General features: G+C 49.9%; 2 protein-coding genes across 2 annotated transcripts; both read right to left on the minus strand.

Annotated features, from left to right (window-relative positions):
- Positions 1–23,838: 23,838 nt before the first annotated feature.
- On the minus strand, positions 23,839–30,257 carry KRT9 (keratin 9). Its single transcript, XM_002696022.6, has 8 exons — positions 29,479–30,257; positions 27,748–27,830; positions 27,471–27,627; positions 27,031–27,192; positions 26,212–26,337; positions 25,863–26,086; positions 25,239–25,477; positions 23,839–24,140 (listed from the first exon to the last, which is right to left on the minus strand). Exons 1-8 carry the CDS (start codon positions 30,052–30,054, stop codon positions 24,121–24,123), a joined length of 1,587 nt encoding a protein of 528 aa, XP_002696068.2. The 5' UTR covers positions 30,055–30,257; the 3' UTR covers positions 23,839–24,120.
- A 9,110-nt stretch (positions 30,258–39,367) lies between these two features.
- Positions 39,368–43,732, minus strand: KRT14 (keratin 14). Its single transcript, NM_001166575.3, has 8 exons — positions 43,021–43,732; positions 41,718–41,800; positions 41,039–41,195; positions 40,727–40,888; positions 40,518–40,643; positions 40,199–40,419; positions 40,062–40,108; positions 39,368–39,630 (listed from the first exon to the last, which is right to left on the minus strand). The coding sequence occupies exons 1-8, from the start codon at positions 43,561–43,563 to the stop codon at positions 39,536–39,538; spliced, it is 1,434 nt and encodes a 477-aa protein (NP_001160047.3). The 5' UTR covers positions 43,564–43,732; the 3' UTR covers positions 39,368–39,535.
- Between the last annotated feature and the right edge of the window lie 17,216 nt (positions 43,733–60,948).

The following is a 60,948-nucleotide window of genomic DNA, read 5'->3' on the forward strand; positions in this document are numbered from 1 at the left end:
AATCCTTTGACCTGTCAACTTCTCTTACAGGTACTTACCTTCTGAGTATATTTTTGTACACATGCAAAATGACATGACATTCTAGCATATTCATTGCAGTGTCATTTATAATAGTAAAAGGTGGAAACATCTAAATACCCATTATATGATACCTTGATACAATATAAACCTGTGCAACCATCAGTAAGAATGAGGTAGCTCTATATGGTACTGATAGAAAGATCTTCCAAATACTTTGTTAGATGAAAAATTAAGATGTTAGAGCAAAGAATATAATTTGCTACCCTTGATATATGTGCTCCAGGGAAGAACTTGGACACACGTATATTTGTGTATGCACAGGACAGCTCCAGAAAAATACACGTGAAAGGGACAGCAAGGGAAGCTTCCTGGGAGGGGATCTGGGAGGCTGAAGTCAAAGAATGCAGGAAGACTAACATTTCTGTTGTCTGTCCTTCATACTTTTAAGTTTTGTACTGGAAGGGATTTCCCTGGATAAGACTGTCCACTCCCAATGCAGGAAGCCCGGGTTCCATCCCTGGTTAGGAAACTAGATCCCCCATGTTTCAACTAAGACCTGATGCTGGGCCAAATAAATAAATATCTTAAAAATTAAAAATAATTTTGTACTATATTTTGCATGTAGTACTATGGGGTTGCAAAGTTGGACACAACTTAGTGAGTGAACATGTACATACCTCTTCCAAAAATTGCATATAAAAGTACATTTGTTTTAAAAAAAAAAAAAACAACTTAGGCTTTCAGATCTGCTAAGAAATTTGGATGACCTAAGACCCAAGCCTGGGCCCCATAGGGCCTCAAGACTGCAGCGTCTCTGGACCTCGGTGGCTGCAGGTGGCCACCCTGACCTGTGTCCAGAGCCGTGCCCAGAAAGCATCATTCACTGTCTTATTCATCTGCTGCGTGTGTGCTCTGAGCCAGGCCCTGCACCAGCTGCAGAATACAGAGATGAAAGAGATCCAGGCCCATTCCCTGTATAGTGGGCGAGGTGAGGTGGGGGAAGGGAAGCTCTGTACAAATACTCCAGGACAGAGGCTAAGCAGGGCAGTGCAGCAGTTAAGATTAATCAGTGACTGTCTGGCAGGACAGTGACAAGCTGGCCTTTGAAATGAGCCACACCTTGATTTAAGCACTACTTATTAGCCCGGTCCAGTTGTTTCACCTCCCCGAGCTTCAGTTTCCTCCCCCATAAAATGTGGCCTGGGTTTGATTCACGGATCCACTATTTAAGGCCACATCATCCAAGGCCAGTTACTTGACCTCTCAGAACCTCAGTTTCCTCATCTCTGAAATGGGGCTAATAGCACCCAACTCAGAGTTTGTGGGAGATAAATAAAAATCATACATAATATAATGAACAGTGCTTGGCACATGCAGAGCCTTCTATAGTTGATGGGATGTAACACCAATAAGAGGATGGATGGGATATGACCCCCAGCCCTGCTCGGGAGGCCGCTCAGCCAAGCAGATTTTTGTCAATGAATGCAGGGCATTCTGGAGCTGGGAGCAGTTAGGTGCAGCTGGGGAGTACAGCTGGAGGAGAGAAGGAGGGAATCAGTGGTGTGGAGGCTGGGAAGGCCAGGTAGGGGAGACAAGCCCAGACCTGCACTTCTGCAGGGGAAAGAGTAGTGCTGATTCTAAAGCTCTCAGCCGTGGGGCTGAGAACAGCCACTGAGGGACAATTAAAAAGGCCAAATTGGCCATGACTAGTCCGTCAATCGGAGAAGGCAATGGCAACCCACTCCAGTACTCCTGCCTGGAAAATCCCATGGGTGGAGGAGCCTGGTAGGCTGCAGTCCATGGAGTTGCTGAGGGTCGGACACGACTGAGCAACTTCACTCACTTTTCCCTTTCATGCATTGGAGAAGGAAATGGCAACCCGACTCCAGTGTTCTTGCCTGGAGAATCCCAGGGACGGGGGAGCCTGGTGGGCTGCCATCCATGGGGTCGCACAGAGTCGGACACGACTGAAGCGACTTAGCAGCAGCAGCAGCAGCAGCAGTCCCTCAGTGAAGCAGTCATGCATGTGTGTGTGCTGTATCACTTCAGTTGTGTCCAACACAGTTTGACCCTATGGGCCATAGCCTGCCAGCCTCCTCTGTCCATGGCATTCTCCAGGCAAGAATACTGGAGTGGGTTGCCATGCCCTCCTCCAGGGGATCTTCCCGACCCAGGGATGAACCTGCATCTCCTGCATTGCAGGCAGATTCTTTACTGTCTGAGCCACCAGGGAAGCAGTGGAATGAACGCTTAACAGTGATGCTAACCAGCACCCAAAGGGCCCACCCCAGCCCCTCTGTCCCTCTGGGGCAGTCTTTGCCCCTTCAGATCAGAGGTCATCTATGTTTATTTGGAAATGGAGCAGGCACTTTCAGCTTTTCCAGGCCTGTTCTCCCTGTTTCTGCAATCAGGCACAAGGCACCGGCAGCAGCTGCTTTTGTCCTCATGCCCCTGCCGCTGCAGGGCCGTCTCTCCACTTGCAGTGTCCTCACCCAGTGCCCACTGTGACCCTCCAAAGATGTCCAAGTCCTAATCCCCAGGAGCTATGAATATGCATCTCACATTGCAAATGGGGGGGCATGCAGATGTGATTAAGTTAACGATCTTGAGATGGACAGGGTATCCTGGATCATCTAAATGGGCTCAGTGCAATCACAAAGGTTCTTATAAGAGGGAGGCAAGATGGTCAAAATCAGAGACAGAAGAGGTAACTATGGAAACAGAGGTTGGAAAAATGCACTCTGAAGGAGAAAGGGGCCACGAGCCAAGGAACACAGACGGCCTCTAAGCTAGAAAAGACAAGGAAACAGATCCTCCCCTAAAACCTCCAGAATGAACACAGTTCTGATAACATCCTTGATTTTGGCCCATAGGACCCATTTCAGACTTCCCACCTTTAGAACTATAAGATATTGAGTTTGTATTAAGATACTAAGTTTGAGGTAACTTTTTCAATAGGAAACCAAAATACCACTTCTTTCAAGCCTCTGGGACCCCTGGCATCCTCCCCATGCTAACTCCTTCCCTCCTCTGAGCCTGTCTGGTGCTTTATCTGACCCTCCCCTGGGCTGTCTTCTCCCCATCTGATGAGCGGTTGTTGTTGTTCAGTCATTCAGACACATCCACCTCTTTATGACCCCGTGGACTGCTCCATGCCAGGCTTCCCTGTCCACCATCTCCAAGAGTTTGCTCAAACTCATGTCCGTCAAGTCAGTGATGCCATCCAACTATCTCATCCTCTGTCATCCCCTTCTCCTCATGCCTTCAATCTTCCCCAGCATCAGGGTCTTTTCCAATGAGTCAGCTCTTCACATCAGTTAGACAAAGTATTGGAGCTTCAGCTTCAGCATCAGTCCTTCTAATGATTTTTCAGGGTTGATTTCCTTTAGGACTGACTGGTTTGATCTCCTTGCAGTCCAAGGGACTCTCAAGAGTCTTCTCTAGCACCACAACTCAAAGGTATAAATTCTTTGGTGCTCAGCCTTTTTTATTGTCCAGCTCTCATATCTGTACATGACTACTGGAAAAACCATATCTTTGACTAGATGGACCTTTGTAGGCAAAGTAATGTCTCTGCTTTTTAATATGCTGTCTAGGTTGGTCATAGCTTTTCTTTCAAGGAGCAAGCGTCTTTTAGTTTCATGGCGGCAGGCACTGTCCACAGTGATTCTGGAGCCCAAAAAAATAAAGTCTGTCACTGTTTCCAGTGTTTCCCCATCTATTTTCCATGACGTAATGGGACCAGATGCCATGATCTTTGTTTTTTGAATGCTGAGTTTTAAGCCAGCTTTTTCAATTCTCCTTTTTCACCTTCATCAAGAGGCTCTTCAATTCTTCTTCACTTTCTGCCATAATGGTGGTGTCATCTGCATATCTGAGGTTATTGATATTTCTCCTGGCAATCTTTATTCCAGCTTGTCCATCATCCAGCCTGGCCTGTCGTTTCACATAATGTACTCTGCATATAAGTTAAATAAGCAGGGTGACAATAAACAGCCTTGACGTACTCCTTTCCCAATTTGGAACCAGTCCATTATTCCAAGAAGCAATAAAAAACTGTTGCTTCTTGGCCTGCATACAGGTTTCGCAGGAGGGAGGTCAAGTGATCTGGTATTCCCATCTCTTTGAGAATTTTCCACAGTTTGTTGTGATCTACACAGTCAAGGGCTTTAGCAGAGTCAATGAAGCAGAAGTAGATGTTTTTCTGAAATTTGCTAGCTTTTTCTATGATCCAACGGATGTTGGCAATTTGATCTCTGGTTCCTGTGCCTTTTCAAAATCCAGCTTGTACATACTGTTGAAGCCTAGCCTGAAGGATTTTGAGCATTACTTGGCTAGCATGTGAAATGAGTGCAATTGTGTGGTAGTTTGAACATTCTTTGGCATTGCCTTTCTTTGGGATTGGAATGAAAACTGACCTTTTCCAGACCTGTGGCTTCTGCTGAGTTTTCCAAATTTGCTGGCATATTGAGTGCAGCACTTTCATAGCATCATCTTTTAGGATTTGAAAGAGCTCAGCTGGAATTCCATCACTTCCACTAGCTTAGTTTGTAGTGATGTTTCCTAAGGCCCACTTGACTTTACACTCCAGGACATCTGGCTCTAGATGAGTGATCACACCATCTTGGTTTTCTGGGTCATTAAGATCTTTTTGTATAGTTCTTCTGTTGAGAGGGATTTGGGCTCTTATCCCCTCTACTAGATGGTGAGCTCCTTGAAGGTAGGGCCTGGCTATTAATATTTGTGTCCCCATCAGCCTGATGATTCTGCATCCTTCCAGATCTATTCTCCACACTGTTTGGCCCTGCTTGTGCTCCAAAGTCTGATGTCTGCCTGCCACGTTGAATCAGCCAATGGGAGACATCTGCAGGAGGTGGACAGGAGGGAAGAGAGTGTCCAGGCATGTACTCCCCCACCCGGCAGCTGTGGTCACTGTCTCTGCAGAGCAGCCCCCACCAGCTCCCATCACATTGCCCCCTCCTCCACTTGTCCCTCCAGCTCCCATGCTGCCTTCTGGTTGCTACTCCATCCCTGTTCCTGTCCAGACCTCTGAAAATAGTTCTTTCTGGAAAATCCATTCAGCTGACCTCAAAAGCCATAGTATCCTGTGGGCACTCTGACCTGTGCAGGTGTGGCTGAAGCCCAAGAGGAAAGTCAGCTGCAAGGAGCCTGGTGCTCTTGTGGACGCTGACTCTGTCTGTCTGTCTGTCTTAGATGGTGACCCCACCTGGGAGGAGAGGCCCACAGAGCATCCTCCTCCACCGTTAGCCATACAGGCAGGAATAAAAGCTTTAGCAAGGGGGGCTAGCAGAAGGGGGTGGGCAGCAGGGGAAGGAAAGCAGACTGACCCTCACCCCCGTCGGGTTTCCAGACCCCACTCCCCACCATTCTCCCACACTTTGAGAGGTTCCAGGCCACATTTCTTCTTGGGCTCCACCCCTGCTCCTGAGGAACTGGTGGGGTGGGGCTGGCATGGTGCCATGGCCCAGCCTCCTCCCACAGGGTGGCCTTGTGCCTGGTACTGCCAGGCCTGGCTGGCCCCAGCACTCCTGCCCCTTCACTCCCAGCGTCTGAGCTGCTAAGTGACTCACCCTGTATCCCTCACATCCTGCCCTACCCCTGACCCCTCCAGCCCTGGCCTTTCTCAGCCCCATCTCTGCCCTGGCTCCAGCAGCCAGAGTGACACACTGGTCCATGCTCTGCACCCCAGAGTCCAGGGAAGGTTGCTCCTGCTTCGAAACACAGTAGGGCTCTGATGTCCCAGCTTTGACCCGGCAGCACCCACATCTCCAGCATCCCAGGGAGATCATTACACCCATTTCACAGATGATACTGAGGCACAGAGAGGGAAGAGACTTGCTGAGGGCCACAGAGGCAGGCGGCAGTGGAGCTGACTCCAAAACCCCATGCCTGGTGCCACAGCATCCTTCATATTTACCATGAGCCAAACTCAGGGGAAGTCACAAGTATGTAGGAAAGGGCGCTGGATATAACATCCAAAGCACTGCATGGAGTCCCAGCACTGTCTTTCCACAGCCAGCTGGTCCTAGGCAATCCCTCAGCCCCTCTGTTTCCCAGTCTGTGTACCAGAGACAATGATCCTACCTACTGCGCCCCTCTCCCCACCGACCCCAGGCTATGCAGAAGTTCAAAGAGAAGAGGGGATTCCAAGGCGGAGCAGAGGCTGGCATCTGAGCAGCAAAAGGAGGAGGTGTCAACCCTGGAGCCAGCCACTGGCTTCCTACAGAATAGGCTGCCTGCCACCGGGCTGACTTAACAAACTCCTGGGGCCAGCAGCTCGCTATGTTCTCAGGAGGCTGAGCTGGCTCCGCCTGCGTTGATGCCCAGGACCAGGCCAACTCGGTGTCACAGCGCCCCCTGGAGGCTGCATGGGGACTCGCCGCTCTGTCACCAGAGAGGGCCCTCCCCTTTCTGCATCCCTGCGCTTAGTTCCGAGAGGGAAGGAAAGGCCCTGAGCAAGGGCAGGCCCGACTCTCCAGGCTACTACCTGGCCTCCCTATGGAGAGCAAACGGGCACTGAGCTGAGAATAGTACAGGAAGAAGAGCTGCAGAAGGGCTGGAAATCCAAAGACCACGGTTTTAGCTGTGTGGCCCTGGACGTGTGTCTATGCCTCTCTGGACAACAAAGGAGTCGGGGAGGCCATCTAAGAAAAGGTACCTCTCCTCCCAGTTCTGAAACTGTAATTTGTCTGACACTCCGTTTCCTGGGCTTCCCTGGTGGCTCAGACGGTAAAGAGTCTTCCTGCGATGCTGTAGACTCGGGTTCGATCCCTGGGTCGGGAAGCTCCCTTGGAGAAGAAAATGGCACCCCACTCCAGTATTCTTGCCTGGAAAATCCCATGGATGGAGGAGCCTGGCAGGCTACAGTCCATGGGGTCGCCAAGAGTCGGAGACGACTGAACGACTTCGATTTCCTTTCCTTTCGGTTTCCTCAAGAGCAAAATGGCCACAAGGGGCCGCTACAGCCTCGGCTGTAAAGGAAGTTGACGCTGATGGACACTGCCTGCACTTTCGCAAGTGAACTACACGCCCCCACCACGCCCCGGTGGGCGGTCAGCCCAGCCATTCTCCTCCCACTACCATCCCTGATGGAATCACGTGTGTGTACTCAGTCGTGTCTGACTCATTGCGGCCCCATGGACTGTAGCCGGTCACGCTCCTCTATCCATGAAATTTTCCAGGCAAGAATACTGAAGAAGATTTCCTACTGCAGGGAATCTACTCAACCCAGGGATTGAACCCTCGGTCTCTTGCGTCTGCTACGTCTCCTGCATTGCAGGCGGATTCTTTTACAGCCGAGCCACCTAGAAAACCCAGCTGAAATCACAGTGTAACCCAAATATTTACAACCTTACCAGAATACGACCGTCCCCTCGATTCCTAGTTCTATTGGGTGTGGAGCTTAGTAGGACTCTTAGGAGATGAAACTACAGAAAGCTGGGCAAACTAGAAGCGTAAATTCAGTGGGATTGGATTCCTTGCAAAAGGCTGAGACAAATTCCCAAAAGGAAATCCTATCAGCGATGGAATCCCATGTATGTGGGCTCAAATCCAGGAGGGTAGAGACTCCCCAAGTAGCTGTTGGTCCTTAGACAAGCCACTAAACCTCTCTGAACTTTTATCTCCTCCCAGAACCACCTGATAGGAGGAAACACCGTAGGTGTGGGGGGTCAGTATTTGAAGGGGGGCACCACCAAGCTCCCCTCACCCCCAGCAGTTGCCCTGCACAAATAGAAAATGTGGACATAGGCAAGGGGTTCAGAGCAGTCACTGAGATCACTCTAGAAATCTAACATTAGAACATTCCTCAGCCTGAACTTCCTACATTGTCAGTGGGAATGTAAATTGATGCAGCCACTATGGAGATCATAGTATGGAAATCACTCAAAAATCTTAAAGTAGAGTTGCCATAGGAGCCAGTAATCCTACTCCTGGGCGTATATCTGGACAAAATTGTAAACGAAAGGACACATGCACCCCAGTTTTCTCTTCAGCAATATTTACAATAGCAAGACATGGGAACAGCCTGAATGCCCATTGACAGAGTCATGGATAAAGAAGATGTGGTGCATGTATACACTGGAATACTACTCAGCCATAGAAATGAATGAAATGCCATTTGCAGCAACATGAATGGACCTAGACATTATTATACCAAGTGAAGTCGGACAAAGACAAGTATCATATGATATCACATATATGGAATCTAAAATATGGCACAAACGAGCTTTGAAATAGAAACAAACTCACAGACATAGAGAACAGACTTGTGCTTACCAAGGAGGAAGGGGCAGGGGAAGGCTGAAATGGGAGTTTTGGATTTAGTTCAGTTCAGTCGCTCAGTCGAGTCCGACTCTTTGCGACCCCATGAATCACAGCACGCCAGGCCTCCCTGTCCATCACCAACTCCCAGAGTTCACTCAAACTCATGTCCATTGAGTCGGTGATGCCATCCAGCCATCTCATCCTCTGTCGTCCCCTTCTCCTCCTGCCCCCAATCCCTCCCAGCATCAGAGTCTTTTCCAATGAGTCAACTCTTTGCATGAGGTGGCCAAAGTACTGGAGTTTCAGCTTTAGCATCATTCCTTCCAAGAAATCCCAGGGCTGATCTCCTTCAGAATGGACTGGTTGGATCTCCTTGCAGTCCAAGGGACTCTCAAGAGTCTTCTCCAACACCACAGTTCAAAAGCATCAATTCTTCGGCACTCAGCTTTCTTCACAGTCCAACTCTCACATCCACACATGACCACAGGAAAAACCATAGCCTTGACTAGACGAACCTTTGTTGGCAAAGTAATGTCTCTGCTTTTGAATATGCTATCTAGGTTGGTCATAACTTTCCTTCCAAGGAGTAAGCGTCTTTTAATTTCATGGCTGCAGTCACCATCTGTAGTGATTTTGGAGCCCAAAGAAATAAAGTCTGACACTGTTTCCACTGTTTCCCCATCTATTTCCCATGAAGTGATGGGACCAGATGCCATAGCCAATGCTAATGGTTATATATAGAATGGATACTCAAAAATGTATATATAGATATATTGTATAGCTCAGGAAACTATATTCAATATCCCATAATAAACCATAATAGAAAAAAAATTTTTTTAATGTTTTCACAGCCTAAACCCAGGAGTCTCCATGGATCACCCCTCCCTAGCATGACTTTCAAAATCCTCTGTGATCCAGCCCAGCCTGCTTCTCCACCTTCAACCCTTATCACTCTCTCCCGCCCACCATTTCAGTCCTATTCTGGCTCCTTGAATGTGCCAGACTGGCCCTTCCCTCCAGGCCTCTTTATAGGCCCTCGCCTCCACCCATTCCACCACCAGCAGCACTTCCACTCGGCCTTCTTCCACCTGTGTCTGCCTCAGCCTCTCCCTGATCATTCCCTACATCTGCATTGGCAGCCCCTGCTCTGAGTTCCCCAGCCTGTATTCTTCCCCATCACAGGTTTCTGTTTATCTGTGTGTCCCCAGTGGATGGTGAGGTCCGTGGGACTGGGGGCTCAGTGCTTGTGGAAATGTGCTAAGTGCGTGGGTGACCTGGGGAGGGGATTGAGAGCCCAGTGTGGATTTACCAGTGGGAGCAGCTTTGAACACAGCCTCTCATGTTTTCCTTTACCCTTAGTCCCAAAAGCTTCACTCCACCCCACTGGGTTTCGGAGGCTCTGAATACTCCTTGTTCATTCCCATAAAGTCTTCCCTGGGCCTCCCAACCTTTCCTCTGAAAATTCCATAGCATCTCAGACATAACCAAGAGGAGAAGTGAAAAGGAAGAAAGTCAAGAGAAGAGAAAAGATGTTTTTATGTTCATGTTTGGACCTAGGAGAAAACTTGAAACAAGTTTCCCCTGCAGCTGACCAGGAGCCTTGACATTGGAGAGAGAGAGAGAGACGAGAGGCCCCCATAGGGAGGCAAAAGCTTGAAGAATGTAGATTTTCTTTGAGACTAATGAGTTTCAGAATCATAAATCAGTGGAACCAGAGGGTCCCCTGCCCTGGCCCCCATTTTTCCATCAGTCACACTTCCACATGTGTTCACCAAGCACAGACCTCAGCCTCTCCACAGAGAGGGGGCTGGTTTAGAAGCCTGCACAGCTGACTCACCTATATGAACCACTCTCACGTGAGAATTGGTAGGAAATCTTCCCTGCCACTTTGGAGCCAGGCTAGACCTTGTTACTTATATGCTAAGTGACCGTGGGCATGTTGGTGAACCTCAAAGACTCAGGATCTTGAGACAGCAAAAACTTCCTCAAATCGTGGTGGAAATTCATGAAATAACATACTTAACCTGACTAGGAGAGTGCTGGGACCTAGCAGAAGCTCCACCAATGAGTGTCACTTAGTTTTGTCTGTTTTTAGTCGTAATAGTAATATGGTTCTTGTAGCACATGTTGCAAGAGAGAAGGTCCCCAGCTCAGGGGCTTACTTTGTGTGGTGGTGAATATATCAGTGAAAACAAGGAAAACATAGTGTGATGAACTGACACAGACCTCTGTTGGAATAACGACAAGGCTCTGCCTTGATAGTTGCTGGAAGGAGAGAGATTCCATGAGGTGGTGGTGGAGACAGGGAGTCTTCCGACCGTTCCCTATGCTCCTCGACTGCAGACTGAAGTGGAGATACAACTCTTTTCCCTCATCCCGTCTGCCATAGGGCTGGAGTTTCTCAGAAACTCTGAGATGACTTGTGTCCCTCTTCAGTGGGGGCCCCTCCTAGAAGTTCTCTGCCCAGCTGAGGAAGGTGGCTTGGAGGACCCCAACCACACCACCTGCTCTTCCCATCCTCCTGCTGCTGCTGCTGCTGCTAAGTCACTTCAGTCATGTCCGACTCTGTGCGACCCCGTAGACGGCAGCCCACCAGGTTCCCCCGTCCCTGGGATTCTCCAGGCAAGAACACTGGAGTGGGTTCCCACCTTGGACTCAGCAAATTGATCAGGGAGTTCTGGCTATTGTCACCTCCTCTTGGAAACTCACAAAGCACTCTAAGAAAGCAAAGACTTTAAAAAGTCCTGCAAATACAGAAAACCATTTGACTTGTTTACTTCCGTGTTTCCCATTGGATTTGATCTCAAGAGTTTTGGTTGGTCGGGCAGAGGGGTGCGTATTTTATATTTGTTAACACCCCAGGGGAAAAATACATTAGACAATAGAGAGGCCCAAAGAATTTAGGAAGGGACTCCTATCAGGAATCATTATGAAGCAGATGCTTTGAGCAAGCTCACCCCAACACACATACGTACTTTTGGCACTTCAAACAATGCTATCTGCAATGGATTTTGAATTGTCTTTGTTTCCTTTGTATTTATCTAAGATCTGCCAGGGCTGACAGAAGTTCCCTTGGAAAACCCCAGCATGTCATGTCAAAGGGAACCAAAGGAAGGGATTTGGTTTGGTTCATGTTTAGACCTGAAAGAAAGAAGATGGTATGGCCCTGAGGCTGACAGAGTAGCAGCAACGCAGATGGCCAGAAGACCCCAGGAGCATAGAAAATTCAGAGAGATTATGAATCATGGGTTTCCCTGGTTCAGAAAGTCCATGGAGACCACTCACCCCAGTGCCCTCATTCCTCATTGTCACTCTCTTACCGAAACGCAAGTCCGTGTGACCAACACACCGAGGTCAAACAATGCCAAACACGTCAGAGTGTAGAACAGAGAAAGGTTTATTACAGGTCCTTGCAAGGAGATGGGTGGCTAATGCCTTTAAAACCCCGAAAGTTTTCAGAAAAGCCCTTTTATAGGAAAGACGAGGGAGGGCTGTGGTTAGTTGTTACAGACTTCTTGGTGTCAGATCCTTTGTTGTTGAAGTCAGGTCGCAGTCAGGTAACCGTGTCCCTGTGAATCTCTGCCAAGCAAATGTTTTTCTCTGTTCTCACAAGAAAGGGCAAGGTCCCAAGGCACAACTTTTTCCCTCTGAGGTCAAGCTTCTGGCTAAGAGGAAGTAGATCTCAGTAGGCAACTCCCTTGGGGTCAGGTCCCCAGACCCTGCCCAGCTGTCATCACTGAGGGAGCCAGGCACCCAACCCAACCGACCCTCAGGCTCCTCAGGCCACCCAAACAAGGGTGGAGCAGGTCCCACAGACTGTGACCCAGAGCGACAGCCACTGCTCTTAGGTCAGAGACACGGAAGGGGAAGAGGTTCACCGCTGCCTCAAAGCCTGAGCTAAGGCCAGTGGGTGGCCTTGGTCAGGATTCTGGAGCCTGCGGGACAGAGCCCTCCGCCTGTTCCCTGGGCCCCCCAGCTCACCCGCTGGCCCAGGACTGAGTGAGCTGGAGGGCCCCAGGGAGAAGGCCAGGATCTGGGTCTTACCTCACTGTCCCCCTGATGACCACTATTCCACAGACCTTTGGCTGAATCCCCAACTAAGGTGGTCCTTCATTAATAGTTGCTCACTTGGGGGCGGGACCTACTGCAGGCCCAACCAATAGCTGAGCAGGACCACTAATGGTCCAGTGGTAACCATTGCCTAGAAGGGGCACTGGGGGAGTTGGGGGTGGTAACCATTGCCTGGTAGGGGGGGTGGTAATGGAACACAGCAATGGCCTGTCCTAAAGGCTGCACCCAGCGGCACTCTATTACAACTCCATTGGCACCACACACGGAGGCCCTATAGTGGGGACACAGAGGCCCAGAGACAAGAAATAGCTGAGACAAGGACTCATTGTTCATCTGTGGCTGCTTGCTTCCTAAGAGGAGAATTTCCAAAGATTTCCTGCTCATGGGAGGTGTCCCTCTCTGCACTTAGTAGGTGCCTTGAGATCGTTTCAGGCAGCATGAGACTGTAATAGAGCACAGCTGTGGGTAACTGTTGGCACACAACCCTTGCTGATTGCTGCCACCCCATTACCAACCCAGATCCTTATGGCATCTCTCTGCACCTCAGTTTCCCGTCTGTGAAGTTGACCGGTTGTGGGAAATAAAGTAGATGACTTACATAAAGGCCTGCCACAGAAGAGGTCCAGCTGCAGTTATGATGAGGATATGAGGATGGAGTGGAGGAAGAAGACAATGACCAGGAGAATTATAGTTGCTACCAATGGCGCACAACCTTGGAGAGAGAGGAAGGGACCCAACTCAGGCACAGCTGCAAGCTGAGGGTGGGTCCTCACCAACAGTGGGTGTAATGGGTGCACATATGGAGCAGCTGAACCCATGACACAACACAGCTGTGGTGTTCACTCAGAGAAAGCAGATGTCAAGAGTTTGAAGGGTGATGCTGCCCAACTCTAGTTCAGCTTTTGAGCAGATTGGAGAGCACTTACCTTCTTGCTAGATTCATTCTTCACTGCTGCTGCTGCTGCTGCTAAGTTGCTTCAGTCGTGTCTGACTCTGTGCGACCCCATAGATGGAAGCCCACCAGGCTCCTCTGTCCATGAGATTCCCCATGCAAGAACACTGGAGTGGGTTGCCATTTCCTTCTCCAATGCATGCATGCATGCTAAGTCACTTCAGTTGTGTCCAACTCTATGAGACCCCATGGACAGCAACCCAGCAGGCTCCTCCTGTCCACGGGATTCTCTACTAGGAGGACTTTATTTGGAACAAATATAGAGGGCAGCATCAAAGATGGCAGCAGTTCTTGGCCAGTAGGGCCTCAACCCCCACACAGGATTAGGAAAAGGTGAGTGCAGAGAGGGCATGGGCTTATCTGGGGCCCTCAGGATACAGTTCAGCCTCCTCCCCTTCACCAAACAAGCCTTCTTCCTCCCAGCCCCGTGTGTGTGCGCTAAGTCGCTTCAGTCCTGTCCAACTCTTTGCCACCCTGTGGACTGTAGCTGCCAGGTTCCTCTGTCCATGGGATTCTCCAGGCAAGAATACTGGACTGAGTTGTCACGCCCTCCTCCAGTGGATCTTCCCAACCCAGGGATCACACCCGCATCTCCTATGTATCCTGCATTGGCAGGTGGGTTCTTTACCACTAGCACCACCTGAGAAACCCATCCCTGTCCTCCACCAGCCCACCCTTCCCTCTCTCTAGCCCCAGAAAGCGGATTCCATTTCCTCCATCAAACCACATTCAGTGTCACCTCCAGGCTTTGACAGATACAGTTGCTCTTACCCAGAAGACCAGCCTCCCCTCAGTACATACACACGCACACACACACACACACACACACACACACACACACACACACACCCCGCCCCCATCAGCTTTCACCTGGATAAATCCAACCAGTCTGCAGGTCTTGGCCCAGAAGTTGCTCCATGGAATGTTCTGATTCCTGAGACTGGGTTAGGACTCCTACTGTGTGCCCCAAAGCCCCCAGGCTTCCCAGAGTGGGGTTCAGCACCCCGGGTTGTGCTGCTGTTACTTGTTGATCTCCCCTGCAAGACTCTGGGGCAGAGCCTGTGTCTGCCTCAGTCCCTGTTACAGCACCAGCAACTGACACATGCCTGGCACAGCCCTGGCTGAGTGCATGTTGTGAATGAAGGGGTCAATGACTTGATAAAAGTAGACAGGGGCTCCGCGTGAGCAGGAGGCTTGGAGGAGCCAGCTTCCTTTACATCTCTACCTTACCTTTGAATCTCAGACTTGGCTTTCTTAGGGGGTTTGTGTTTTCTTGATTCACCTTCCTGAGGTTCCTCTCTCTCTTGACGAAAGTTCCTCTGGCAATAGTCTGTGTGTCTTTCATGCTAAAGGAACAGATGAGGGGGTCATGGTTTATTAGGTCTAGCCTGAGTTAAGGTGAGAAGGGCAGGTCCCTGGGACTGGGTGTGCGTGACAGCAAAGATGAATGGATCGAGAGACTCCTGGATGAGAGATTCCCGGAAGCTCGGGAAGATCAAAGCCACCTGAAGAGGTATGAGTATCAGAACCAGACAGCATTGGGACAGAGGGGTCCTTAGGAGCTATCTGGTCCAAAGCCTTCATCTTCCTTTAGTGCTGTTCACTCATTCATTCCTTCAGTAAGCTCAGACAAAGTGCCTTCCGGGTGAAATTGAGGCCAGACATCGCTTAACTTGCTTAACTAAATATTTCCACAATCATCTCAACATAGCTCTTTTCCACTCTTCAAAAGCCCATCTCTGACCTTAGAAAGTGCTAGAATAAACCATAATGGAAAAGAATATCATAAATAATATATGTATGTATAACTGAATCACTTTGCTGTACAGCAGAAATTAACCTTGTAAATCAACTGTACTTGAATAAAATAAAAATTTTAAGTGCTGGAAAGTGTTAGAGGCCACATAGGCTAGGAGGGCAGCATTTGGAGCCAGGCCAGCATTGGTGTGTGTGACTCGGGCTACTTACTTCCCTCTCTGAACCTCAGTTTCGAGACTTCCCTGCTGGTCCAGTGGTTAAGATGTCATGCTCCCAACGCAGCGGGCCCTGGTTCAATCCCTGGTCTGGGAACTAAACTCCTGTGTGCCACACAATGCAGCCAAAATAAACAAATGAAATAGATATTATGAACCTCAGTTTCCTCATCTGTACTTGGAAGCAACAATATCTACCTCTCACAGCTGTCATGAGAAATGATGAGATGAGATGGACACTTTCTGTCCCACGCCTGCCAAAGAAGCCTCCCTGTCTGCCATTGTCGGATCAGGGGTCTGCCTGCTCTCCCAATGCCTGTCCCCACCCATCACAGACTACACTCACCACACTGTGCGGCAATGACCAATCTGCTTATCTGTCCCAGCACTAGATTGCGAGCCCCAGGGGAAACAGACCTCATCTGTTTTGTTCACAATTTTATTGACTTCCAATCCCCGACACAGAAAAGGCACCAATAAATATTTGTTGAATGAACAGGTGAATGAATGATCTGAAGAAGGGATTAAAACAGATGGAGGCTCCAGCTAGAGATTTTCAGAGGTGGAACCTCCCCATTCACATACCTTTCCTCATTGTCTTTTAACCTCACACTGTACTGTTTTTGCTGGGTTTTATTTATTGCTGATGGCTCATTCCCTTGAAATTTTTTTTGGCCATGCCATGCAGCTTGTGGGATCTTAGTTCTCCTACCAGGGATCAAATCCAGACCCTCAGCCGTGACAGTGCAGAGTCCTAGCCACTGGACCACCAGGGAATTTCCTGAACTCTGTTTTTGGTTTCAAGAGAATCCCCTCAGATAGCCGCAGTGGTTCTCGGTCTAGTAAGAGTTACAGAGAAGGGAACTGATTTTGCTCCTGTTGGGGCCTGAGATAGAGAGAGAGCCTCAGGGCCCGGAGGCCAAGAGGGCCAGCAGCAGCCCTGACACGTCGGAGAGACCCAAAAGGGAGGGGAACTCAGGAAGATGAAAGCAGTCAGTGTTTATGAGTGTTGGGTAATAGATGTTGGAGCCAAAAGGATTCTCAGAGACCATCCAGCTGTCGCTCGCATTCCTCCACTATCAGCTCAGTTACCCACACCTCCCATTAGCCGGCACAAAGGCAGGGCCTTCCAGGGGTTGGGGGGAAAACTGAGGTCCCAGGAAAGAATCCACATGTGTGAAGTGACCCGTCTTCTTCCCAGCTCTTTGTAGAGTCACTGATTCCTACACAGGGCGGCTCGTTTTTATTGGCTGAACTGGATCTTTATTGCTGCATATGAGGTTTCCCTAGTCAAGGTGAGCGGGAGCTATTCTCCGTTGGATGCACAGGCTCTACACTCATGGGCTTCAGCATTGCAGCTCATGGTGCGGCATGTGGGATCTTCCCAGACCAGGGATCAAACTCATGTCCCCTGCATTGGCATACAGATTCTTATCCACTGTACCACCAAGGAAGCTGATACACAGGGCACTTCTGACAAGCCTCTGCGTAGGTAGTTGTCTCTGTATTCGGTGCAAGCTCAGTCCCTCAGTCGTGTCCGACTCTTTGCAACCCCATGGACAGGCTCCTCTGTTCATGGGAGTTTCCAGACAAGAATACCAGAGTGAGTTGCATTTCTTCCTCTAGGGGATCTTCCCAACCCAGGGGTCAAGCCTGTGTCTCCTGCTTTGGCAGGTGGATTCTTTATCACTGAGCCACCAGGAAAGCCCCTATATTCATTGAGGGCTCAGTAATTGTTTGAGGACAGAGAAGGTAGGAAAAAGAGCACTTGTTTTGAAGCCAAGCCAAACTGAATTCCAGTCTTTACTGGGTCACTGATAAGCTGTGTCCCCTCAGACATGTGACTTAACCTCTCTGAGCTAGAGTCTGTTCATCTATAAAATGGACATGATAATCTCCACTTTGTTGGATCACATCTCCTGTATTCAGATCCTGTCTCTGTCATTTAGAAGCTGTGTTATCTTTCAGGCACATCATTTAATCCCTCTCAGCAAGTCTGTTCATGTGTGGGATAAAATGTGAGCAGCAGTGTGAGGATTGAATACGGTAGTATATATAAGCGGTTTACCATAGTGCCTAGCAATAGGAAGTTCTCAGTGAGTGCTTGCCCCTGCCCTTTCCTCTTGTGGACAATCGTTCTTACTCTTGGCCACTCGGCTCCTCTGAAAGGGCATTCTCTGTCTGGCGGCTGAGCTCCCCATTGTGCATGTGTGCTAAGTCCCTTCAGTCGTGTCCGACTCTTCTCAACCTCAGGGACTGTAGCCCCTCAGGCTCCTCTGTTCATGGAATTCTCCAGGCAAGAATACTGGAGTGGGTTACCATGCCCTCCTCCAGGGGATCTTCCCAACCCAGGGATCGAACTCAGGTCTCCCACATTGCAGCAGATTCTTTACCACCTGAGCCACCAGGGAAGCCCAAGAATACTGGAGTGGGTAGCCTATCCCTTCTCCAGGGGATCTTCCTGACCCAGGAATCAAACCAGGGTCTCCTGCATTGCAGATGAATTCTTTACCAACTGAGCTACCAGGGAAGCCCATAGCCTCTGATAGAGGGCAGAGAATGAGGAAGTAGAGAACTCTGGGCCCTGGTTGGACTGGGCTCAGGAAAGGATTGAGGGGAGAGGGAGTGGGGAGGGAGAACCGGTTTCTTTGTCCTGCTGGGAAGATCACATAGGAGGTGCTGCTGTTCTCCTGAGAATCAGATCATTTGTGGGGAGGTCCAGGCGTTCTGAGAGGCCCCCCGTGGGTCTCATTGGGTGAAACTTCTCTTCCAGCAACCCTAACTGGAAAGAAGGTGGCATCCGTTCTTTCTAAGAGGGATTTAATCTAGAATGTGTCTCCCGAATGCACACTTCAAGGCCAGATTTCCTTGGGGCTGGGGGGGAGGAAAGGGATTTTTATCAGTGTCTGCACCTTGCCACAGCAAAGAATCCACCCGTAATGCGGGAGACCCAGGTTGGATCCCTGGGTCAGGAAGATCCCCTGGAGAAGGGAATGGCTACCCACTCCAGTATTCTTGCTGAATTCTGTGGACAGAGGAGCCTGGTGGGCTACAGTCCATGGGGTGTGGCAAAGAGTTGGACACGACTGAGCGACTAACACCAAGGATCGAACCTGCATCTCTTATGCCTCCTGCATTGGCAGGTGGGTTCTTTACCACTAGCACCACCTGGGAAGCCCCGCTCCTCATTGTAGAAGAAATTAGCCTACCACCCTCCCTCACTGATGGAGCACAGACATGACATGAGCGGAATCTCCCAACCAAACACGTCACAAAAGCCTGCCACTGAGAGCTCACGTCCTAAGGCAGCGGTGCTCCACTCTGGCAGGAGTGGCTACAGAAGCATCCAGCTTCCAGAAGCAGCAACACCAGAGATGTAGCGGTAGCATCGAGTGGAACGTACCGCCATGTCTGTGCCTGAAATTGGTGGCAGGAGTGGGATTCCTCCAGCTGTGCAGCCTTCAAAACTTGTTCTCTGGGAGTTCTTCCTGAAGATGCTATGACTTACCTAACATCCCTTAACAAACTGGCTTCAACGGGAGCATTTCAATCTTTGCAGGTAAAAGCACTGACTGATACAGAATTTAGCAAAAAGGGGTGGTTGTGGGCCAAAGACACCTAAGAAATCTCTACTTGGGGGTCCTGTCTTAGCTGGCTTGGGCTGCCACAAAATACCACAGGATGGGTGGTGTACACAACAGAAATTTATTTTCTCACAGTTCTGGAGGATAGAAGAAGTGCAGATTTGGTGTTGCAAGGTGCAACACCAACAGTGTCACAGGTTTGGTTTCTCCTGAGTCCTCTCTCCTTGGCTTGAAGATAGCTGCCTTCCTGCTGTATCCACATATAGTCTTTCTCTGAGGAAGCACAACCCTGGTGTCTCTCTGTGTGTTCAAATTTCCTCTTATAAGGACACCAATCCTTATAAGACTGATTGGATTAGGGCCATCCTCACGGTCCCACCTTAACTTACTCATGTCTTCAGAGGTCCTATCCCCAAACACACTCACGTTCTGAAGTACTAGGGGTTAAGGCTTCAACCTATGAACTTGTTGTTTTTTAGTTGCTCAATCGTGTCCAACTCTTTGTGACTCCATGAACTGTAGCCCACCAGGCTCCTCTGTCCATGAGATTTCCCAAGCAAGAATACTGGAGTGGGTTGCCAGTTCATACACTAGGGGATCTTCCTGACCCAGGGATCGAACCCGTGTCTCCCACACTGTAGGCGGATTCTTTACTGCTGAGCTACCTGGGAAGCCCATGTATGAACTTGGAGGAACATAATACAGCTGATAACATTGTCTAAGAGACCTTGTAAATCCAGCATGTCCAAAACAAACTCATCTTTCACCCCAGCGGCCTCCACTCACAGCCTTCCCATCTCAGTGGGTGACAATCCCCCTCCTCCAGTTCTTTGGACAACAGACTCAGAAACGCCCTTGATGCCTCTCTTTCTACAAGAATCCTGATGGTATTACTGTTAATGACCCCCAGAGCCAACTGCCTCTGACCATCTCCACTCCGAGTACCTTGGTCTCTCACTAGGATTACCTCCCTCCAAACCAGTCTCTCTGTTTCTACACCTGGTCCCTCAGCCTCTTACTAAACAATAACCAAAGGGATCCTTTTAAAATTTAACTTAGATGAGGCTGTCTCTCTGCTGAAAGTCCTATGTGCTAGACATCCATGTCAATGCTAGCTGCTGTAACAACCTTAAAAATCTCTCTAGCTTGGGACTTCCCTGGTGGTCCAGTGGTTAAGACTGCAAGTTTCCACTGCAGGTGGCACAGGTTCAATCCCTGATTGGGGAACAAAGATCCCACCAATAAAAATTTTTAATAAAAAATTAAATTAAAAACATCTCCCTGGCTTAACATAATGACAATTTTTAATATGCTCATATAAGGACTGGTGTGATGGTTCCTGGTTGGGGATGGGAAGGATCCCCCTCCAGGCAGTGAACTCGGGCATGCAGGCTCTCTCCATCCTCTGTCACCTACCACCTGGGAGTCTTTCACTCTCAACTGTGCCTTCGGTGGCTCCCTATGTCACTGGGCATAAAAGCCAGGTTCCTTAGAGGGCCCCACAGAGCTCTAAGTGATGCAGCCACTTCTTACTTACCTCTCTATCCTCATCTTCTACCATTTATTTCCTCACTCACTCTGCTCTAACTGCATTGGCCTCCTTCCTCATCTTTGAACATATGAAACACATTCCCAACCTTAGGGCCTTTACACGCCCAAGCCCTGTGCCTAGATTGATCTTCCACCATGTACCCACCTGACTGCCTCCCTCACTCTGCCAAGGCATTGCTTACATTCCACCTGCTCAATGGGCCTGACTTCGGCCACCCTATTTAAGGTGGCAACCCTCCTCACTCTACCACAACCCTCCAATCCCCAAACCATTCCTGACTTCTCTTTGCATTTATCATCTTAACATACATTATGACAACTTATTTATGACAGTATTTTCCCTCCCTCATCTCTATTGTAAGCTCCAGGTTGGAAGGAATATTTGTCTCTTTTTTTCATTGAACAGTGTCTCACATATGAGGAATTTAATATCTATTTACCCAATAAATGTGGTTGCATGAATGATATGAGAATCAGAACGGTTATATGGCTTAGGCAGGCCTAAAAGCAGTGAAAATCCAACTATTGTTAAAACATGGGACTCTAGAAGCCCATGTGTGCAATGATAAAACAGGGGTTGTCTAGTTTCTTCTAACTGTACTGGAGAACTTATAGAAAAGTAATATACTCAGATTCCTAAGATCCGAACTCTGTGGATCATCAGAAACTGGAGATTTCCGTGAATATACTGAAAAGGTCTCTTATTTCTTGTACTTACAAGGCTGAAGTAGCTAATAGTTCACCTTAAGGTTGGTTTCTCCAAGTTGCCAAACCACAGCATCAACTGAAATCACAGTCTTGTCAAGACTCTTATGTAAACTTTAGACCATTGATCAGTAAAGAAGGGCACCCACAGACTTGGAAGTCTGGAGATTCAAAATCATTAAAAGCCTGGAGGCACAGACTCTGGACTGAGCCTCTAGGAATGCTCCCGCATCAATACCACATAATAAGCCCCCAAAGGAACTCTTGGTCTGCTACAATAAGTGCCCTAGAACCATATCGTAACAAGTAGATCTATGCCAACAAAAAAATACTTCCTCCAGATCTCTCTCCACTCAACTCATGTCCTACAAAATAGCATCTGATCATAAAAACTCAAATTACACCTCAATTCATACCGGTAAGGGATTCTGGGAAAGGTAGGTTAAAGATTGTTGTGGTGCTCGGGCTTCTCACTGTGGTGTCTTCTCTTGTTTCAGAGCACAGGCTCTAGGTGTGTGGGCTTCAATAGTTCCAGCACGTGGGCTACAGAGTGCAGGCTCGGTAGTTGTGGTGCATGGACTTAGTTGCTTGGCAGCATGTAGAATCTTCCCAGACCAGGAATCAAATCTGTCCCCTGAATCAGCAGGCAGATTCTCATCTACTGTGCCACCAGTGGATAAGAATTCCAAACTCTCTGCTTTTTTAAGAGCTTATGTGATTACATCTGGGGCTTCCCCGATTTCTAAGCAGGTAAAGAATCTACCTGCAATGCAGGAGATGTGGATTTGATCCCTGGGTTGGGAAGATCCCCTGGAGGAGAGCATGACAACCCACTCCAGTATTCTTACCTGGAGAATCCCGTGGACAGAGGAGTTTGGTGGGCTACAGCCCACAGGGTCGCTAAGAGTTGGACAGAACTGAATCAACTTAGCTCACATGCATGCACGTGACTATGTCCAGCTCAGTGTCTAATCTCTCTATCTTAAGGCCCAAACAGTAGAGACTTCTCCAAAATCCCTTCCCAGCAGCCCTTAGGTTTGAATTGTTGGTTGAATAACTGGGATCATCTTTAAATTCGGCCAACTGTAAGGGCTATGCTTCATCCTCTTGAATCTAGGCAAGACTGGGAGCACAGCAGAAGTGACACTGCATGCCTTTCTGTGCTGTGCTCCATCACTCAGTCATGTCTGACTCTTTGCCACCCTGTGGACTATAGCCCGCCAGGCTCCTCTGTCCATGGAATGTTCCAGGCAAGATACTGGAGAGGGTAGCCATTTCCTATTCCAGAGGATCTTCCCAAGCCAATTTCGAACCCTCATCTCTTGCATCTCCTGCGTGGATTCTTTACAAATAGCACCGCCTGGGAAGCCCAGTCTAGGCAATGAAGCAAAACAGCTTCTTCCTGGTTCTTTCTTGTTTAGGACATATATCTTGGGAGCCCCGAGCCAGTGCATAAGAAGTCTGTCTCCTCTGAGGCTGCTCTGCTCCAGGGATCACACTAGGAGTCTCCATACAGAGATGTCAAGGAGCCTCTGCAGGGCCAGCCCCCAGGTTTGAGTCTTTTCAGCTCAGGGGCCAAACATGAGTGAGCAAGACTTCAGATGCTTCTAGTCCAAACCTGTGAGCCAGGATAATACCCAGCAAAGCAGAAGTATGCTGTTCCCACCAAGTCCCAAATCAACATTGTTCTTTTAAGGCTCTAAGCTTCAGGGAGGTTTGATACACAGCTATAGCATCCAAAACACAGGCTGAGGGGTCTGTCTGTCCCTAGTCAGAACCCTTGGAGAACATTGCCAGCTGCTGTCTTATGGAATAGTCCTCACCTTGCCTTGGAGCACTTGATCTGTGCCTTTATGTTTCACCATCTGTGAAATCTTCTGAAGCAAAACCCACCTCATTTTTGTCTTGTTTCCCTCTGTAACTAACTTATGATCTGCTGAGAGACTGTGGCAGATGGTTTGCAAAAACTTGCCCCAGGGACTTCCTTGGTAGTCCAGTGGGTAAGACTCTGTGTTCCCAAAGCAGGTTCGATCCCTGGTCAGAGAGCTAGACCCCACATGCTGCAACTAAAGATCCTGCATGCCACAATGAAGATTGAAGATCCTGCATGCCACCATTAAGACCCGGTGTGGCCAAAAAAATTAATTAATAAACATTTTTAAAAGCTGGCCCACTATTGCCCTCCCTCTACCCATACTCTTGCCATGTGATTTTCCAGCTTCTCTCATCAAGAGGAGTCTATTTCCCCTGCTTTTGAATCTGTGACTTGCTTTGGCCAACAGCCTAAGTGACCACTCAGAGCCTAAGCCTCAAGAGGCCTTGCACGTGTATCTCTGTGCATTCCCTTGGAACACTTCCTTGAGCCAACTGGCTGGAAGAGGAGAGTCATGTGACCCTTTCACTCCCAACCAGCATGCAGCCAAGCCCCAGAGGCAGAGCTGCCTAGCTGACTTGGGGCTGACCCCAGATGCTTAAAGGAAAACAGAATACCCCAGTCCAAACTGTCAACTGTGAAAGCACAGGCTGAGTAAATGATCGTGATTTTAAGCCACCAAATTACGGATTGCTTTGTTGCAAGTAGAAGGTAGCTGATAGGAAAGCTAACCAATACTCTACAGGTGGATTCCTTTGACTCTCCCTTCACCTCCTTTCTGCCCCTTATCAATCCCAAGGAACAAATGAGTCAAAGTCCAGGTTTTATTTGCAACAGGAAAGCTTTATTGGGAAATTGAGATAAGGCAGGGAATGGGGTCATCGCCAAACCAGACAGAGGGAGAGAGGTCTCCCCAACACTCCCAGAGGAGGGAGCCAATGGACAGCCAGAGGCACACATGCCCAGTGAGCCCCATCCCAAATGGGTCTTGGGGCTTGTTTCCAGCTGTTCCCAGTGTTACAATGCAATGAGCAGGCTTTATCCAGAGTCTGCCCATCTGGGGGATGTCCAGCTGGAGTGGGGCCAGGAAAGTTTGCAGGGGCTCTAGTATCGTGTTTGGTGGCCTGTGAAGAGACAGAAGAGTGGTGAGAGTGAGAAGAGAGGACTTAAAACAAGAGACAGAGAGACTGGGACTTGGAGGAAAACAGGCAAATGGGGAGCAAAGAGACTGGAGCTCAAAGAGCTGGAGAATCCTGACATGGAGGGATCCTCCAGTCCTAGTGGCCCCCATCCGGTTCCCAAAGCTCTGCTGTAACAGCTGGCGGGTGCTCTCCCATTTCTGAGGATGGTGGCTCAGGAGGCAGCCCCGTCCTCCGTCCAGCAGTTTTTGTTAGTAGATCTCTTGCATGTTGAGGGGAAGATGGCCCCGGCCTCTGCCCGTAGATGCACATCCATGGCCCTGCAGTGCCACCCAACACACAAAACCACCCTCCAGAGAAGGGCGGCTCCCAGGTACCTCTGAGCTGAGCATTGCCAGTCATGTTACCCAGCCTTTTGCTACAATTTCATACTAGATTTTTGTTTTACAAGATTCAACATGTACAAGGGGAATCTCTCTGACCTAGAGACCACTTCATCTGTTTGACTCTTTCTTGCACTTAGACTATTATCTTTGATACATGCTCCTTTGGACAGTGTCATCATATAACTGGCTTGTACAACCCAGCCACTGACTACAACACTTGAGACTCTTTTCTGCCTGAACTGTTGCTGACCCAGGTGTCCCCATCCTCATGATGATGAAAAGTACTGGCTGTGGAGCCCCACAGAGCTGATCTCTCATTTATGAGTTGTTTGACCTTGAGCAAGAGATAAGGAACCTCATTTTCCTTATCTCTAAAACGGGGATAATAACAATACCCTCCACATAGGGTGTGGAGAGAAATAGACAAAATAATACTCCACCTCCAACTCATCTCCTAGGCTATTGAGACTCAAGTCTCATGTAGATGTGATCCCAGCCTCACTTAAGACTCTGTCCAAAATAATGATCAGATCAGAAACAAGGGCAAGTCTATGGCACTCACTGGAGATCTCCCTAAAGTCTCACTCTGTTTAGAATATGTATTCCCTAGAGAGGCTCAAAGATATTTAAAAAGGGTGGTACCTTGACAGCTGACACCTATGCCTCCCCCACCCCACAACCTTAGAGCTGTCCCTACCTTGTGTGTCACAGCCACCGGATTTTGAGGAGTAGGACTGGGACTGGGATGTCCTTCCACTTCCTTCTTCACAGCTGCCACCACTTCCTCCTCCAGAGCTACTTCCTCCACCAGAGCTGCCCCCACTTCCTCCTCCACAACTGCCTCCACTTCCTCCCCTGGATCCTCTTCCATAACTGCTTCCACCTCCACTTCTTTTGCTGTTTCCAAAGCCTGTCTGTCCACCTCCATGAGATTCACTGAGAAGCAAAGAAAGCACAGAGATAAAACAGGTGACCCATATATATATATACATACACAAGGATGAACCTGGAGAGAAGACCTAAATTGAGTCCTCCTAAGTCTTCCTCCAGCAAGGCAGAGGACAGAGGCTGGGCTGGCACCACACCTGGGAGGGGAGGGACTTCCTCTCCCTGGAGCAGGGAGCGGTCCCTTCTCTCATTGTTACCATCCTCCTTTCTCAAAGCCCAAAGGCCCTGAGGTTCCCCCCTTGGGATGAAGAAATCCTCAGCCCATCAGACCCTTGTGTACAGGAACTTTCCCAACTGCTGTATCCAGAAGAACAGAAGTAGCATCAGGGGTTTAGAACTTCCTAGGAGTGCCACAAAAGCACGGGATACATACAAATCCTCCTGGCCACCCTCAAGGAGGCTGCAGTAGGTCTTGATTTCCTGCTCCAGCCGCATCTTGGTGCTGAGTAGAAGGCTGTATTCCTGATTCTGGCACTCAATCTCTGCCCGAATGTCAGTGAGCTGGCCCTCCAGGATACTGATCTGACCCTGGATCTGCTGCAATTGGCCAGAGTAGCGGTTCTCCGTGTCTTCCAAGGACTTTTCCAGGGCCGATTTCTAGAGGCAGAGAAGCCACTGAGAAGGATGCTACCTCATAGCTGGACTCCCCTTCCTGTCCCTGGGGATCATATGCAGCTTCCTGTGCCCCACCCAGGCAGAGGATCCAGAGCCTGGCTACCAACCATGCTGAACTGAGACTGCAGCTCGATCTCCAACTCTTGGACGGTGTGCCGAAGCTTGGTCACCTCCTTGTTGCTGGACTCCACCTCCTGGCTACAGGTCGTCACTTCTTGCTCAATCTGTCTCATCTGAAACACAAAAGCTCATTCAGCAGCTCACCGAATGGGGAAGGTTCTTCCCCACTGGTCAGCACCTTCACCTCCAGGACCAAGACTGAGCCAAAGCCAAAAACAAGTCATCTTGAGTTCTGGGTCCCTCCAGCCAGCCACGTTGTCAGTTTCTCTCAATTCTCTGTTTCTCAGTTTCTCTGTCAGTATGTCTCAGCAGGCTTTAAGACTCTTCACACTTTGCCCTTAAATCAATTTTTAACTTCATTTCAAAATGCCACCCAAACACATGCATACACATATACACACTACAAATCATGTCCTCATGTGTCACCCTCTACACTAGGTACTGGAGACCCAGGAGGAAGGGAGTCATCGGGAGCTCAGTGTAGTGCTAGGGGCACACTGGGTACCTCCACTAGAGCCTGAAACACACAGCCTTATGTAAGCTCTTCATGCTCTCCCTTTGTGCACACATGTAATAAACTCTGAACTTCTCCAGGGCAGTGATCCTCTGTGGCTCATCTCTGTGACATCAGCACTTCACATGAAACCTGGCACTGGGAAATTACTTGATGATTACACTTGTGGGCAGTAAATGCATGGGAAGGAGGATGACTGAGAAGCGCAAGTAGACTCAGAGATGGAGGGGTGGGTGGAAAGGACATGTAGACGGAGGGAGAGAAGGTTGAATCAGTGTCCCGCTCTGCTCACCTGAGTCTCGTATTGCTGCTCAATGTCGCTTCGGTTCTTAGCACTGAGCTTCTCATAGTCCTCGCGCATTTCATTGAGGATCTTAGTGAGATCCACGCCAGGGGTAGCATTCATCTCCACACTGACATCCCCGGTGCTCTGCCCACACAACTGGCTCATCTCCTACCGGGAAGAAGGGGATATGAGGTCAGGGCGGGATGGGATCCTCTCCATCACCTTTTAGCCCTCTCCTGCTCCTCCTGGGGTGCAAACAATGGGATGGGACACAGTTGAGAAGTCAAAGCCTAACCACCACCATAGGTTGGGCATGCATGTCCTCCTCGAGAGTAACGGAGCAGGTGTCTTCCATGCAATGGCCCAAAGCTCCTATCCATCCCCGATTATCCCTGAACTTCTATTCCTCCCTCTCCCCAACGAGCCACAAGTAGCCAAGACCCTACTTCCTCATGATTCTTCTTGAGGGCCACCAGCTCCTCCTGCAGAGATTCACACTGCATCTCCAGGTCAGACTTCTGCATGGTTAGATCATCCAGCACCTTTCGCAGACCATTGATGTCAGCCTCCACTGCTTGTCGCAGGCTCTGCTCCATCTCAAACCTGCAGACCAGTCAGGGGCAGGGCATGAGTCAGAAGTCACCAGCCCCCACAGGGACCTCCAGGGCACTAGGGGCTGGAGGAAGGATGGACGACAGGAGAAGGAGGACAAGTAGGACTCACTTCACCCTGAAGTCATCCATGGTCATGCGACTGTTGTCAATGTCCACTAAAATCTTGTTGTTTTCCACCGTGATCTGCACAATCTAAAAAAGAGGAGATGGCACAGAACCTAGGCACTCCTGCTATGACCCTCTTCTGGGAGGCAAAAGCCTAGGCAAAGCCACAGGAGATGAGGAGCTCATCCAGGAAGATGCTCAAGAGGCAGGAGGGGCTTCCAAAGCTGGTATGTGGCGCAGACCCCTCACAGACTTCAGCAAGGATGTTCAGTGTAGCCTTCATTCATTCATTTAACAAATATTTTAATATCTACTGCAAAGGACACTGTGTAAGTTAGAGATCAATGAGATACAGCTCCTCAAGGAGCTTGGTTGACTGCCAAGACCAGAATATCCTAGAAGAGTTCAAGGAAAAGACAGCTGATTTATGGTTACAGGAGATTAAGAAAGGCTTCAGAGAGGAGGTGGCAATTGAAGTGATCTCTGAAGGATGACTGAGGAAGAGGTTTGGGATAGAATAAACAAGATATCCAGAGGCTGTTCATCAGAAGGTGTGAAGGCAAGGGAAACAGGTGGGAACAGCAAATTAGCTAGATTATGAGCTCCTCAAGGGCAGAGACCACGCCTGAGACATTACTATGCTTGCCCAGAGCAACACTGAGAGTACTCAACCTCTAAGTTGAGTGGATAGACAGACATGTGGCTGGCTGGATGGATGGATGGGTGGATAGATGGATCAATGGATAGATAGATGATGTCTACCCCCAGGTTCTAGAACCTCTCCATGCTTTGACCAGCTAGAATGCATATCTGGGTCCAAGCAAACTGGAAAAATCAAGACAGGTCCCTAGAAGAGCCCAGAAAAAGTAAGAAGGGGGAGAAAAGATGTCTAGTTTTCTTTACTAGAAAGCTCTGAACTCTCAGAGGCTGAGAGAAGAGACAGGCACAGACGGCCCTCTCTCATGCGCCATACGCCCGCCTGTTTTGGACAGCAGCACTCATCTCTTTTGTTTTCCCCAATATTACAGAAATTTTAAACCAACAGGTGCCTGAGAGCTAGTCTTCCCACTGTCTTTATTAAATGGATAGGAGAATAGGCCTAGAGAGGGCATCAGGCTTCCCAAGGTCACACAGTGAATTGGCAGCAGATCCAGGAACAAGTTGCCCTGTTGCTATGTTCCCTCCACGCTACCTCTGCTTGCCCCACATGAGCCAGGCCAAGAACTGTTTCTGATAAAAGTTCAAGTTTCCATGGAGTCTAAAATACAATACTATGAAACAGAAACAGGATCACAGACATAGAAAACAGACCCAGTGGTTGCCAAGGGGGGAGGGGGATGAGGGAGGGATGGAGTGGGAGGCTGGGGTTAGCAGATGTAAGCTTTTATATATAGAAAGGATAAACAAAAAGGTCTTACTGGGTAGCACAAACTATATTCAATAGCCTATGATAAACCATGAAGGAAAAGAATATTTTAAAAAGGAATGTACATATGTATATATAACTGAATCCCTTTGCCATAGAGCAGTAATTAACACAACATTGTAAATCAGCTATATCTCAATTAAAAAATTCTTTTTGAAGTTAAAATTTGCAAAAGATGGATTCTCTGGCTATCATCTAAGTTAGAGTCCAGCATCTTGCCTTCGCAAGGGAAATAAAACATGTGAGTGAGTGAGTGTACATATAGGTGTGAGAGACAGACAGACAGAGTTTTGAGTTTCCCTGGCCTACCTGGTTCTTCAGATCTTCGATGGTGTCATAATAGCAAGAGTAATCCTTCTTGACATTCTTGGGCCCCTGCCTGTCATACCAGTCCCGGATCTTAGTCTCCAGGTCAGTATTTTCCTTCTCTAGTTTCTGCACCTTATCCAAGTAGGAGGCCAGCCGGCTGTTAAGATCCTGCATGGTGGTCTTCTCATCAGCAGGCAGGATGCCAGCGTCTCCACCTCCAACAGCACCCCCAAAGCCTCCAACAGCACTGCCAATGCCACCCCCAAAGCCCCAAAGCCCCCCAGAGCCTCCAACAGCACCACCGATGCAACCCCCAAGGCCTCCAGTAAAACTCCCAACACTAAAACCGCCCCCAGACCCTCTGCCATAACTGGAGCTGAGGCTACCACTGCCTCCCCTCCCACAGGCCCCGGAGCTCCCCACGACATAGCTGCTGGTAGAGCTGAATCGGCTCCCTCCTCCTCCAGCTCCCAAAGAGCTGAAGCGGCTTGAGCTCTTGAAGCTGCCCCCACAACCCCCGCCGCCTCCGCCACTCCTGTGGCTCCTGCTGGACGAAGAGAACTGTCTGCAACTCATGGCGCTGCCCAAGGATGAAAGCAGTCGTAGCAGTGCTGTGGGCTCTGGAGCCAGGATGCAGAGCTGTCACAGAGGCTGCCTACTTATACCTCCAGTGGATGGTGGCACGCCTGGGTGTGCCCACTGTCCGCCCCAGTCGCCCCCAGACAGACTCCAAAGGAGGTCCGGGATTCGGGAGGTGGCCGGGCTGCCCCAAGCCACCCCAGGCTCAGCGTCCTTTGGTGACTGCCTGAAGGCAGCCCAGCCTCTCTCCATTGTGTGGGGTAATTTGATGACGTTAGGATGTCCAGGGCACCATAAATCAGTTCTGCTGCCAAGTTCTGCTGCCAACCTAGATCCAAGAGTTTGATCTCCACTGCTTAACAGCAGTTCTGAGACTTAGTCCCTCTGTGATAGAAATCCCCAGAACAGTCACCTCTGCTATTGATGATCATCACACTTGGTGCCCACTGTGGGTGAGCTGGTGCCGGGGTACCAAGGAGTTATCATAGAGGATGGGGGAGCTACCTGTGTGGCTAGAAATTCCCAGGCTTCAAGGAGCCCCAAGTTGATGGGGAGCCCAGTCCTTGCTCTCAAGGTCTCCAGTCTGATGGAAGAGATGAGTGGCATGGCAGAAACACTGAGACAGTGACAGGCAGTGTGCCCCCCAGCACTTGGAAGTGGTGAGCAGAGCTCACACAAAGGACTTGGGAGAACGGACTAAATTAACTAAGCAGTGCTAATACAACCTGACCTTCGAGCAAGAAGGCAAGTGGCTTGAGTGTCCTAGTCCTTTAGCAGGGCAGCAATGGATAGGAAATTGACCAGTATGGGTGTCTAGCCTGTACTGAGCCCTGGGAAGGATACTGAGATGTGGGACTTATCCTGCCCTCCTGGAATGTACAAGGCCCTGCCCCTGGCAGAAATTCAGAGCATATTCTGGTCAGCAAGGCCAGACAGAAGAGAGTAGGAGAGAAGGCGGCAGGCTCTGGGACCAGACTATCTGAGCTCAACCCCAGCTCTGCACTCACTAGCTGTGTGACTCAGGAAAGTTACTTGACTACTCTGTGTCTCCATTCCCTCTTCTATAAAATGATGACATTAATAGTCAGCCCATCTCCTATTAAGAGACACAGGCCTAAAAATGATAGACTGCCTCTTCTCATTCAGCGCCCCCAAGTCCCTATCCACTCCGACCCCACCTGGACCTTTGCCACCAACTCCTGGCTCTTCTCAAACCTTCTGACTCCTTCTCCACACAAGAAGCAGAGTGGACTTTCCAACCCCTGTCTGACCATCACTGACCTCCCTTCACCCCCAAGATAGTGTTCACATTCCTGGTTTTCAAGGCTCGTCCTGATCTTTCATTCTCGCCCCATCTCTCCTGCTTCCCCAGGACTCCTAACTAAACTATACAATGCTCCCACACACCCTGCATGCTTTGGAGAATGCTCAGCTTGCAGATCCCTCCAGCTGAGGTGTTCCTCCCTGTCTTTTCCACCCAGAAAACTCCTGCTCGTCTTTGGTGACCCATCTGTGTGCCCTCTCCTCTGTGAAGCCTTCCTGGGTTCTCTCTCTCCGGTTTGCACTTTGCTCCATTACAGTTTCCACAATGTATCTCTGTGCTCCCCCCATCCCCACCCCACATGGATAATATAAACTCCTCTATGCCTCTGCTGCTTATCTTGAACTTGATCCTGTGCCTAGCACCAGGTCTGGCCCAAGTAGGATCCCAACAAATTGAATGAAGGGAAGATAACCAGCTCCAGGTAGGAGACGCTAAGAGCCTAAAGAAGAGCTAAAGGTAAGGAGAGGCTAGCGTCATCAACAATGACCTCTAGAAGAGACAATGACCTCTGCGCTGCAGCTAAAAAGGCTTTCATAAACAACCAGTGTTCCCTGAAATGCTTTTAGGTAATGCATGGAGGCTGTGTTGAATAATAGTAAATCATTTGCTGGAAAAAAAAAAGATGTCCTTTCTCCATTTTCCAAACTTTTGCTCAGTCAAGGAGAAAACCTCAGACCCTAAGCCCTCTTCAATATCCTTCCCCTCTTGACAAGCACGCTGTTTAACAAAACCAAAGCCAGCCTTAGACCCAGAACTTTTAGGAAGCAACAGTATCTAGCTAGACATTAAGTATTTATTTGTATCATCTCCTTGATAAGTGATTCTGATTTTCATTTTTTGGCAGTAATATAGACTTTCCTTCATAATATGCATGCAGGCTAAGTCGCTTCAGTCATGTCTGACTCTTTACAACCCTAGGGACCATAGCCCGCCAGGCTCCTCTATCCATGTAATTCTCCAGGCAAGAGTACTGGAGTGGGTAGCCATGCCCTTCTCCAGGGCATCTTCCTGACCAGGGATCAAGCCCAGGTCTCCTGCATTGCAGGTAGATCCCTTACCATCTGAGCCACCAGGGAAGCCCATTCCTTCATAATATATCTTTGTTGAAATGAAAGGTGAGCTTTGATGCACCAAAATGTACTAAATAAATGACTAGGACTAAATATGTTAAATAAAAGTTTAAACAGATGATACAAAAAGTATTGAAGGCATTTTGTGAATGCCTGACACCTGGGAAACTCTTAGACTAAGCTTGGTGGTGAGAGTGTTGGCTGTCAACCTTTCCCCAGGCTCCCACCAAGCTCTGCCAGTGAGCCCACCATCTACCTGCAAAATGACTGAAGACCTGGGAAGGCCGTATCCCAGGCCTGCTTCTATTGTCCTTTCTTCCTCCTCGCCCCCATCCCCATGCTGATGCTGCCACCCCGTGATGGAAGCCTCAGGTTCCAGGTGACCTAGCTGGATGGAGGAGAGTTTGGGCAGAACCAGGGGGAGCAGGCGAGGGGACAGCTGACAGCGTAGTGCCTCTGGGGCCCTGCATGTCCATTCTCTGCAAATCCAGTCATGTTGGGGGATCCTAAGGACCCAGGCCTGTCTCTATCAGGGTAGCTGAGACCAGCCTGGCTGACCAGACGCTCCCAGCTGGGACATACCTTCTCAGCTGACTCAATGAGAAATGGCCTCTTTCCAGCCCTGGTCCCAAGCTCACCAATCCCTGCCCTCAGCCACCACCTCAATTTTCTGTCCTCCAGACTTGCCCTGACTCTCGTTCAACTCAGAGTAGCAGGTCCCCATCCTTAGACTCTCACTGCAGCAGCCCAGGGAGACTGACCCTGGGGACCACTGCATAGCCGGCCCTCTCCCCACAGCCCCCTCCCAGGGCCAGCAAGATGAGGACTTGATGGTTTATTCGCTCTGGACTGCCTGTCTAACCTGAGTGTCCCCTAACTTTTGGATTTACCTGGCAGATTCTCTGCCTGCATGGAGGGAACCCTGGCCACGGCCTGCTCTCCTCTCTTCTTTGAGAGCTAAGAGGACCAGGGCCTTCCTCCCACAACTGGCCATCCCTGCACATCGGCTCCAGCACCTACTTCTCTCCCCCAGCCTGCCTCTGTTCTCAGTCCTGGCCCTCCCAACTGGGGCTCGGAGGGGCAGCGGGGTGGAGAGAGAAGGAGATGCCTCCCAGTCCAGCATGCCTATCCCTGGACCTTAGCCTCAGTTTCCCCATAAGAAGCTGCTCTGAGCAGAGTTGTCGGGGGCCAGAAAGACGGTATGTGTGAGGCCTTTACCTGGAGGGGCCGCTCCGTGAATGTCCCCGTGTGCAACTCTGCTCCTCACATCTGCCAAACCTCTCCACACTGGCCCTGCCTCCAGTAAACAAAGAGGAGCTAGCAATGCTGGACAGCTCCTATGGCCCAGAAATGGAGTCCTACTCCTCGGCACCTGGGGACCATCCTTTGCCCTCTCCCGAGCTCTCTGAATGGCCCAAGGAACCAGACAGGGCCAGGTGGGGTCAGGGATGAGGAAGGCTGGCAGAGCCCTGGCCTGAGCGAGCCATTTCTTCCAGGCCACATGACATGGCTCACTCCTCTACCCTCTCAGGGCTCAGGGGCTGCCCTCTGGGTTCACCTCCAACACCTATCGTGGGAAACCTCCAAAGTGTGAACATGGAGCAGCACACAGGCAGCTCAGGACACCCTGGCGCCTGAGACCCAGGCAGAGTCGGCTGCCTCTGCAGCCCCGTGGGCAAGGCTGCAGCCAACACCACAGTGCAGCCAGCAGCCACGGTGCCACACGTGCCCTCCGTACTCCAAGCAGAGCGTGGAGAAGAGGGGCTTCGAGGACTCAGGCAGACAAAGCCACAGACAAGGACCACACAGTTCCACCTACGAGGTGTCCCCGAAGGGCAGAGGAGATGGCGACTTAGGGGACAAGGGCAGCCTTCCTCTGACCACAGGGACCCCCCTGCTTGCCTGCGAACCACTGCTCACACCTCCCACTTGCTCCCCCCAACTTGCTGTCTGTCACTGGGCCCAGGTCGGGGCCCAGGAGGGCCCTGAGTCATCAAGTAGCTGGCTCCGGGGTGAAGGAGGGCAGGTGTGGTGCGTGGGTCCGCCCCTCCATTAGCCACCTAAGCAGGGCCAGGGCACCTGCACCTCTGTCAACGCTCAGACTTTACTCACACGTTAGGCACCTGCCACCACTCCACCCAGCCAGACTTCCCCTTCTCCAAGACCAGTGGGCATGGACAAGAACAGAGGATGGGATAGGCTCCTCCCCTGAGCCTGGATACCCCAGGTTTGTATCTGCAAGGACACGCCCAGCAGAAGACTTTTAAGGACACTGGCTTTGGAGCTGGACAGTTCTGAGTCCAAAGCCAGGTTCTTCCACTTACTTGGGGAAGCAGTCTCCCTTCTCCAGACCTCAAGTTCCGCTCTGTAAGTTTGGATTCATCCTTTACTGAGCACCTACTATGTGTCAGGTGTCCTATTGAGTGCTGGGGATGAGGTGATGAAGTCAGACAGAGCCCCTACCTCCATAGGCAGCTATGGGCTAAAGCAGACTCTCAAGAATAAATGTGCCATTCAAAACTGGGCTGAGTGCCGTCAGTAGGAAAATGGGGTGCACATAATGAGAGTGTGGCCCAGCTGGGGAGACTGGGGAGCCTCTCCTTGAGGAAGAAACCCTTGAGTGAAGGGTGAGTGCAAGTGAGCCAGCAGAAGCATGTCCTGTGGGTGGGGATGGCCTGCGACGGGGCAGAGCATGTGCAAATGTCCTGAGGTGGGAAGGAGCAATGCGACTGCAGGGACAGAAGGCCAGTGTGGACAAAGAGTGGTGAGTTGTCAAGCAAAGGATTTGGATGGTAAAAATACTTCTGATGTCCCCAGGCTGCTGTGAGGCTCAAAAGCTAATACTGTAAGGCTCTGGGTGTGGATCTAGCACCCAGAGGGACATTCCCTGACTGTCAGTGGCAATGGGTCCACCCCCGACTTCCCCTTGGACTATGTGGATAACTTGAGCTCTCAGTCTTCTGACTCATAAGTCCTAGTCTGTTGAGTCCCCTTTCATCTGTGCTAAGTGGGCCTGGGAGAAGGGCACACAAAGGTTGGAGGAGCGTGGTTTCTTCTATGAAAGCACCTCCAGGCCTCCAGGTAAGGCTCCCGTTGCTTTCTTGCCCTGTTCATATTTAACCGTCAGTGTCATTTTACAAGGTAGGTGCTAATTTTACAGTCATTTTACAAGTGAGCAAACTAAGGCTCAGAGAGGGTATGTAACGTGGCTACAGTCACAAAGCTAAACCCGGAGGTGGAGCAGGTTTGTCCTGCAGTGAGTGGGAGCTAAGATGAGCTAAGATGAGCCCAGGGCTCCCTCTCTCCACCCCCAGCCTCCTCACTTTGTCTCCATTTCAGTCCGTCCTTAGGTTTCCCCACACCCAGAACAGTCAGCTTCAGTAAATACGCGTAACTGAGTGAATGAACAAGTGAGCCTCTCTGCCTATTCCTCGCCCAGGGCCTTCACTGTCTGTCTTTTTCTGTTTTCCTTTTTCCCAGACTCCTCTCGCTCTCTCTTCCCACACACCACGCTTTCTCTCTGTCTACGTGAGTGTCTGTTTCTCTCCATCTCTCTGTGTCTTTTCACCCCACCTTCATCCGAATACCTCAAAGGAAAAGGCTTTCTTTCCCAGTCCTGCCCTACAGCTGCTAGCACTGCCCTGGGAAGCCCATCAGGAAAGTGCTGGCCCAGCAAAGGGCAGCTCTCAGATTGGTGCTTGCCCTGTGTCTGTCTGAATCCGGGCATTGCCCTGGAAATCCCAAGTAGCCCCTTCTTTCTTTGTGGCACCATCCAATCTCAGTGAGGATCAGGTCAGAATATCGGGACCACCAGCCTCTTGGGCTTCAGGCTTCCTTAGGGCTGCCTCCTCCGATACCAGCCTGTAGGACTAGTTAGCTACCAAACCAGATTGTCTGTGGCTGTGAGGATAAGCCGTCCACCTGATCAAATAACCACAAGGAGATACGCCTCTTGTTGCCTGTAGTGGCTCCTGGACATGATTGAGGTCTTTTCACGACAAAAAGAGCCCCCCAGGGACTTCCTTGATGGTCCAGTGGTTGAGGATCTGCCTTCCAATGGAGGGGACACAGGTTTGACCCCTGTCGGGGAACTGTTAATAGAATCAGGCATGCTGAGGGGAAACTGGATCCATGTGCCACAATCAGAGAAAAGCACACGCGCCACAACTAGGATCCAATGCAGCCAAATAAGTAAATAAATATTTAGGGGGAAATAGCCCCCCCTACTAAAGCAGACCCAGAATTTCAAAATGGACCTTTTCCAATGGGAAAAAAAAAAAAAAAAACCTGGAGTCAGCAAGGAGAAATTAATATTGGTGCCGTTGGGCTCTCAGCTTCATCCTGAGAGACAGAAAACAGAATAGGAATGAGCACAAGCCTGACGAGGGAGCAGGGCTGGGCTCGGCCACTCTCCGTCCTGTGACCTAGAGCAAGATGCTGTGCCCCAAAGAGGAGGAAGAGGTTGGAGGAGCCGGCTTTGCAGCCCTTCCCACACCGCCCTTGTGCTCTGAGGACAGAGAGATGTCCACTCCTTCCTAATTGCTCTGGGGTAAATGGAGCCAGAGAGGCCGCCTGGCGGCCCCAGGACTCTGAAAGGCAGTTCCTGCTCCCTCCACTAGATAGCGCTATGGAGTCACTCTCCAAGTTCCCCATCAGCTAGACCTAGAGGGGGCGGTGCGGGAGGCGGTCTTGCCTTCGTCAGAGTAAACGGCCCAGGTTTTCAGCTGGGCACCTGTGGTGCCAGGGCCTGTGGACGAGGGCAGTGGTCAACAGCTGGATCCAAAGTGTTGGCTCCACTTTTCCCAGTGGGGTATGGTGGGGTTGGGGGATGCACATCAGAGAAGAGTGGGCTCCATGTGGGACTCTGGGAAGGCTAAGGAGGGTGGGGCCACCTCAAAGCCCACTGCTTGACTTCCTCCCCTTCCACTTCTGAGCCTGCTCTCTGTCAAGCAAGCCCACGCTCTCCCGATTCCCTCCAAAGAGTAATGGCAGCCTCTCCGGAGATGAAGCTAGCCCCACCACCGCCAGGTCTAAGAGATCTCACATTCCTTGAAAGCAGACCTCCCTTGGGGGTGGAAACTAATCCGCCACCGTCTCAGAGGCAGCGATGTCCCAAGAATCTTCACACAGTCCTCGCCTATGACTACAGATATGTTTTGCTCTCTGTCCTCCCGATGTGGACCACTCCCCCGACTCCAGGCCAATTGAGCCTGTTGCACAGCTGGGAACACAGGTCTTCATGGTCCAGCCTCCCCAGAGGTGTCATCCAGCCACTCCCCACCAGGGTCTATCACTTTTAGGGCCATAAAACCATCTCTTCTCAGTCTCCAAGAAAGAGCCTTGAAACCTTCCTCCTCCCTGAACCGTTCCCTCATACCTCCAAAACTCTGTCGCTCACCTCCAGAATGGCCCATCCTCACCCAGAGATCACCCCAGATCAACCCTTTTAGAGCAACACTCAGGTAAAAAGACATCCTGGAGTTTATGGCCTCTCTTTCCTGAGGTGAAGATGAGGTCAAAGAAACCAACATTACTTCATTCCTTTTCCTAATAACTCACGCTCTTACACTTCCATTTTATAGAGCCCCAACCATGTGCCAACCACAATGCTAAACTCGTTTCTGCATGAGATCATTTAATCCTACATGGACTTAATGCAATGAGGGTTTTCATTCCCCATTTTGCAAAAGAGGATCTTGCCCAGATTCTAGTCAGTGTCGGAGCTGCGACTGCAACTCAGGATGTCTGATTCTAGCCAAGGCTTTTAGACCTCTTGCCTTCAAAGACTGCCTTTTCTTTAACCCAAATCCCACCCTGACTCCCCCTGGAAGCTTCATTCAGGCGGCCAGATGAATGAGTTGTTGAAACTGATACAGTGACTAGTTAACTTTTTCCTACCTTGGGGCAATGAGCCCTACCCACCTCTGGAATCTCCGCTACTCACCCAGGCAAGGTCCTCCCCTTCCTCCTTCTTTTCCAGCCCTCCAAAGAGCGAGGAAAAGACACTCCCCTTCAGAGGAGGCTCCTGCAACCCTGCCTCTCGGTGCACATTCAGTCACTGGATTCCCATAAAAACTCCAAGAAGCAGAGTTCATGCTTCTTGGAGCATGGAGCTGATTCAGAACAGACCCAGGGTTCGAAATCAGTCCATCTGTTCCCAAAGCCTCTAAAAACACCCTCATTATGGAAAAGAGTCACCATGCACAGGAAGAAGTTCACACAGCCATGCTCTCAGCTGGCAATGTGCCAGGCACTGTGGTAGAGATCTGACATGGGAATTTTCACAACAAAGTCCTGGGGTAGGTACTGTCATTGTGCCCAACTCACTGATGTGAAAACTGAGGCTTGCAGACACTAATCCACTTGCTGTTTGTCAACTAAAGGCAGGCAGGATGAAGACCCAGCTCTGGAGGAAAGAGCAGGTGGAATGGAGGGAGACAAAACTCTCAGTAAAACATGAGTTCTTACTGGGTTCATGGACCTCCATTGATGAGCTTTAGGGGAACTGTGAATCTCATAAATTATATGCAAATGTATATATGCTTACTGGGGGTGGGAAGAGATCTATAGTTTTCAATATACATGCAAATCCCTAAAGACCAAACTGTTAAGAATCCTTAACCTAGCATAGTGCCTGGCATGCAAAAGGCACTCAATAATATCTGGTGAATGAATGAATAAGTAAATGGAGGGGTGAGTAAATGAATGAATGTTCCAGGAGACGCCACATATTAGCTGGTACACACATTATCTTCTGTGGTGGTGAAAGCAATCCTGGGAGCTGAGCCCAATCTGCCCCCAGGTTCTTTCTCCCAGTCCCAGAGGCCACAGCCAGGTGCTCTGAGAGCTCACAAGAGATGCCTCCCCCGCATTCTCCCCACCTCCACTCCTGACAATGACCAGGCAGAGACAGGAGTTGTGCAACTCAGCTAATGAAGCTTTATTGATTGCTGGAAGGGGCAAGGGTGAAACAGGGCTCACAAGTCAAGTGCTTGGGGGAGGCGGGGACAGGAGAAGGGATCCCCCAGGGAAATCTGTGTCCACTTGGGGGGTGCTTTCTAGGCATGAGCAGTGCAGAGAAGCCTTAGTTCTTGGTGCGAACAATCTGCTCGTGTGTGGACACCACCTTGCCATCGTGTACATCCACGACTTTGGTGCGAACCTGGCGACTGGAGGATACTAGGGAAAACAGAAGACAGGGCGTTACTAGTGGTGGGTGGCAATAGAGAAATCAGGAGCACAGAGGCCAAGGAGCCCAGGGCACTTAAATGAACTGTCTCCCTACTGCCCTGTCCCCTGATTACCACCTCACCCACTGCTCTTGCCCCAGCACTGATATTATCAACACATTTCTTTCAGACTAGAGCTCCCTAAGGTCAGGGAGTCTGTGTCCTCAGACTGGAGCATCCTAATAACTGAGATCAAAATGGTTCTGTCCAGATCCGTCCAAATGGACCAGGCTTGGTGGGAAGACCATGTGGGGCTCTGTCCATGGTGCTAACTATGGGACCCTAGCTCAACTCCTCCAGAAGCCCCTATCTAACATTCTAGAGCTGCTGGGAGACAGGCGGTGGTCCTGAGTTCAGACTGGATGAGGAGGAAGGCCTTACCATCTCTGGATGACTGAGAGCCAGAGGAGAACTGGGAAGAGGAGAGGCTGTGAAGACAGAAAGGGGCAAAGGTCATTAGACACCGCGGTGGAGCAGAGAGTGAACACAGGGGCAGGACAGGAGTTCCAGGCACTCACTGGGCGTCCTCGCCCTCCAGCAGGCGGCGGTAGGTGGCGATCTCCTGCTCCAGCCGGGTCTTCACGTCCAGCAGGATCTTGTACTCCTGGTTCTGCTGCTCCATCTCGCAGCGCAGCTGGGCCAGCTGCTCTTCCACGCTGCTGATCAGCTCCTGGATCTGAGCCAACTGCATGCAGTAGCGGCCTTTGGTCTCTTCCAGGCTGTTCTCCAGAGATGCTTTCTGTGAGGGAAGGAAAGAAGATCAGGAATCAGGGAGGGCGGTCATTCCCTCCCAGCGAGACCCTGCGCACATACCCCCAGGCCCGGCCACGCCCCTACCATGCTGAGCTGGGACTGCAGCTCGATCTCCAGGTTTTGCAAGGTGCGCCGGAGCTCCGAGATTTCGCTCTTGCCGCTCTGCACCAGCTCGCTGTTGGTAGCCACCTCGCGGTTCAGTTCCTCTGTCTGAAGAAAAGAAAGCACCGTTTGCACGGGAAGTTCCAGGGAAAAGGGGTTCCTGGGTCCCTTCCACTCCGAATGCCACCCACCTTGCTGAAGAACCAGTCTTCGGCATCCTTGCGGTTCTTCTCCGCCATCTTCTCGTACTGGTCGCGCATCTCGTTCAGGATTCTGCTCAGGTCCACGCCGGGGGCGGCGTCCATCTCCACGTTGACGTCTCCGCCCACCTGGCCTCTCAGGGAGTTCATTTCCTACACAACCAAAGAACAATCCATTATGGTGGCCGATTAGAATTCCCCAGTCGGAGGTGTTCCTGGACTGAACGCTGTCTTCAGCCATCTGAATTGCATCTCTTCCCTCCCAGCTAACCCTCTAAGTGGGCTTTTCCATTTAGCTCTCACCTCCTCGTGGTTCTTCCGGAGGTAGGCCAGCTCCTCCTTGAGGCTCTCGATCTGCATCTCCAGGTCGGCTCTGGCCAGGGTCAGCTCGTCCAGCACCCTACGCAGGCCGTTGATGTCGGCCTCCACACTCAAGCGCAGGTTCAGCTCCGTCTCGTACCTGGAATGACCCAAGAGAAATGAGACACCCACCCCAGTCACACTGGTGGTTCTGTTCTCTTCCCCCCTTCTGTCCATAGTTGGCCTTCTTGGGTGGTTTATGGAGCCAGTCTTGATTGGCATGGATAGACATAATACCCATTATTCCTCAGATATGAACATCTGGGGAGGGGGACAATGACAGGAGTAAATAGTTCATTGTGCTGTAGAATTCCTGGAGGGGAGATGCCAACCAATATGACTACCGCTTGCACTTCAGGAACAAGTTGGGAAGTGGGGAGTGCCTCTCCCTGAAGCAGTGGCTCCCTAATCTGACTGTGGATCAAAATCACCCAAGTAGCCTATTAAAAATAACTGAATCAGAATCCCAAGGGTGGGGCCCAAGAGTATTGTATTTTTACAAGCGCCCCAAGGGGGTTGCACACAGCCGTCCTGACACAGGCACGCTCTGTTCAGGGAACACTGCTCCCAAAACGCCCCACCCAGGGAAGACCGGGTGCTCTGAACCACCACTCAAACTCACTTGGTGCGGAAGTCATCAGCAGCCAGACGGGCATTGTCAATCTGCAGCACAACATTAGCGTTGTCCACAGTGGCTGTGAGGATCTGCAGATGGAAAGGGCACAGGTCATTGGTGGAAAGGACAGTGTTAGCCAGACCTGACTTCAGCCTGCATCAGGCCTTTACCTTCATGCTTTTCTTGAATCCCCATTACTCCCCACAAGCCTTTGCCATGGCAGCCTAAAGGATAATCCCTGTTGGTCCAGCCTGGCTCATGCTCATCAGAATGGGTAGAAAGAGCCTTGGCTTTAAAATAAATAGCCCTTGAGTTTGGGTCCTGCTTCTACCACTGACTTGTTACAAAACCTGAGATGGGTCTCAGAGCCTCAAGTTCCCTGCCATTGAGGAGAATGACCAGGTTCTCCAGACCCCCTTCCTGACTTGAATTCTCTCTCTGCACAAGCCAGGCCTGCCAAGACTCTGTAGACACATGCACTCCTTCTCAAGCCCTCGGAGCACAGGATCTTAAGTGGGGCTTTCCCACAAACTGAGGTCCAGCTGGCACAGAGGATTCAAACCAGAAGAAGCAAATGGGGGTGGGGGAAGGGTTGGTGGGGATAGATCGAACTCTGGATTGGCTAGAGTTCCCTCCCTCATCATCTGATTTCCCTAATCCCCTCAAAGCATCAGAGCCAGACATCAAGATCAGCAGACTCCTGGTGTGATATGGGAGCAAGGAACAAGAGTCAGATGACACAAGTCCCCCCAGCTCCCCTCCTGTGTGGGACACGTGAGGTGGGTCACTGCTGATTGTCTCTGTGGGTTTTCCATGCCCTGTTGGCTGTGGGGAGGGGCTGCCTGTGCCAAGACTCATGGAGGCAGCCACCACAGCCCAGACTAATGAGCTAATGAGTGGTTTGGATGTCTAGCCTGGTCCCGTTACAGCCTCGCTCCTCCCCTGGGCTGGAGAAAAGGTTGCTGCCTCCCAAGCTGGCAGGTGGAGCACAAGGGCTCTAGCTTTGGCTCTGCCATTAATTTGCTATGTGACCTTGGACAGAGAGCCCAAAGCTTCAACTTCTTCTTCTGTAACTCATAAGGGTAGGAACCCCTGATGTCTCATGGGTCTCGAGTCCAGAGAGGTATGAGCCAGGTGGGGAAAAGGAGACCATCTTTTCATAGACCAGCTCTATTGGGGTCATCTAGAGCCAGAAGAAGGGGCTGGAGGCTAGCCTGTCTAAGAATTCAAAGCAATCAATGCTCTGAGGCCTCCATTGCTCCTGAGTGAGGTGGCTAGAATGGCACCTCCTGCCGCCTGGCCCACACACCTTGTTCCTCAGGTCCTCGATGGTCTTGAAGTAGGGGCTGTAGTCCTTGATCTCAGCAGGCCGCTGCCTCTGGTACCAGTCACGGATTTTCACCTCCAGGTCAGCGTTGGCCTCTTCCAGGGCACGCACCTTGTCCAGGTAGGAGGCCAGGCGGTCATTCAGGTTCTGCATGGTCACCTTCTCACTGCCTGCCAGGAGCCCATCACCAACGCCAAAGCCACCACCAAAACCACCACCCACGCCACCACCGAAGCCACCACCAAAGCCGGCACCCAGGCCACCGCCATATCCTCCACCGAAGCCGCTGCCCAGGGCCCCGCCAAAGCTGCTGCTGCTGCTGAAACCACCACCATAGCCACCCCCTAGCCCGCAGACACCCCCGGAGGAGTAGCGGGAGGAGGAGACAGACAGGCCTCCATAGGCGCTGGGGGCCCGGCAGGAGCCTCCAGCCAGGACGGAGGATATGCGGCTAGAGCCACCACCGATGCCCCCGGAGCTCTTGATGGAGCTGGAGGAGGTGTACTGGCGGCTGCAGGTGGTCATGGTGCCAAGGAGAGAGGTGAATGAGCAAGTGAGCGAGTCGGCAGGGAAGAGAAAGGTGCTGAGGTGTAGAAGGATGCCTGGTTTTATACTCCTGCATAGGGGCGGGCCTGGCATTTTCCATTCCCCTTGGCTTTCATCACCCAGAGGCCAGTGCCAACTCCCAGGCAGATCCCTCCTCTCATCCACCTCATCATGTCTGTCTTATTTTACTGGAAACTCATTGTTCAGGGTGTTTGGGGTTTCTTGTCCCGCCAGATGTGATTCACAGGAGGAGGTGTGGGCCTGCAGGCTACGCTTTCCCTTCAGACCCTGGGAGCACACGTGCTGGGCTCAGCAAGACGGTGGGAGTAGGGCTTGTGTGCACCATAAACCTGGTGACTTGTTAGTTTCCCATTAATTCAGTGAGCCTCTGCCATCCACCTGGGGGAAGCCCACCACGCCAGGTGGCACCTGGCTGGAGGAACAACAGCATGGCAAGGTCACATGGGGCACAGAGATGCCACTCAGCATTACCATCTATAAAATGAGATGAGGCTTTGGGACCCTCCCAGGTCTGACCTTCTGGGCTGTGCCAAGGAGCCTGTCACACTCCTGAAACATGCCCTGCCAGTAGTCCAGTGGCTCAGGCTTCCACTCCAATGCCCCAGGTAAAGAGAAATCCAGGCAGCTCTCCTCAGCCCTTAGCACAGACCCTAAGGTCCTCCACACACCTGTGGGTATGCCCATGGCATTGGCTGCTTAGTCTGGCCAAAGGTGGGTGGGAGTCACAGAAGACATCGGGAAAGAGCATGGAGTCAAGTGGAGTCCTGACTCTGCTGTTTACTCCTGTGTGACCTAGGCCCTGACGCTCCTCCGAGTCTCGGTTTGCTCATCTGTAAAGTGGGCGTAAATACCACCTGCTCAGTCTGGCCATGGACTCTCGGTGGCCACTCTGCCTACTGCAGTCAGCTCAAGAAGACAACATGACAATCGATGTGAGAGGGTTTTATAAGTCGAGTGGGGCAGAGTCTGGGTAGCGTTGTTGTAGCCCAGCCTGGGCCCCAGAGCCGGTGGAGCAACACCCCTGGAACAGCAATGGGGGGCACCAGGGCACTCAGACCACCAGGGCAGCCCCATGGGAGGGTCTGGCTCAGGCACCATTGTCTGAGCCCCTTGTAGGGTTTTGGTGGGTGGAGGAGCACAGGCATCAGAAAGTGGAGTCAAGCGTCCCCAATCCCTGAGGCTCCGAGGGTCAGGGGACATTTCCAGGGGTCCTTCAAGCTCTGCCTCATGTGTCTGTATATCGGGACCTCAGCCATCTCAGGTCTCCCTGACAACCTCCAAAGTCACCCCTGAGGCCTCACCCCACCCTCCCACCACCCCTCAGTCCCACAGACCCCGGCAGGCATGTTGGGAGGAATGCGGTCGTGTCTGGGGCTGCCTGACACGTCCCATCTCCCCAGACAGGCCCCAACAGCCCCTGCTGGAAGCTCCAGGACTCCTCCTAGATCAACTGCTCCTGGAATGGAAGCAGAGCCTCCCTCTGCCCCCTCCCCAACTGCCACCAAAGCAGAAGTCAGGGAGCCGCCCTCCCCACCCCCACCCGTCGCCACTGGGGCTTAGAAGACAATGCTGAGACAGACACTTGAGGCTGTGGGCTCCCCAAATCTGCCATGCTGAGGACGCTCGAGGATGTGAGTAAGAGAGGGCTCCGCCCCACCCCAACCTCCCCTGACAGACACTCTTAATCTCCTTCCAGAGAATGGTCCCCCACCCCGGCCCAGCCCTACAATTTCCTCAGTGAAAGGCAGCAGGGATTTGGGCTGAAGGAGGAGATGCCTTTGTTAGAAGATGTTGCTCTTGGCTGTGCGGTGGAGGGGTAGGGGTGCTCTCCAGAGAAACATGCAGTGTTCGGAGGGACCCAGGGAGCACCAGTGAGTGCAGAGCCCAGCACCCGCTTCTTCCATGGTGCCCACCACGCCATCTCTTTCCACCGCCAGGAACCACGGACAGAATCCCTGGAGCATGGGACACAGGAAGAGCTCTTCTTCCCTCTCACTTGATTCAGTGGAACCCACAAGAGGCTCCCTCCTTGCCCCTCGCCAAAGGGGAATCCAAAAGACAAAGAGGGTGGGGAACCCATGACGCATACCTTCACGCACACAATCCAGGAAGAGATCTTTGCCAGCCCACTCCCAACCTCCAGGGACCCTGGAATCCCAGCATCAGAAACAGTTCTGACCGTTTCCCCCACCCATCACTAGACCCTGGCTCAGATCCTAAGGCCAGCCCTCTTCCCCCTGTAGACAGGGATCTAGGTGTAAATAGCCCGGCCTGGTGTTCCTGACATTTTGAAGAGGGGCAGCTTTCTGGAGCAGCAAGGGTTAATGTGATGGGTTAGGAGGTGGCATCATCTGTTGGAACTGGAGTACCCCCCACCTCTGGACTCCCACAAAACCCTGGTTTTGTGTGGCATGTGGCCATTACCTGAGCCTCCTCCAGCCTCCCCCCGGGGAAGAGGAGGTGGCGGTAAAGGAGGGTGGTGCCTCTTGCGGTTGGTGAGTCTCCCAGCACCAGCCAGTTGAGGGGAGACCGATGCCAATCCAAACTGGTGAAGGGGCAGGGCCAGGCAGCCCCCTACAGAACCAGCACTGTGTGCTGAGGACCCGGCTGCTCCTAAGGAAGGAGGAGAGCTCAGGACAGCCCAGTCTGAGGAAGGAGACACAGCCCTTGCTCTCAGAGCCCCAGTCTCAGTGAAGAGACAGTCTCTGCTCTTTGGAAACCCCCAGCCTGAGAGGGAAGAGAGGACACAGACCCGAATTACTGAAGCTACGAATAAATATCAGAAAAGTGCAGTTCATGTATATTCGTTTCCTGGGGCTGCAGTAACACATTATCACAAAACTCATGGTTAAAAACAACCGAAAGTCTTCCCTCACAGTTCTGGAGTATGGAGTCTAAAATTAAAGTGCCACACTCTGTGTGGAAGTGCTGAGGGGGATCCTGCCTTGCCTCTTCCGGTTTCTGTCCGCTCCTTGCACTCCTTGGTTTATGGCAACGCAACTCCAGTCTCTGCCCTGTCTTCACGTAGCCATCATCTCTCTGAGTCTGCGTGTCCTTTTCTATCTTAGGACACTCACTGGAGTTAGTGCCCACCCTAGGCTTCCCTGGTGGCTCAGAAGGTTAAGAGTCTGCCTGCAATGCAGGAGACCCGAGTTTGATCCCTGGGTCAGAAAGATCCTCTGGAGAAGGAAATGGTAACCCGCTTCAGGATTCTTGCCTGGAGAATTCCACGGGCAGAGGAGCCTGGTGGGCTGTAGTCCCTGGGGTCCCAAAAGAGTTGGACATGACTGAGCAACTAACACTCACTAATCCAGTATGATCTTCTCTCAGTTCTTATATCTGCAAAGAGCTTATTTCCAAATCAGCTCACATTCTGAGGTTCCAGGTGCACACAAAGTTCAGGGGGACACTATTCCACCCACTAGCTATGTAACAGATCCAGAACTATCCATGTTGCAGAGGCAGTGGTGAAAACTTTCGGAGAGATGGTTATGATAAGATGTGGGCAGGGCCAATCTGGAAGGCTTCTGGAGGCAGCTTTAACAACATATAAAGGTGCCAGGCAGTGAGCATCGGGGAAGTACTGAATTCTCTTGTCTCTGATCCACACTTCCCATCACCCAGTTTCTCTGACTCCCTCACAAATAGACAGCTGCTCTGGGACAGAGATCTTTTATGACTTTTTATTTTTAGATTATCTTCAATTTTCATTAAAAGTTGCAAAAATTTTACAGAACCTATGTGTCCCCTTCACCCAGCTTCCCCTAGTATGAACAGATCACATAAACATTACACAATGATCAAAACCAGTACCTTAACATTGACCCAATAATGTTAATTAACCATGGACTTTTCTTGCATTTCACCAGTTTCTCCAGCAATGACCCTTTTTTGTTGCAGGAGCCAGTCCAGGATTCCGCTCACTAGTCATCATATATCCTGCAGTTTTCGACAGCCCCTTCTGTCGTTCTTTGTCTTTTAAGACCTTAACGCTTTTAAAGAGTACCGGTCAGTTATTTTTATAAAATATCCCTCAGTTTGCATTTTTCTGATAATTTCTCAACATCAGATTGAGGCGATGCATTTTGACAAGAAGACCACAGATGTGTCATTATGACCTTCTCGGCGCATGATCTCAGGCATCAGAGACATGTGTTGATGTGTCTCAGGGCTGATGACACTAACCTTGCTCACTGGCTAAAGTGGGTTTGCTAGGCTTCGCCATGGTAGTATTGTTTTTCTCACTGAAACTAATAAATACTTGGAGGAAGATACTTTGAGACTATGCAATTTATCCTGTTTCTTTTTAAACGTTCACCCACTAGGTTTTGAATCCATCAGCAGAGGGAAAGAGCTTTTGACACCCACTGGCTCAAGAGCCTCATTTATCCAGACTTGAGGGACTGTGGCTTTTAGGAGACATTTGGAGGATTGTCCAGGCCCAAGAAAGAACTCTTTCCTCCTCTTTTGTCTAGCCCCATAGCTAACCTGGGCCCCTCAAACCCTCTGTGCCCTAAGGTATTCCCATACCTCTTCCTTGGAAGAGATACCAAGTCTTTCTCTAATCACTGATGTCTAAAGTCTTTTCTTAGCATTGCCCCCCACCAGCCATGGGGGAAAGAAAGGGACAGTCAGGGTCCTCCTCATGTCCCAGGTAGGAAGTCTGAGGTCCAGAGAAGCTCACAGTCAAATGACCAGTTGGAGCCCTCCTTGTGATTCTCAATCACCTCCCACCCGGAGGGTCTGCCCAGAGCTGGGCTTCTCCTCTCCTCCTGGCAGAGTCCAGGTCCCCTGCCTTCCCTTCCCCATCTCTCCACACCCTCCCCTGCCCAAGCTCCTTCACTTTGCCCACCGCCTCTCCTCACCAAGTCCCAGCTACCTGTGTACAGCAAGGGTTATGTCTGCTAGAGCTGAGGGCTGCCACTTCTAGGAATGACAAGCTGGAACCTGAACTGATCTAGACCTCAGCATCTGTCACCAAAAAGGCAGAGCTGGCACAGGGGCCAGAAGCAGGCAGGCTGGCAGGCAGGATTGCAGGCACAAGAGTCAATCAGGAGCCTGGAGCACCCGGCTCCCCTTTCCCCTTGAAAGCTCTGCCACCCGCTGGTTTCCCAGGCTAGCCTGCCCATCTAGGCTAAGCGTCCTGGGAGAAGCTGGGTTGACACTACCAATGGGCTGATTCAAGTGTCTCTGTGTCTGCAGGCCTGCCTGAGCCTGCCAGCTGCAAGAGTTGATAAATCTGAGACTGACCATCCCACGTTATAGATGCAGAAGTTTCAGAGGCTGAGGAAATTCTCAAGGGTTCACAGAAAGGAAGCTGCTCAGCCAAGATTCAATCCCAGCTTGCCTGGACTGTAAGTTTCACTTTTCAAAGACAAGCCCCCTCCTGCCAGAGAGTCTAAGATGGAAAGGGCCTCAGGTGTCATCTAGTCTCTTAACTTTACAGATGGGGAAACTGAAGTCCAGAGAGGGGAAAGGTCGGGTCCAAAGTCACACAGCAGAACCTGCTTTAAAAGTGCCAAGTGTTTAACAACTGTTACCCAGGAATCTGAGCTAGGCAGGGTGAGAATGTGTGGGGTGAAAAGAGCTGTGTCTGCACCCCAGAACCACATTCGGGTTGTTAAGAACATGAATGGTTAGGTGGTCAAAGGACAACAACAGAAGGATTCACTAACTTACTATTAGCTCCTTGTTCAAAAAAAAACAAGGCTTACAATCTCTAGTCAATTACCTGTGATGCCCAGTGCAAACAGAGCTCCACCCCAACAGCCCAGTTGCCTCACAGACCCTTACATTCCCACCCATCTCCCAGCCTCTGCGTGAATTTCTGCTTCTGTCTTCTTTCTGCCCAAAGCCCTCATGCCTTTTTAAGGCCAAGCCTCAATCCGACAGGTAAATTTAAGCTATGATTTCTGTAAACCGCAGAGCATAAAGCAAATGTTCAGTGAAAGGGAGGGAAAAGAGAGAGGAGAACAAGGAAGGAAGGAAGAGAGGAAAGGGAAGATGGTAAGGAAATGTGGAAGGAAGAATAGATGGATGGAGGGACTGGCAGGTGAGTGGGTAGATGGATATACGGAAGATAATGGATGGATAAATAGAGTAAGGTGGATGAATGGTGAGTGGGTAGGTGGGTTGTCATGGGGATGAAGGATTGATGGAACACACAGAAAGGGAAGTCATCCCACCCATCCCAGGATGGGTAAGCATCCTAGAGGAATTCTTAATTTAGCTGTAACTTGACGATGAATAGATGCTAAACAAGCCTGCTTGCTCGGGGAAGCACCTGAGCAAAGACACAGAAGCGTGAGACATGGTTCTGCTGGAGAATGCAAGCTCTTAAGCACTGCGGGGGCCCACCGCTGAAGGCTGGATCTGCCTGAGGGAACTAAGAACAGAAGCCGAGAGACAAAGGCTGTGCTGAGGTGCTCTGACCACTTTGGGGGCACTGAAGTGTCCTAAGCAGGGCAGTGACACTCTCAGATGTGTTTTCAAGGGCCACTCTGGCATCCGCGCGAGACACACTTTGGGAGAGGGGGCAGCAAAGGAAAAGGGGGGAAGGAAGATGCCCCTCGCCCTTATCCAGATAAAAGATGGGTTGGCGGACCCCTCCTCTCCCAGGAAGTCTCACTCCATCACCTTGGATCACCTGGCTTTCCCCTTTCTCAGCCCGCCCAGTGTGTCTATAATCTGTGCACCCTCCCTTGTAGTTTCCTACAGTGCCTTAGGGGGCCACAAATTGTCTCTCCCATAGCAGTGTTCAGTGTGTTAATTTACTGTTAATTACTCTAGTCTGCCATGGGAGACACAGCCATTGCCCTCGGGGACACCCAATCTGATGGAGGATCTAGCTCTGATGGAGTTTAGAGCTTACTCTGCTTCCTAGGCTGAGGGGAGCCCAAAGCTGAGGAGCCACCAGGGGGGGTGGGTAGCACATGGAAACCTTCTTGGAAAGGTTTGACTCAGGTTTAAAAGAAGGAAGATCCCTGAATGGGTGGAGTGGGAGACGGCATTCCCAGGCAGGGGCGTGGCTGTGGGAACTCCAGCGCCAGCAAAGTCAGCACCTGGGAATCACAATAGCTGTGTCAGGAGCCTTGAGCAACAGGTTGGGAGAGGGTAAGGGAAAGGGCAAGAGAGGAAGGGGTCCTGGGCAGTTCTCGCCTGGAGAGTGGAAGAAAGAAGCAATTTCCATCAGTCAGAAGTTGGGGACCAGATTCAATGCCATGCCACCCACACATAGGCTGAGACACCAAGGGGCCGGGGGGGAGCAGGGCCTCACAGATTAGTCAGACCTGGGGTTCCAGCCTAGGATTCCCCCAATGACCAGCCATGCGACCTTGGTCAAGTCACTGCAGCCCTCTGAGCCTGCTTCCTATCAAATGGGTTTAATAACCTCCCTTGCAGATTTATTGAGAGGAGTTGACAATTCATGGCGAGTAGCCAGCATGGCATTTGGCACAGTGAACATGTTTAGCTTAAAAACTTCCCTTAAATTAAGCCCTAGAGGTTGACCAGGGGCTTCCCAGGTGGCTCAATGGCACAGAATCCACCTGCCAATGCAGGAGATGCAAGAGACTCGAGTTTGATCCCTGGGTCAGGAAGATTCCCCTGGAGTAGGAAATGGCAACCAGCTCCAGTATTCTTGCCTGAAAATCCCATGGACAGAGGAGCCTGGCGGGCTACAGTCCATGGGGTCGCAAAGAGTCAGACACGACGGAGTGAATGAACACAGCACACAGAGGTTAATCAGTGGTGGGCAGGAGGTGAGCACAGATGGAAAATGGGTATCAAAATTCAGGCAAAGGCAGAGCAAAGAACAAAGAGGAGTCCAAGATAGAGCTAGGGCATCGGAGTGACAGAAAGAGAGAGGCCTCAGGAGAGATGCTGAGGCCAGCGGGCCGGGGTGATGAGCCGGTGAGTCTGTGAGGGCCTGGCCAGGGTGGAGTCTCTAGGAACCGGCAGACCCAGAAACCCTGCTGAGGAAGAGTCAGCAGGATGGCTTGGGTGTGAGGGGAGAAGGCAAGGCCCACATTCTGAGGTTGGAGGCCCAACAGCATCTCCCGCCTCCCTGTGACGTCCCCTACCCCAGTCCAGGAGTGAGGGGAGCAGGGGAGCAACAGCTCAGGGGTTCCAGTGAGGCCCCAAGACCAAGGAAGTCCCACCAGTCACTTGGCATCACCCAGCACCTGGTTCTTCTCCCAACCCTGGCTGTTGGTACAATGAGGGCAATATCTATCCGGCTACGCGGGCAAACACACACACACTCACACACATCCATTTCTGTGTCACTCACCTCCAAAAGAGGGAACGGGCAACTTATGAGATAAGACACGTGGATAACACAGCAAAGGAAACCATTTGCAGTTGTTGTTATTTAGTCACTAAATCGTGTCCAACTCTTTGCGACCCCAAGGACTGCAGCACACCAGCTTCACTGTCCTTCATTATCTCCAGGAGTTTGCTCAAATTCGTGTCCATTGAGGCAGAAACCGTAAGCAAAATATAAAGGAAATCATGAACAAAACCGACAGACAACCCATGGGCTGGGAGAAAATATTTGCCAGTGATGCAGCTGACAAGGGGTTCATTTCCAAAATATACAGACAGATCATACAGCTCAATATCAAAAAAAAAAAAAAAAATCAAAACATGGGCAGAAGATCTAAATAGAAATTTCTCCAAAGAGGACACACAGATGGCCAATAAGCATATGAAAAGATGCTCAATGTCACTAATTATTAGAGAAATGCAAATCAAAACTGCATTGAGGTATCAACTCACACGAGTCAGAATGGCCATCATCAAAAAGTCTACAAATGAAAAAGGAATGCATTTGAGTCCGTTCTAACGAGGTGGATGAACCTAGAACCTATTATAGAGTGAAGCGAGTCAGAAAGAGAAAGATAAATACTGTATTCTAATGCATATATACAGAATCTAGAAAAATGGTACTTAAGAATTTACTTCCAGGGCAACAATGGAGAAACAGACCTAGAGAACAGATGTGTGGGCATGAGGAGGGGGAGGAGAGGGTGAGATACATGGAAAGAGTAACATGGAAACTTACATTACCATATGTAAAATAGATAGCCAACGGGAATTTGCTGTATGGCTCAGGAAACTCAAACAGGGGCTCTGGATCAACCTAAATGGGTGGGATGGGGAGGGAGATGGGAGGGAGGTTCAAAAGGGAGGGGATATATGTATACCTATGGTTGATTTATGTTGAGATTTGATAGAAAACAGCAAAATTCTGTAAAGCAATTATCCTTCAATAAAAAAAATAAAATTTTTTTAAAGTCTACAAATAGTAAATACTGGAGAGGGTGTGGAGAAAAGGGAACCCTCCTACACCATTAATGGGAGTGTAAATTAATGCAGCTACTATGGAAAATAATATGGAAGTTCCTTTAAAAACTAAAAATAGTTGGCTTGCATAATGCATAATTATGCTGCACATAATCCAGCAATCCTACTCCTGGGCATATATCCAGAAAGGACAAAAACCGTAATCTGAAAAGATACATGCACCCCAGTGTTCACAGCAGCATTATTTACAATAGACAAGACACGGAAGCAACCTGAGACTCCATCAACAGAGGAATGGGTAAAAAAGATGTGGTGTATATCTATGCAATGAATACTACTCAGTCATAAAAAAGAATGACCTAATGCTATTTGCAGCAACAGGGATGGGACTTCACATATTAAGAGAAATAAATCAGGCAGAGAAAGACACATATCATATGTCTCTTACATGTGGAATCCAAAATATGATACAAATGAACTTATTTACAAAACAGAAACATATTCCCAGACATAGAGAACAAACTTACAGTTACCAATGGAGGGCTTCCCTGGTGGCTCTGGCAGTAAAGAATCTGCCTGCAATGCAGGAGACCTGGGTCTGATCTGTGGGTCGGGCAGACCCCCTGGAGAAGGGAATAGCTACCCACTTCAGTATTCTTGCCTGCAGAATTCCATGGACAGAGGAGCCTGCAGGCTACAGTCCATGGGGTCACAAAGAGTCAGATACAGCTGAGCGACTAACACTTTCTTTTCACTACCAAAGGGAAAGGGGAGGTGGAGGGATAAATTAGGAGTATGGGATTAACATAACATACATGCTACTATATATAAAATAAATAAGCAGCAAGGATTTACTATAGCACAGGGAACTATATTCAGTATCTTGGAATAACCTATAACAGAAATGAATCTGGAATATATATATATATATGTATATATATATACATGTATAACTCCACCTACTCTGCTATATATCTAAATATCATAAATCAACTATAGTTTAATTTAAAAAAGAAAAAGCCTATAACAGAAAACTTACCTCTTTAAAAAAAATAGTCATGTATAATAAAGCTTAAAATGTTCACCAAAGAAAAATAAATCAAGAATCAGGTAATAGAGTATATTGATGAATGTGTTGCAAAAGAAAGAAAATCAATTTGAATTAGTTTCAAAAGAGACAATTCATTGATTCCTCATTCTCTCTCTTTCTGACACACACACACACTCATACACACAGAAGGCTGGAACCACTGCTGAAGGCAGACCTAAATTCATCCTTCAGCCTCTTGGCTAGAGAGGATCAACTCAAATTTGGGGGAGGCGGGGAAAAACAAGGGAAGGCCATCTGCATGGCCTGATGTGACCAGTAGCCAGAATCCTACATGACCAACCCACTAGGCCTATTTGCCCCACTGCCTCACCCCTCAAGGAGTAAAGATCTGGGATCAGAAGAATTAAGGGACACAGGTTTGGTCCCAACGTTCACGATCTAAGCAGCCACTCCAGCTTGTGTCTACTGCAAAAGGGAAGTGGTGGTAACTGAAGGCAAGAGGCTGCTGTACCTAATGTCTAGTGCTAGGTTTCCCAGCAGACGAGACAAAAAGGGAAACATGATGAAATATGGAAGTCTCGCTAAGCAGGAGGCACATCTGACTGTAAAGAGAGAGAATCACTTCTGAGGTCTAAGAAGAATCTGTCTTCATGGAATCTGGAAGGCACCAAGAGCTTTCATCCACTGAGCCCTGTGCTAGGCACCACCACCAACATTCTCGCTTAATCCTAACCCCGTTGGGGAAGGCATTGCTGTGTCCTTGTTACAGACTTTGAGGCGGGAAGGCAAGGAAGTGCCCCTGGGCCTCAGTCCCCAGGCACTGAGCCCCTCCCAGCTGCCGATGAACATGCGGGTGTCCCAAAGGTGCCAAGATGCTCCATAAAGCCAAACCTTGGCAGCATCACAGCCTACCTCCTGCTGCCACCAAGCCCCAGCCACTTCTAGGCATTCAGCGGCCAGATTTGTCAACACCAGAGATTTCCTTTTGATGGTTAAATCTTTTCATATTTTACCTCCCCCAAAGAAATCTTTCTCTTTTTTTATTTTATCTTATTTTATTTTATTATTATTATTATTTTTTTTTTTGGCCACACCACTCGGCACATGGGATCCTAGTTCCCTGACCAGGGATCAAACCACACTCCCTGCTTTTGAAGCACGGAATCCACCACTGGACCACCATGGAATTCCCAACAGAAATCTTTCCTTATATTCACCCTGCAAAAGTCAAATGTATGTACCTATATGTGGTTTATGGCCCAGTGAGGTTGATGCCATTAAGCCCCATTTAGTAGAGAAGGAAATGGCAACCCACTCCAGTATTCTTGCCTGGAGAATCCCATGGACAGAGGAGCCTGGCAGGCTACACTCCATGAGGTCGCAAGAGTTGGACACGACTTAGTGACTAAACCACCACCACCACCATAATGGTTTAAAGACCTTTAACATTGTGAGTTATTCCAGCAAACAGGCTCAAGAAAAAAAATAGGTATGTGTCTTAGTCCATTTCAGTTGCTATGACAAAATTCCACAGACTAGGTAGCTTATAAACAGCAGAAATTTATTTCTCACTTCTGGAGGCTGGAAGGTCCAAGATCAAGGTGTCAGCCTAGTAGCATTCTGAGCATCAGAGGCTTTTGCCTGAGGGCCTTCTCTGGGCACAAGAGCCCATTCTGCCAGCCCACAGAGCAGGCCAAAGTGCTAGGGGATTAACAAACTCCCCCTGCCTGAGCGCACGCTCAACCTGAGACTGGAAAGTGAAAGTGGCTCAGTCGTGTCCAAGTCTTTGTGACCCCATGGACTATACAGTCCACGGAATTCTCCAGGCCAGAATACTGGAATGAGTAGCCTTCCCTTTCCAGGCAATCTTCCCAAACCAGGAATCGAACCTAGGTCTCCCACATTGCGAGCAGATTCTTTACCAGCTGAGCCACAAGGGAAGCCAATGGAACGGGGTATTAAATACCCCAGCTCCCTCGTCCTTTGGGAAGAGGGTGGCGTTCTGTGGGAGTTCCCTGGTGGGATTAAGCTCCAGTTGTCTTCAGTGTTCACATGCTTGATAACACACTCCTTATTAGCTTCCATCCCTCCCTGTCTCACTTCCCACTTCCTAACAGTGTTTCATGAGACATCACCCCAAATTCTTCTTACCTCTGAAATTTTTGTCTAAGGATCTGCTTCTAAAACCCAAACTGAGGCACCTGGGTTTTTGAGTTTTAACTATATAAGCCAGTGGCGTGCTGTTAAATGTTCACCCACCAGATATCCAGGGGAGAGGGGAAATATTAATATTATTTGTATAAAATGTTGTATAATTTGTGTACATATTATTGTGTATGATATATATAATATAATTTTACTAATATGTAATTATATAACTTCACAATATATTGTATAACACATGTGTGCTCAGTTGTGTCCAACTCTTTGCAACCCCGTGGACTCTAGTCCACCAAGCTCCTCCATCCATGGGATTCTCCAGGCAAAAATACTAGGGTGAGTTGTCATTTCCTCCTCCAGGGATCTTCCCACCCCAGGGATTGAACCCGTGTCTCCTGCATCTCCTGCACTGACAGGCAATTCTTTACCACTTAAGCCATCTGGGAAGCCTATGAATATCTATGTATTAAACAATATAGCATATATAATGTGTGTATGCATACTCAGTTGTTCAGTCATGTCTGACTCTTTGGACCCCATGAACTATAGTCTGCCAGGCTCCTCTGTACATGGGATTCTCCAGGCAAGAATACTGGATCCGGTTGCCCTGCAGAGGAAGATACCCTCCCCGAGAGGATCTTCCTGACCAAGGGATCGAACTGCATCTCCTGTGTCTCCTGCATTGCAGGCAGATTCTTACCACTAAGATACCAGGGAAGACCATTATATAATGCATAGAGCATACATTAGCATCATATAGTAGCATCACTGACTCAATGGACATGAGTTTGGGTAAACTCCGGGAGTTGGTGATGGACAGGGAGGCCTGGCATGCTGCGGTTCATGCGGTCGCAAAGAGTCGGACACGACTGAGCAACTGAACTGAACTGAACTGAGCACACAATTTGGGGGCCTCCCTGGTGGCTCAGCTGGTAAAGAATGTGCCTGCAATGAGGGAGACTTGGGTTCCATCCCTGGGTTGGGAAGATCCCCTGAAGAAGGGAACATCCCCTGGAGAAGAGAACGGCTACTCACTTCAGTATTCTGGCCTGCAGAACTCCAAAGAGTCAGACATGACTGAATGGCTTTCACTTTCACTTTTCAGCCCACAATTTACAAATAATAAGACAATCTCTTAATCTGTAGTTCCTCGGAGTCAAATGATTCCCACAGAATGCTTTCATCTATTTTGCCAAATTCTTGCAATCTCTGGTTGCTCCTGATAAGCAAGTGTTGTTCTGACATGAATGTTTACATCAGGGGATAGGATAAAAGTAAAATAACAAAGACCTAAGCTCCAACTTCCAGAGAAGGCAATGGCAACCCACTCCAGTACTCTTGCCTGGAAAATCCCATGGACAGAGGAGCCTGGTGGGCTGCAGTCCATGGGGATGCACAGAGTCGGACACGACTGAGCAACTTCACTTTCACTTTTCACTTTCCTGCATTGGAGAAGGAAATGGCAACCCACTCCAGTATTCTTGCCTGGAGAATCCCAGGGACGGGGGAGCCTGGTGGGCTGCTGTCTATGGGGTCACACAGAGTCAGACACAACTGAAGCGACTTAGCAGCAGCAGCAGCAGCAAGCTCTAACTTCAATCATTCAGCACTGATGTGAATGACTCTGCTAAGTGAAATATTAATAGCAGATTTCAAATACTGAAAAGACATTTTGTTATATTTTTTTGCTATTCACAGGCAATAACTACAGACATGAGACACTTTTCAGATTAATCTGCATTTTAACTATTTTTTTCTTCAAGTGTTAAGGCCTATACTTCCCTAAGTCTTTGCAATCACTGAAACACAACAATCAAGACCCAGTTTGTAGTGTGGGCCATTTGCAAGGTGTAAATGCCCCATCACCTTACCTAGAGGAGGAGAGGAGGAGGGAAGGTATCAGCCAAGGCCAGGCTGCCTAGAGGCACTTGGCCACACTGGTGAGGTGGGTAACATGGGGGATGGGGAGAACGGGGATCCACCCCACCAGAACACACCAGAGGCACCTCTAGGAGAAGGACAAGGAGTGCCATTCCCCACATAGGAGCTGTAAGTCAGCATCGCCTTTAAGGCCAGGACCACTCCTGATTGATCACCACAGCCCCCACCCTGCCCTCACTCTCAGCCCAGCACACCTGGCCCAGAACAGCCTCTAAGTGGACATGGGATGAGTTCACTAGGCTCCTCCTGTGGGAACTCACCTCCTCTGCCAACCTGATCAAGTCAAACAACACCAGGGGTCCACTCGTCTGGGAGGTCAACCCCGAGGTAAAATGAGGGGACCCCATCCTGACATCCCACCTACCCCCTACACGCCCCTCAGCAAGTTGCTCAGCCTCCTTGAGCCTCAGTTTCCTCATCTGGAAAATGGAATGAGTGCCATACAGGGAGACAAAGAGGAGCCCTGGCAGAGAGCAGGCAGGGAGGAGGCGTTTGCTCCAGGTCAGTCTTAGAGGCCAGGACACAGTGCCTGCCCCAGCCTTGCTGCAAAAATCAAAGGAGGTAGACTTGTGGACACAGTGGAAGGTGAGAGTGGGTTGAATGGAGAAAGTAGCATCAACATATATACACTGTCATGTGTAAAATAGACAGATAGTGGGAATCTGCTGTATAACACAGGGAGCGCAGCTCAGTGCTCAGTGACAACCTAGAGGGGTGAGATTGGAGAGGGGAAGGAGAATCATGCTGGAGGGCATGCATGTATAATTACGGCTGATCTGCAGCATGCTGCTGCTGCTGCTGCTGCTAAGTCACTTCAGTCGTGTCCAACTCTGTGCGACCCCATAGACGGCAGCCCACCAGGCTCCCCCGTCCCTGGGATTCTCCAGGCAAGAACACTGGAGTGGGTGATCTGCGGCATAGTACAGCAGAAACCTGGCTTCCCAGGCGGTGCTAGTGGTAAAGATACTGCTTGCCAATTGCAGGAGACATAAGAAATGCTGGTTCAGTCCCTGGGTCAGAAAGATCCCCCTGGAGGAGGGCATGACAACCCACTCCAGCATTCTTGCCTGCAGAATTCCATGGACGGAAGAGCCTGGCGAGCTATAGTCCGTGGGGTAGCAAAGAATCGGACACGACTGAAGTGACTGAGCATGCAAGCCTGCACGACAGAAAACAACACAACCTTGTAAAGTGGTTTTCCTCCAATTAAAAAATAAATGAAAAAAAATGAATTGAAGAAGGTAACAGCAGGTTACGAACGCTTCGAACACTGAGCAAGAGAGAGGGAGGTGCCTACTAAATCTCTTCGGTCGTGTCCGACTCTTTGCGACCCTATGGACGGTAGCCCCCCGATGCTTTTCTGTCCATGGGATTCTCCAGGCAAGAATATTGGAGTGGGTTGCCATGCTCTTCTCCAGGGGATCTTTCTGACCCAGGGATCAAACCTGCATCTCGTGTCTCCTGCATTGGCAGGAGGGTTCTTTACCACTAGCGCCACCTGGGAAGCTCAAGAGAGAGAGAATGTGTTAGTTGCTCAGTAGTGTCCAACTCTTTGCAACCCCATGGACTGTAGCCTGCCAGTCTCTTCTGTCCATGGAATTTCCCTGGCAAGAATACTGGAGTGGGTTGCCATTTCCTTCTCCAGGGGATCTTCCAGACCCAGGGATCGAACCTGGGTCTCCTGTGTTGCAGGCAGACGCTTTACTGTCTGAGCCACCAGGGAAGCCCAAGAGAGAGGGAAGGAGCAAGCAAACATTTATTGGGTACCTACTGTGTACTTTGTCCACCTTTTATCTCCTTGATTCCTCTCATGAATCCCTTCAGGTGGATACCCTAGATTTTTAGAAGAGGAAACTGAAATTCAGAGATGAAGAGATCAGCTCAATGTCATGATCAAATTTCAATCCATGTTGTCCTCTTGCTTCCTTCCACTATTCCACACTACCTTCTGCAAGGGACTATGATCTTACTTTAGGCTTGCTTTATTTTTCTTTTTGGTTATCACTTTTGATTTGTATAGCCCTATTGTTATCTAAATATAAAATGAATTTTAAAATTGATTATATGGTTTCACATGCCAAAACATGGATGAACCTGGAGGACATCATGCTAAGTAAAATAAGCCAGACCAGAAAGGACAAATACTGTGTGATTCCATTCATATGAAGTACTTGTAATAGTCAGAATCATAAAAACAGAAGTAGGAAGCTGGTTACCAAGGCCTGGGAGGCGGGATGAGAGAGCACTTGTGTTCTGTAGGTAGAGTGTCAGTGTTGCAAGATGAAGTTCTTTCACAACAATGTAAATATATTTCACATTACTGAACTCCACTTCAACATTTAAGAGGGTTTTTTAAACACATCATATAGCTATATGCACCCTTATGTTCAGAGCAGCACTATTCACAGTGGCTGAGACACGGAAACAACCTAAATGTCCATCAACAGATAAATGGAGAAAGAGGATGTGGTACCTACGTAAATGGAATACTACTCAGACATTAAAAAAGAATGAAACAACGCCATTCGCAGCAGCATGGTTGGACTTAGAGATTATCACATTAAGTGAAGTAACTCAGGAAGAGAAAGATGACACATGATGTCACTTCTATGTGGAATCTAAAATATGACACAAATGAAGCAGAAAAAAATAGAGAAATATAGAACAGACTTGTGATTGCTAAGGTGGAGGGGGTAAGGGAGAGGGGTAGATTGGGAGTTTAAGATTAGCAGATGCAACGGATAGACAACAAGGTCCTGCTGTATAGCACAGGGAGCTATACTCAGCATCCTGTGATAAACCATAATAGGAAAGAATTTTTTTTTAATTTAAATTTTATTTTATTTTTAAACTTTACAATATTGTATTAGTGTTGAAACGTATAT

This window comes from Bos taurus, chromosome 19, assembly GCF_002263795.3.
Source record: "Bos taurus isolate L1 Dominette 01449 registration number 42190680 breed Hereford chromosome 19, ARS-UCD2.0, whole genome shotgun sequence".
NCBI lineage: Eukaryota > Metazoa > Chordata > Mammalia > Artiodactyla > Bovidae > Bos > Bos taurus.

What these genes read in the sequence shown, in the direction of transcription:
- KRT9 (XM_002696022.6), bottom strand. Translation starts at nt 30,054, where the DNA reads ATGAGTTGCAGACAGTTCTCTTCGTCCAGCAGGAGCCACAGGAGTGGC. An exon ending in ATGGATGACTTCAGGGTGAA is followed by an intron (nt 27,628 to 27,747) that starts GTGAGTCCTACT and finishes ACTGGTCTGCAG; the next exon opens with GTTTGAGATGGAGCAGAGCC. An exon ending in TGCAGTCTCAGTTCAGCATG is followed by an intron (nt 26,087 to 26,211) that starts GTTGGTAGCCAG and finishes CTCTGCCTCTAG; the next exon opens with AAATCGGCCCTGGAAAAGTC.
- KRT14 (NM_001166575.3), bottom strand. Translation starts at nt 43,563, where the DNA reads ATGACCACCTGCAGCCGCCAGTACACCTCCTCCAGCTCCATCAAGAGC. An exon ending in AAGACTGGTTCTTCAGCAAG is followed by an intron (nt 40,644 to 40,726) that starts GTGGGTGGCATT and finishes TCTTTTCTTCAG; the next exon opens with ACAGAGGAACTGAACCGCGA. An exon ending in CTCTCAGTCATCCAGAGATG is followed by an intron (nt 39,631 to 40,061) that starts GTAAGGCCTTCC and finishes TGTTTTCCCTAG; the next exon opens with TATCCTCCAGTCGCCAGGTT.